This window comes from Amborella trichopoda, chromosome 4 (genome assembly GCF_054954075.1).
Source record: "Amborella trichopoda isolate Santa Cruz 75 chromosome 4, AtrichopodaSantaCruz75HAP2 v2.0, whole genome shotgun sequence".
Classification (NCBI taxonomy): domain Eukaryota; kingdom Viridiplantae; phylum Streptophyta; class Magnoliopsida; order Amborellales; family Amborellaceae; genus Amborella; species Amborella trichopoda.
In genome coordinates, this window is record NC_142339.1 from 31,581,058 (window position 1) to 31,653,146 (window position 72,089).

At 36.4% G+C, this 72,089-nt stretch overlaps 1 protein-coding gene across 5 annotated transcripts; it reads right to left on the reverse strand.

The window, feature by feature from the left end:
- Positions 1–19,623: 19,623 nt before the first annotated feature.
- On the reverse strand, positions 19,624–59,329 carry LOC18421333 (putative leucine-rich repeat receptor-like serine/threonine-protein kinase At2g19230). Of its 5 annotated transcripts, none has more exons than XR_002279261.2 (14): positions 59,172–59,329; positions 49,669–49,767; positions 46,871–47,405; positions 39,536–40,011; positions 38,618–38,753; positions 38,456–38,527; positions 30,620–30,691; positions 30,447–30,527; positions 30,190–30,353; positions 23,093–23,319; positions 22,879–22,976; positions 21,459–21,527; positions 21,191–21,380; positions 19,624–20,241 (listed from the first exon to the last, which is right to left on the reverse strand). XR_002279261.2 is itself a non-coding variant. In XM_020676618.2 (14 exons), exons 2-14 carry the CDS (start codon positions 49,745–49,747, stop codon positions 20,190–20,192), a joined length of 2,280 nt encoding a protein of 759 aa, XP_020532277.1. In that variant the 5' UTR covers positions 49,748–49,767; positions 59,172–59,329; the 3' UTR covers positions 19,624–20,189. The 5 variants fall into 5 exon arrangements, 2 of the variants coding, with proteins under 2 accessions (XP_020532277.1, XP_088720094.1); XM_020676618.2 differs by having other exon boundaries at positions 22,879–23,005; XM_088863968.1 differs by lacking the exon at positions 30,620–30,691 and having other exon boundaries at positions 22,879–23,005.
- Positions 59,330–72,089: the final 12,760 nt, after the last annotated feature.

Consider the following 72,089-nt stretch of genomic DNA (forward strand, 5'->3'; position numbering starts at 1 on the left):
GCAGTTTAAAGTCATGCGCAGGGACCATTGTGTGGGTCGCTATGTTGGTGGAGCTCCATGGGGAATGAAGCATGAATGACAATCTGACTCCTTGGGGATAAAATGGTTAGCAGGGGGCTTAGATTGAGATGGTAAACAGAAGCAGACTTCATTTGGGGTTAGGGGGTGAAAAATGAGGATCTATGGAGAATAATTTCTTCGAAAGGTAACCCGACTCCTTAAGGATAAGATAATGGTTTGGTGTGAAACAGACCCACTAGGGATTGAAGAGGTAAGAACGACCCTAACTCCATTGGGGATAGTGAGCTGCAGTATGGGTGCAACTCCTACTGGGAAAGAGGGGCAGTGGCCTGCTCCTGACTCCATTAGGGATCATAGGTCATGGCCTGGGTGCAACTCCACTGGGGATAATAGGTCATGGCCTAAGTGCAGACACATACGACGGTAACCATGTATTGGCACACGCGCAGTGTTAGCATGGGAAGCATAACACACTCGGCAGTGGTCATGGGTGGAAGTAGCATCAACACGTGTAGCACCAGCACTGACAGAGGTAACACACGTGGCACTAACATGCGTAATGGTAACACACGCGGTGGTAAACTTGAGGACACAGCCAACATTGGGCATAATCGACGCTTTCTTTTGAACACACAGCCAACATTAGGTCTTTGAGAGCACAGCCAGCATTGAGCAAAGATTACACAGATGGTGGTGGTCACAAGTACACAGACGACACTAATGTCAAGTTACACAGCCGGCGGTGACCTGTGTTCGGGCCCTGAGTCAGAGCCCAACCTGGTCCAACCCATTGCCGTTTGATCTTTCGGAACCCTACTAACATTGCTGATTTGTGCGGGGCACTTTAGGGAAGCTTCTCCTATATAAGGGGATAAACCCCATTTTTACCGTTTTACCCGAACTTCAATAGTGAGAGAGAGAAAAAAGAGACTGCGGTGTGGGAATTCAAGCGAGCACGTAGGGTACTCAGACAAAAGCTGCAAGAAGTACAGCAGGCAACGAGGAACACCGGCAGAGAAGCATAAGGGCCTTCAGGAGGGTCGCTATTGCCAGAGTTGACGGAAACAGGGAGTTCATCGGGACCTGAAGCGAGGAACTCTGGTAATAGTTTTCAAGAGTTTTTCGAGATTCCAACAGTGATTTTGAGAGCAAAGGGGCAGAAGTTGCAGCAAGGGGCTGTTGAGTGAACTTCCACTGGTTTCTGAGGATTTTTCGGTGGCGTTTTGATGTTGTGGAAAGAGAGGAGAAGGTGTAACAATTGGTTTTCGACCAAAGAGGGGAGTTTCTCGGCAAGAAATCGAGAGGTCGCGGGGAGGCAAACATCCACTTTGAAGGTGAACAGTCACAATGAGATAAAGGATCGCTAGGAATTCGATCCGTAGCAGAAAGATGAGGGGTCTCGAGAAGGTGCACAGTCACCGGGGAGATGAAGAGTCTTAGGCAGCTAAAGGGTCACAGGAGCCGAAGAGGGGAGGGGAGACGAAGGGTTTTAACGAAGATGGAGAGTCATCATCACAAGCGAACATTCACGGTGATAGTGAGCACAACCAATGTTAGCCTTAGCCAGTTGTTTGAACATGTTTTTCAGCACCTTGGTCCCCAATAGGAAGTAGGTCCATAAAGCCTACAAAACAGTGAAAACTCCACAGTCTCAAAATGACCCCAAAATTGGTCAAGATTGTCATCAACACTTCAAAAGACCACCTGCCAAGTTTCATTGCGATCACACATGTCTAAGGCAGTGAAACAGCAAAACAATTTCAACAAAATCGGTCTCTAGCACCCTTAAATGGACCCTGTGACTAGAGCTATACTTTTGGTGCATCAAACAGCTGTGAGACCATCGTCATTTGATCCAGCATGGTCGAAAACCCCTAGGGTCAATTTTTGGCTTAATCGGGCACTCCAGGATAAAGTTATGAGTAAACGACTAAAAAGGGGTAGGCCGCACGCTATTCCCGTGTTGCCACCCTGCACTAAAACACCATTAAAGGTGGTTGTTTTCACATCTACGAGCAGCCAATTTCAAGACCCATATCTTACTCGATCCGAGTCGGAACACTCTCAAATTTTGTGAGAATGTTCATCTCGTGGAGGCGAGCATTTTGATATGTGGTACACCTTGTGACAATGTCCGAGCAAGGAGAAACCTAGAGAGACATTTTCGATCCATGAAGGAGTTACATAAAATTCAGCAGCGACATGCTTCGCTTGATGGACCAAATCACGAAGCTCGGGCAACAGATCAACGTGAAACCAATTCCATTGTGTGCGTAAGGTTCAGGGCTATCATTGGTCCAAACCCTATACATGATGGATGGTTAGATTTCACGTACGAAGTCGACAAAGTGACTGAAATTTTGGTCCCAGGATTCCAGATTCTGACTAAAACTCAAAAGTTACGAAATCTTCATTCGAGCTCCAATTAACCATCCGTTTGTTGCCACGCGATCGTGAATGCATGGCGAGTGCATTACGATAAAAAAATCATAGAAAAACATCAAGGAATGAGCGTACAATCAATCCAAAGTTTCCAAGATTCAAACAAATTCCAAGTCTCGTGATCGTGCCTTAAAAACACGATCCATAGCTCGAAATTAGTGTCAAATCGATCGTCAAGTTGAGCCCTGCAAGAAAACAATAATCTTTCGATCAAACAGGCATCAGAACGGCCTGGGATCAGTCATATAAGATCACGAAAGTTCTATGGCAACAGCAAGGACTGTTCTGAAATTCCACACATTGTTAAGCAGGGGCAAAATAATCATTTTACACCCACTTTTAAAATTTCTTTAAATTCAATTAAATTGTAATTATCACAAATTTAGTTAGTTTTTTGGTGTACACTTATGTTTTAGACCAACTCTATATAAACATGCAAAGCTAAATTGTAAGGGGCTTTGGTTCATTATAAAAGGGGCTTAGATTGATTGTAAAAGGGGCTTCGGTTCATTGTAAAAGGGCCTTCGATTCATTCTCTGAAGCTTCAATAAAATTTTGATTCCTTGCTTGAGCTTGTGAGTACGTCTTGGAGAGAGAGGAGAGAGAAGAAAAGGGTCGGTACCCTTCATATATGTAATTTTCTCTCTCCTCCCATCATTCTCTCTCCTCCCATCTTTCTCTTTCCTCCTATTTTTCTCTCTCCTCTCTTCTCATCTTTATCTCCCACTCTCTCATTTTCTCCTCTCATCTCTCTATCTTTTCTTTTCTCTCTCCTCTCTTCTCTTCTTTATGTCTTTCTCTCTTCTTTTATCTCTTCTTATCTCTCTTTCCCTCTCTCTTCTTTTCTCTCTCCTCTTTTTTAATCTTTATCTCTCTCTTCATCTCTATCTCTCTCATCCTCTCTTATTGTCTTTATGTCTTTCTCTCTCTTATTTTCTCTTTTCTTATTTCTCTTTCCCTCTCTCTTCTTTTCTCTCTCTTCTTTTCTCATCTCTATCTCTTTCTCTCTTATCTCAATCTCTCTCACCCTCTCTTCTCATCTTTATCTATTTTTTCTCTCTTCTCATATTTATCTCTTTCTCTCTCATCTTTATCTCTCTATTTCTCTCTCTTCTTCTTATCTATATCTCCATTTATCCCCTTCTAATGTAACTGGCGAGTTCTAGCGTCGGCTGGTTTTCCCTTCTCTTTTATCAATCGGTGAGACTCAGCGTCAACTGGATTTTCTCTTTCCTCTTTTGTCAATCGATGAGACTCAGCACCCATTGAATTTTCTCTCTCCTCTTTTGTCAATCGATGAGACTCAGCATCGACTAGATTCTCCCTCATCTTCTATCAATCGACGAGACTCAATGCTAACTGGATTCTCTCTCTCCTCTTTTGTTAATCCACGAGACTCAACATCGACTAGATTATCTCTCCTCTTTTGTCAGTCAGCGAGACTAATGCCGAGTGGATTCTCTCTCTTCTTTTGTCAATCGACGAGACTCAGCATCGACTAAATTTATCTCTGTTCTTTTGTCAATCGACAAGACTTAGTACTGAGTGAATTTCTCTCTCTTCCCTTGTCTGTCGGTAAGACTCAGCGCCGACTAGTTTCATTTCTCCTCCGCATAACACAGTCGGTGAAACCTAGTGCCGACTGCGTTTTCTCTCCTTTCTTTTCAACACAGTCATCAATGCTTAGCCCCGACTGTGCCTTCCGTCACTCTCTCTCCTTTTCCTCTCGTCATTCATACTCTTCTCTTCCCTTCTGCTTCCTCCTTCTTTCTCTCCCTTCTTCTCTTCATATTCTTTTTCTCATAACCTTATCTTTGCCTCTCTCTCGTTCGACTAAGAGGGAATGAAGTTAGCCTCTCACGATAGTTCTATCGTCTAACCGTAGTGTTGTTGTGCCAAGAGTGCTTGGTCTGCTTTACTGCCACGATAGACTGACCATCGTGCTTAGGTAGTTAATATTGATAATGACGTCATGTAGTGATCCCGTGAACCAGTCTTAGTTGTCGAGCTCGTTTTGCTATCATGTTAGACCAATTATCCACCAGCCTAGCCACTGCTCTGATCCTCTCGCTTGGTTGAATTCTTTTCTCCCCCTGTCTTTCTTTCTTATTTTTGAATGTGCATGCTTGTGTACGTTCATCAGAGAGGAAAAGGGTGAGGTTTGACCTATCTATCTCATAACCTTTGTGATATATGTGTGATTACAAAAAAGAAGAAAATAAGAAGAATATGAGCCAAGGGAGGTGATTCTGAACCAGTTTTATTACTGGGGGGCTTTCTTTGTGATCTAAGAGGGCACCCACATGAGTCAGCCCAAGTAAGTCTCGAACCCACCTTTAAATTTGTCTCCCACCGATTGGTAACACCTGCTCCCATTTTTCGAACGAGGTTCTCGAGAGAGCAATCTTAGAAACGTCTCGGGTCTCCCCCGAAACCTGAGACATGTGCCGCTCGATCCCCAAAGGATCCGACCGGTGAGATCGAGGCACCTAACCACCGGCATTAGACTAACAAAACTGGTGCTACCCCTCAAAGTAACGGCCTACGTTAGTCCATCGTTGGTCCTCAAGAAACACAGCCGGTGCTGGGCCTTAGAAACATAGTCGACGTTAGTCTTTGGAAGCCACAGCCGACGTTAGCCTTAGAAATATAGTCGACTTTAATCTTCGAAAGACACAGACGACGCTAGACTCACGTAGCATTTATCAGTGACTCAGTCGCGAGAAAGCCGTCTGTTGTCATGCTTGGCGACGAGTTGTGCGGGGAGATTGTTTTCGAACGGTATTGAGTCATGGGAGGAGATGTTCACGCACGGTGTTGACTTGGGTATGCAAAGGCTGGTGACCAATGGTAAGGTTAGGCTTATGAAGCCTATTAGAAGCCAAGTCCTCCAGCACAATAGTGCATTCCATGTTGTTCTGTGGAAGGGTGCTCACTGTAAAGGGGGCGAGCTCTCCATCATAGGCCAATTTCTTGCCAGAAGAGTCTATTTTGTATTTCTGATATACTCGATCTAAAACCCTTCTACCTTCCCTCGGCACAAGAGCATCTTTTTGGCCTATAACCGTCCCCTTTTCCTTAGATGCAAGAGGAACGATGTGGGTCAACTGATCTCCTTTCCTCAAATGCAAGAGCAACTCCTTGGCCAGCCGTTCTCTTTTCCTTAGATGCAAGAGATTTATAACCTCCCTAATAATGGGTTCTGATCATAACTTGTAACTTCTTCTAATGCAATAAAAAGAGTTAAACTTTGTTTGGACTGTCTTTCTTCTTCTTCTTTCCCTTTCTTTTGTTCTTAACTATTTTCGATTGCACATTGAATCTTGTAAGAGTGTATTAGGGATAATAGTTCTTCAGGTATCGCCATTGATAGGGGCATCGCCTCCTCTCCGTCACGATGTGCCAGTATATAAGCCCCATTTGGAGAGACTTTCTTTACTATAAAGGGCCCTTCACAGAATGAGCGAACCTTGACTGACTTGTCAAAGGCTGTCTTCATTCTTCCCTAGTTGAGTTCAAGATTTTGCTAAGCTTCGAGCCTTTTGTCAAGTGCATCTAATTCGTGATATCAAAGCTTAACTCTCTCATCTTCAATTAGTCCTTGATGCATGACAACCCGTAACAAGGGCAATTGAATCTCGAGGGGTTAGACTGCTTCACCCCTATAAACCAAGGAATAAGGAGTGGAATCAGTGGCATTTCATGTGGTGGTGCGATAAGCCCACAGTGCTTCAGGTAGCTTCTCATGCCAGTTCTTCTGTCTTTGATATTGCCTTTCTTAAAACACTGCATAGAGTCTTACTGAAAGCCTCAACTAAGCCATTCACCTGAGGGTGGTACATAGTTGAGTACTTCCACTCGAAACAGAACTGGTTAACCAAGCAATCAATATGATGACTTTTGAATAGAGGACCATTGTCTGATATAATCGGGCCAGGCACCCCAAACTGGTATATGATGTGATGCCCCACAAAATTGGCCACCATAGCTCTAGGAACTTGCTTGAGTGGGACCGCTTCAACCCATTTTGAGAAACAATTTTTTGCTGCCAGAATGAAGACATGACCCATTGCAGAATGTGGGTCGATAGGCCCTACAATGTCCATACCCCATTGTGGAAAGGGCCATGATGCCACTTTAGGTTGTAAGGGCTCTGGAGGTTTATGAATAAGGCTCGAGTGCATTTGGCACACACTTGGAATAGTTTAAGAAGTCGGCAGTCATCGAAGGCCAATAGTACCCCAGTCTACGTAACTGTTCGTAGAGCTTAGGGTCGGACTGATGCAGTCCATAGATGCCTGAGTGTACTTCTTCCATCACCTAATTTGCCTCTTGTGCATCTACACATCTGAGAAGAATTTCATCTAAAGATCGACGAAAGAGAGTATCCCCTTCGAGGAGGGTGTACTTAGTAGACATTTGACTCACAATATTGAGCTCAACACGATCTTTAGGTAGTCTATCATACTTTATGAAATTGATGATTGACTCTCTCCAATCTTCCGCCTGCTCAACTTCTGCACACATTGGATCGAATAACTCCCGTTGCTGTTTTTGAATATCCGCTCCTTGACTTTGTGTCATTTCCTGTTCATCTTAAATAACCTCTTTGGCTGATAGGAGTGCCTCGAATGGGTAAGGCGGGCACTCAAGAAAGAGGATTCTTTCATCATCTACATCTACCTCGATTCTCAAGTCAATGTGTCTCCACTCGGCCACCTAGACAGTTGTAAGCCCTAGGGAGGACAATTGAATTGTAGCTCCGAGCTTCGTGACTTCATCAGCCTACGAGTTTACTCTTCTGGGGATGTAAGTCAAGGATACATCATCGAACTGAGCCATATGTGATTTTGCAGTATCATGATAAAGATTAAGAGTGTCCTTTCTCATGTCATAGATCCCCTTGAGCTGTCGAATGACCAACTCAAAGTCGCCATAGATTTTGAGTTGCTCCAAGTCTAGATCGAAGGCAATCTCCAACCCAATTATAAGGGTCTGATATTCCACCTCTTTATGGGAACCAACTTCGGTGAGAGAGAAGGATAGAGGAAGTATCCCTCCTTTTGGAGTCATGGACACCACTCCAGTACCTCCTCGATCAGATTAGAATGCACCATCGAAGTACATCCCACACATGAGCAAGTTTTGTACAGAATAACTCTTCATCAGAGAAGTCACTTGATAAAAGAGATTTTGTCAGTACAAGATGTGCTGCGAGAAAATCAGCGACGGCTTGACCCTTGCGGCCTTTTGTGGTACATATGTGATGTTGAATTCCATCAGCAATAATGCCCACTTAGCCAGCTTCCTGGCAAGCATGGGCATGTCATGAGAAACTTTACAGGGTCAACTTTACAGGGCCAAGCACATCTTCTCAATAGGGAATAATTCTTTTCAGCCGCTTACATCCTACGACTAAGATAATATAGTGTGGTTTCTTTCCCCTCGTCATTGTTTTGTGTCAATAGTGCCCCAAGTGATTCATTGAGAGCAGTCGCTTATAGGATGAGAGGTCCTTGTTTGAACATATTTTTCAGCACCGTAGTCCCTGGTATGAAGCAGGTCAATAAAGCTTACAAAACAGTGGAAATTCCCAACAGTCTCAGAATGACCCCATAATTGATCAAGATCATCATCAGCACTTCAAAAGATCAGCTGTCAAGTTTTGTCACGATCACACATGTCTAAGGCAGTGAACACAAACAAACAATTTCAGTAAAATCGGTCTCTAACACCTTGAAATGGACCCCATAACCAGAGTCATACTTTTGGTGCGTCAAACAGTTGTGGGACCACCACCATTAAATCTGGCATGGTCGAAAACCCATGTGTGTCAACTTTCAACTTGATCGGGCACTCCAAGATAAAGTTATGGTTAAAAGACTAAAAAGGGGTAGGTCGCACGCTATTCCCATGTGGCCACCTTGCACTAAAACATCATTAAAGATGGTTGTTTTCACAATCACAGGCAGTCACTTTTGGGGTTCACATCTCACTCGTGTCGAGTTGAATCGCTCTCAAGCTTTGTGAGCATGTTCGTCTGGTCGAGACGAGCGTTTCAATATGTGGTACGCCCCGTGTCGATGTCCGAGTAGGGAGAAAAACTAGAGAGAAATTGTCGATCAGTGAAAAAGTAGCAGAAAATTCAGCAGCAACACACCTCGCTCGATGGACCAAATCATGATGCTCGCACAACGGATCGATGCGAAACCAATTCCATTCTGTGCGTAAGGTTCAGGTCTATCATTAGATCGAACCTCATATACGATGGACAATCAGATTTAATGAACGAAGCCGACAAAGTAACTGAAATTTCGGACGCCGAATTTCAGATTCCAGTCAAAACTCAAAAGTTGTGAAATCTTCATTCGTGCTCCAAATCACGTTCCGTCTGTTGCCACGTGACCGTGACGGCATGCTTAGTGCATTACAATGTAGAAATCATTGATAAACATCAAGGAATGAGCGTACTATCGATCTGAAGTTTTCAATAGTCAAACAAATTTCAAGTCTCTTGATCGTGGCTTAAAAACACGATCCATGGCTCTAAGTTGGTATCAAAAGGATCACCATGCCAAACCCCACAAGAAAACAATAATCTTTCGATCAAATGGGCATTAAAGAAACCCCAGATCAGTCATGGAAGATCACACAAATGCTAGGGCAACAGTAAGGACTGTTTTGGATTTTCACACATTGTTAGGTAAGGGCAAAACGATCATTTTGCATCCATTTTTAGAATTTCTTTAAATTCAATGAAATTGTAATTATCATCAATTTAATTAGTTTTTGGGCGTACACAAATGTTTTAGCCCAACTTTATATAAACATGCAAAGCAAATTGTAAAACGACTTCGGTTCATTCTTCATTGATTCAATAAAATTTTCATTCTTGCTTGAGTTCTTGGGTACGTCTTAGAGAAAGAGAGAGGAGAGAGAAGAAAAAGGTCGGTACCCTTGAGTAAGGTAATTTTCTCTCTCCTCCTCTTTTCTCTCTCCTCTCTCCTCTTTTTTCTCTTTTTTTCTCTTTTCTCTCTTTTCTTTCTTTCTCTTCTTTTCTCTCTCCTTTTCTCTCTCTTCTTTTCTTTCTCCTCTTTCTCTCTCATCTTTTCTTCTCTCCTTTTCTCTCTCTTCTTTCTCTCTCATCTTCTCATCTCTCTCTTCTCTCTCTTCTTTTCTCTCTCCTCTCTTAACCTCTTTATCTCTTTCTCTCTCTTCTTTTCTCTTTCACTTCTCATCTTTATCTCTTTCTCTCTCATCTTCTCTTCCCATCTTTATCTCTTTCTCCCTCATCTTCTCTTAACATCTTTATCTCTCTCTCTTTTTGTCTACTTCTTATCTTTATCTTCATTTGCCCCCTCCTAATACAACTGACGAGTCCTAACATCGATTGGTTTTCTCTCTCCTCTTATATCAATCGATGAGACTCAACGTCGACTGATTTTCTCTCTCCTCTTCTATCACTCTACAAGACTCAATGCCAACTGGTTTTCTCTCTCCCCTTCTATTAGTCGACGAGACTCAACACCGACTGGTTTTCTCTCTCGCTTTCTATTAATCAACGAGACTCAGCACCGACTGGTTTTCTGTTTCTCCTCTTCTATCAGTTGGTGAGACTCAACGTTGACTGGATTCTCTCTCTCTTCTTTTATCAGTCGGTGAGACTCAACACTGATTGGATTTCTCTCTCTTCCTCTATCAGTTGATGAACCCTAGCACCGGTTAAATTTCTCTCTCTGATCTGTTACAATTAGCAAAGCCTAACACCGGCTTGATCTCTCTCTCCCTTGCTTCTCTCTCATCGGTTGCAGTTAGCAAAGCCTAACACCGGCTCGATCTCTCTCCCTTGCTTCTCTCTCATCACAACAGGTGCAAGCCTAGCACCAATTGGTTCTCTTCTTTCTCTCTCTTTTTTTGTTAGTCGGTGAGACTTAGCATCGACTGCTTTTTTTCTCTCTTCTCCTAACACAGCCGGTAATGCCTAGCGCCGTCAAAGAGAGAAAGGGTGAGGTCTGACCCACCTGTCTTATAACCTTTGCAATCTATGTGTGTGATTGCAGAAAAGCAGAAAATAAGAAGAATACAAGCCAAGGGAGGTGATTTCGAATCAATTTTATTACTGGGGGGCTTTCTTCATGATCTACGAGGGCCCCCATGCGAGCCCATCCGAGTAAGTGCCAAACCCACCTTTAAATTCCTCTCTCACCGGTTGGTAACACCTGCCCCCATTTTCGAACGATTTTTCTAAGAGAGTAATCTCATAAACGTCCGGGTCTCCCCCGAAACTCGAGATGCATGCTACCCGATCATCTAGATCTGGAGGGCGAGGTCGAGGCACCTAACTAGCTTGGCAACTCAACTGGGGACTTTCTACGCCTTAGTCGGATCATTCTTGTTTGGCTAGTTTATTCTTTTATTATCTGCTTTCATTCTCTTTTCACATTTCACTTATGGCTTGCGGGTTTTGTAACCCATTTATCAGGGATCGAGGATTCTCTTATCCCTGTATTCGAGAGTGTCCCAAGGGAATAAGTTTCTTCAACTTCGTTCCCAACCATCCTCTTGAGCAAAGATTCCTTGTCTAGCTCCCAAGTCTTGACTTGGATTGGTGTGAGGTGGGACCTAAAAATCCCTCACTCCCCATCTCCTCGCTCTAGTGGAAACTCCATCAAGGCACCCTGCATCGACAGCACTTCTGTTGCCACACACAGCATGCACCCAACCACCAACAAGTTACTTGTCGGTCGTGTTTCTGAGGTATGCCAAAAGGCTTCCCAATCCCTTTTTGTAAAAAGGCAAACAAGCTGTCGTTGCTTCTGTGGGTTGCCATAGGGCTACCCCCCACACTTCTGCACCATTGGTCTCTATCCCTGGAGGATCAACACTTCAAGGCAGAAACTCGGTCTCCACCCCTCACACACACCACAAGGCTCGTGGGTTGCCAACTTGAGACCTTGGGGCAATCCTTTCGTCACCTCAAGACCGTGTCCAAGATTGAACCTTTCAAGGCTAAATCTTGCACACGCTGCTCATATGCATTCCACTGCTCAGGGCAACAGCATTGCTACACTAACCCGAGTGCACAACAGATGACCATCTCTTCCTCCTACTCTACACATACAAGCGCACCCTATAAGGGGCAAGCCTATACCTGTTCTCTTCCAGATACCTCTTCTAGATCACTTACATGAGCTAGGGTAGACCTTTAGGTCTCTCGTAATCGTTGTTCAAGGGGCGCACATGCGGCGCCATCTCAGACGTCCCCTCGTCCTTGACTCAGGCCTCCTCATGAGTCAACCCTGCTTCTGCCTGCCCCTTCTTCATTGAGCAAGCACCTTCGGCCTAGGTACTCGAAGGTTTTCCCCAAGAGTACCATCCTAGACCAGCCCCATCACTTTGGTTGTGTCTCTGGAGCTCATAAGAGAGCATGGGGCATGGACTTGATGGAAGACCGAGTCCTTCATCCTCCCCTGCCCAAGATGACTCCAGTTCCTGACCCTCATTCATTGCTGCATCTGATGAAGATAGCTCTCTCCTGTGCAAGAAGAGCTGATCAGCCCCTACCTAGTTCGCAGTTTTTGCACGAGGTCCATCAAAACCTCAAGGCTAAACGCGATAGAGACCTGCACATTTTGAATTAGGGAGGTGACCAAGGCAGTTAGAACAACCAATTCTGACAACCCTCTTCACCTGAATCCCTTCTACCTCCTTCAGATGATGAAGCCTAAAGAAGAGCTCCGTGAGCCCTATGTTGTGGTTACTGTTCCAGAAGAAGACCCTGTCGCACGGTCCCAAGACCGTTGAGAACCGATCCAAATGCGATTTGCATACAAGAGTCGAGTTCGGTCAGAGCATGTTGGCCCCCTATTGATTGACCTACCATGTACGACCCGTCAAGCTCGTAAGCCCTCGGTTACCACTAACGTTGACCTCCCTAGTGAAATGGTCAGTGTAATGGTCGTAAGCAAGCCAACCAATGCACAGGAAGAGCACATGAACAGGTTTGAGGATATGGTGCGCCCGATGATGGAAAAGATCGATCGTATCGACGTCGCACACCAGTTAGCCAATCATGAGGTCAATTCCCATCACTCTGATGGTGCACCTCTATGGCAGCCCCCTCCCTCTACCTCACAGGACAATTTTGTCCCTCATCCAGTCTCGCAGTCAGATATTGATGCTATTGTCACCCATAGCCTGAAGAATAGACAAATCCCAGGGATACAGGGTGCAACACCTTATCAAAGGCCCTACCCCTCGTCTATTGACCAGGTCCCGTTCCCCTCAGACTATAAAAAAGGGAAGTTTCCTCGATTCAGCGAAACCACCTCCCCAAACCAACATATTTCCCAATTCCAGGCAGCATGCTGGGAAACAGCAGCTGACGGAAGACTTCTTCTCTGACAGTTTGTTGAGACCCTCGATGGCCCAGAGTTTCAATGGTATGCTTGACTTCCTCCAAACTCAGTCTATACGTGGGAGGAGATGGAGAAGCTATTCTATCAGTGCTTCTATGAGGTCGAGAGAGAGGTCTAAACCATCGAACTTCTAACCCTGGCTCAAGACCCTGATGAGCTCGTGGATGAGTTCATATCAAGATGGAGAAACTTAGCTTCCCGCCATCCTAATCCTATGTCTGAGAAGGAAGCAGTCCAAACATGCGTGCGGAACATGCGACCCGAGATCGCTCTACATGTTGAGACCTCGAATCCCACCTCCATGTCAGAGTTAATCTCTAAATCAGTCCGCATAGAAAGTTTATCACTCCTCCATGGTGCGACAAGACAACCATCTACAAGTTTATCAAACAACCGGGGCAGCAGCAGCTCTCAAAATAACAAACGAGGCAGCCAACAGAAAGGGGTAATCAGTGCAGGTGTCATGGTCACTGATTCGAAGAAGGCTCTGTCCCAAACTTTAGACCTCTCTAAAGGGGTAAGCACAGCAAAGGTAGTACCCCCACCGACCAACTTTGATTGGGGTGATTATTTCACCAGGCATAAGAATAAGGTCTACCCCTTCAAGAAGGAATGGGTCTCGGCGTTGTTTCGGTTATTATTGGAACATAATATGATCCGGCTTCCAGAAACCAAGTTCCCTAAGCAACATGGCATTGACACTCTGGTGATTTATTATGCCTACCATCGAAGGGTCAATCATCCCACAGATGAGTTCTACACATTGAAAGATATTATCGGGGCCTTGATTCTGAAGGGTCAGATAAAGCTTGAAGATCTAAAGAAGGCCTTCGGGGCAGTCGAGGCCTTCCATGCCATAACCATTCAAGAGGAAAACGACATGCCTGGTATTCTTTACGCCTTCTTCATTATAATGCTTCAGGAAGGCATAATCACACTGAAGCAAGCAAGGCAACCTTGTTGCCTTGCTAAGGGGACCGAAGATCGTTGGTGTCCATACCATCAGATAAGAGGCCATTACTTGTCAGAATGCTCAGGTTTCCTTGATATATTCACAAAGAAAATGCTGGAGTGTCAGGAGTTTTACAGTCTCCCTGTAAGTAACCCCTAAGACACTTCTCCGTTGGGGTAAGGAGGTCTCCCAATGCAGGGCCTTCTTATCAATGATTTAGACTATGCGGAAGCCTTGATTCCCCAGCCATGGATAATCTACCATGGCCGAAGCAGACTCATGTCTTTGAGGTGAGAAGCAGTTAGCCAAGCTAAGGCTCTGTTCGCCAGCCTTGCGAGACGAATCACACATTACCTTCGAAAACCATAAAAAGATGGGCACCAAGGGCTACTCGCCGAAGAAACAAGACCGCTCAACCCACTGTCGAGCAGGAATTTCTCAAGCCCTTTCCTCCGCTACCAACTTTACTAGACTTCATCCCTAGCACGATCCTTCTTCCTTCTTCATCCTGTCAAGAAGACATCCCTGTGCCATCTTCCACTTAGCATACATCCAATGAGGGTGAAGATCTTAAAAGCACTCCCCAACGGTCTAATCTAGAAAAAGACCTAAAAGACCCCCTGCACCCGTCCAATCCTGGTGACGACATAAAAAGCTACCCAGATCGGTCTGAAAAGGGGAAAGACCTTAAAATTCCCCCAGTTTCTAACCCTTATCATTCTTCTTCTACTTCTACTTCTAATCCTTCCTCTTCTATTGCAGGTACAACCTTGTTATGTTCAGATTTCGAGGCTCTCAATCGAGAACTTAGTGGATCCAATATAAGCAGGACGCAGCAGAAATGATTGAGAAAGAATCTCGCAGAGGCAGCATGATTCCTAACAGTTGCTGATGCCCTGGCTGCTAAAGCCAAGGCAGAGCCTCCTTCTTCAAGGAAGCATAAAAATTCGAAGCTAAAGAAATCCTAGTGGCCCTCTGAGCTTGACTTGGACCAGAGACAAAGAGAGTCGAATGGGCAAGACTCCTATTCTCAGGGAGCTTGCCATATGGTGCAAATTTAAGGAGCAATACCCACCTCAGGGCAGATAAATCTCAGATCATGGAAGATGTTGCAGCCTCCACTGTAGAAGCAAGAACTTTGAAGTTCCCCAGTCCGCCACTGCCCCTTAATCCAAAGTCTAGTCTGCCTATCCTACAATTCCCTGGGCTCCTTCCTAATCTCACTACCTTAAACAATCCTCCTATTCTCCAATTTCCTGAGAGCCCTTTTATCCCATGCACCCAGTCTCTTCCAAAACATTCATCACTCAACCCATGGCCGTTGTACAATCAAGTCAGCCAGCTGGCCAAAATAAACCTCTTCTACCCAAACTTGCTCCTCAACCCAACATGCCACCCAAACCAGTGGCAGGATCAGGGGCACAAGGCCATGATCAAGACAAGATGAAATATGATGTGACAGGGAATCTATGGAAGCTTTCGACTCTTCTCAGTGGCTATGATGCCCTCATGCTCTCGAAGGATTACCGGATGGCTCTGGTTCAAGCTTTATCTTACCCAGAAGTGTACGAAACCGAAGTTGAACCTATTGCGGTGCTATTTTATAAGGATGTATGCCAATCACCTTTTCAGAAGACGATATGCAGTTAAGGGAAAAGATTCATAATCGCCCTCTCTTTGTTACTAGCGAATTACATGCATGCCCCATCAACCGAATTATGTTAGATGGAGAGTCGGAAGTCAACCTTATTCCAAGGAGGACCCTTACTCGATTAGGGTTGGGGTCTGAAGATCTTACCTCGACCCACATCACAGTTCAAGGGTTCAACCAATTAGGAGAGAAGCCAGCTGGCAGAATATGCCTTCGTTTTAAGATCGGTGAGCTGAACGATTACGCCCAATTTCATGTAATCGACACTGACACTTCTTACAATATCCTCCTCGGTCGGCCCAGGGGGTGGTTCCATCAACATTGCATGGATGCTTCAAATATAGCCGAGACGAGAAATAGCATACGGTCTATGCTAACAAAAGATCGTTCCCTATGGCCGAAATTCACTATGCGGATGCTAAATATTACTTCATAGATCTCGTAGCACCTCAAAAGTCGAATGATGAAGGTAACGAGTCTACAAGCAAGACTGTGTCCTTGTCTCTTGAAGATGTTGATGATGTTGAGAGGACGTTAGTGAACCTGTTCAAGGAGGAAGAAAGGTTCCAAGGATCACCTATACGCCGGACCATCAGAAAGTCCTGCATATCCTCATTGCGCTCTTAAAAGCCGAAGCGGCGCGACAACTGCCGCGAAACGTTTTTCAATATCTGGTTGCTATAAGTATAGAGGATGTTCCTTTCTCAAACCATTGTCCCTTCAAAGTAAACACGCCACTAATGGAGGCCGAGGCCCTTCCTGATTGGACTGCCTATAGTGACCAGGCTCACCAAATCATGAGGAAAATGAACTTTGAGCCCTTGGCCAATCAGACATTAAGAGGAGAAAAATCAACGACTCCCCATTTCGAAGCTATTCAAGTTGCAGCAGCCCACCATGGGGCTAGTCAAGGCCTAGGGTATTAGCCTCTTGGAAACAATAAAAGTGTTGAGAGGCGTTCAGAAGAGAGATCACATGAGGTGCAGTGAAAGTAAGAAGAGAATGAAATCATGTGGCAAAGTCAAAAGAAAGAAGCGCTTCATTCATCAGTTAAAAACTTTTGCAAGTACTAGTAAAAGAAAATGACATGTTCAGAAACGATCACTCATTTTATTGATCTCTGCGTTGTACACTGCAGGAGAAGTCTCGGTGCCCTGGATATGCTCCTTTATCTCTGCAACTGCTTGAGTCTCCTCTGACATCACTCTAGTCTCCGACTCAATTGTGCCATTGAGTTCGGACAAATCTTTGGCCAAAGAGGCCTCCATTGCCTTCCTCTGAACCATCTCCATCTCGAGGCCTGTGAATTCTTGTTTCAGTATTCATCTGCAATGGCATTTACATGTGAAGTAATCCGAATGACAACCTGCTCTCTTCTTGTTACGTTAATTTGAAGATTTTTCTATTTCGCTCCTCCCAGTATTTAAATAACATTTAATGTATAATATTTTAATAATATTTAAATAACATGACTATATTTTTTTAGTTATAATATTTTAATAATGCTCATATATATTTAACATATTTATAAAATATATTTAAATACCAAAAAAATTGCCAAACATATGAAATTCATTGCACAATGGTTTTTAAAATTGTTAACAAACATCGAGAAAAGAAAGTTTGCATAAACTTTTCTTGCAAAGTGTTTACATATGTAAATAGTTTTTACGGGAAAGTATTTATGCACCAACCAAACGTGCCCTTAAGCATTTTGTTGTTTTCTTTACGCATAGAGAAGTTTCATTAATTTCATATTTTATTTTTTATTTTTTATTTTTTATTTTTTATTTTTTATTTTTTATTTTTTATTTTTTATTTTTTATTTTTTATTTTTTATTTTTTATTTTTTATTTTTTATTTTTTATTTTTTATTTTTTATTTTTTATTTTTTATTTTTTATTTTTTATTTTTTATTTCATTGACGTATATAATATAACATTTTGGATGGACCACTATTTTACATATTTAAGTCTTTGTGTTTTGTATTAATTAATTGCATTTAGGTAAAGAGCCCTGACTTAATTAGTTAGCGCTTGATGATTTGCAATGCTACGTCCTAGGCTCAATTCCTACCAAGGGTAGGGGCCCTCTCCCCACTTAATCACTCAAAAAAAAAAAAAAAAAAAAATACATTTATATATTGGGGTTGTTTTTTTTTTTTTTTTCTTTGTACACCTATACCTTGGTTTACAGTTCTTGTTATTTACTAATGTATTTCTTGTGATTGCTATTATTGTTTTTTGTGACAACAAAATATGCATTGTTGTTGTATTTATTAAAAGATTAAAGCAATGAATTGTCAAGCATTTCTCTAATGATACTAGGTCAGATCATAAAATTATTGTTGAATGGCTTCAATGTATCTATACAATAACTGCAAATCATAATCCTATATTATGTCATCTTTACATACCTGATTTTTTTACTCCATTTTTTTAAGGCAACTCCAGAATATTCACGATTCTATAACTTACCTTATTTTTTACCCGATTTTTACCTCCAAATTTTTGAAATAAAACCGATTTATCCCCAACTTGCTAATTATGGTTCCAAGCAGTGCATTTGAGGATCTTTGGATGTGCATTAAGCCCGAACTAGCATCCATGATGGACCTGGTGCTATTGTGTGGCACCATAGACCACCATATTTTCTTTTTCTTCTTTTACTACATGTTCTGACGCATATGCCCTATTATAGGGTTGTACGTTAGTTGTTCTTCTTTTTACATCTTTTAATGAAAAATCGGGTAGGGGGCTTTCTCCCCCACTGACTTACCCCAAAAAAAAGCATCCATGATGGACTAGTGTTTCGAGACTCGGCTTGGCCAAGGTGAGTCCAAGTAACTCGCTTGAGTCCAACTCGGTCTTTTTTTTAAAAAAAAAAAAAGAAAAAAGAAAAAAAGAAGAAGAAGAAGACAAAATTACATATACGCCATCTCTAAAATCATTATCCCAAAAAACCTCTTGGTCCTATAAAAATCCCATAGCAACCCCCAAGTTAAAAAAAAAAAACGGATGTTTAACCTCCTCCTTACATTTTCCATTATCTAAATTATAGCATTTATCTTTTTTTTTTAATCACCCCAATATCTAAATCCTGGAAAAGCTCTCTTTCTCTTTCTTCCTCACTCATGAATCTCCTCCCCCCTCTTTTTAGCAACCTTTCTAAAATACTTCTCTCACTTTTCCTTCATTTAATTTCCTTGTTCTCAACACATTATTTAGCAATTTAGTCGGTCAATCAATACCAATCTCTCCCAAGCACTTCTAAACCTCTATCGGGATAAGTTGTCAGTTATCATATCTGGGTGTCTAGTATAGGAGACCAAAAAGCCAATACTTCTTAGACATGTCTATACTAGTGAGCAAGATAAATAAATAATTTCCTATTCTTTATACATGCATTAAGTGGCGGAGTGGTGGAAGGTAGTGGTAGGCATCACAAGAGCCAAGACATCATGATTTAAACCCACATGTAAGATTTTCTTGATGTTTTGCTTTGAAGAAGATAATGATATATATATTATATGAGTAATGATATTACGAGACCCTCTTACACCAATGTGAGTAGGATCCCAAAGGATCAACATTAAATTTTGACACAGATATCTAGAAAGGTTATCAATAAACCCATTCATCCAATTCCTACACCCATTTACGCAAGTCTCACATGGTGTCGGAGGGTCTCATAGTCTCATAAATATATAATATAATATCTCATCATATTCAAATAAAGCTAAATGGTGGAGTGTAGTGGTAGCGACCTGTATTCAAATAATCCAGGGTTTAGTAACCAGCCAAGGATAAGTTGTTTTTAATATATTTAAGGGAAATTTATCCAAATAGCCATGAGAGATCAACTACTTAGCATTCTCTACCCATGTCTTTGAATTTATTTTCAAAATACGCATTAAAAGACACATGATCATGGGTTGGAATAATTGGAAATGTAAATATTTCATCTCTTATGGGAATTTTTTTTATGAAACTCCCTACATTCAAACTTCTTGCATAACGCCCATATGGCTAAAAAATTTAAAATTTAAAAAATTGGGCCAAAAAAGAATGCAAGTAGAAGGATTCAAGTTGTAGACAAAAGTATAAAATCTGTTCTACCACATGAACTTTAAATTTGTATGATAAATATAAGGCACTTTTGTAAGAAATGCTGACTGAAAGACAATGATGAATAAATGTCAAATAAAAGTATATAAGTGTGGACATGTGTTTAAGTATCAACATTAAAGAATATATAAGTAGCTGCCTGACATACTTCCCATACTTCCGTGTCCCATAAAGAGTTCAATGGTCTGATGCCTAAAATCGCAATGCTGACTACCTTGCCGAAGGGTCAAACATGGTTTCCGATTCCAGGATGTTTGATGGAAGCGTAGTACTTGCTGTGAAGGATTCCGTTCTTAAGTTTCTCCTCTTGAGATGGGAGTGCGCTAGCTTTAGGCATCCCCTTAGTTCACTCACAACATCACTCATGGTGGGCCTCTTTATGGCAGCCTGTGGCGTACATGCCAGTGCAATCTCTGCAGCTTTCCAGGCAGAATTAATGTCATACTTGCCATGCAACCTTGGATAGATCACATTCTCAATTTTCCCTCTTACAAACCTAGGAGTTACCCACTGTACTATATGAATTGTTTCTTCCTCTTTAATTATTGCTGGTTGACCTGAGATAATTTCTAGAAGAACTATGCCAAAGCTATAGACATCACTCTTCTCGTTGAGCTTGTGGGTTGATACCTGCAATTAATGGAGTCAGTTTAGCTTGCATTTCACATATTGAGCAATAAAAACCTACCGTTTAAGTTCATGTAATATCAAAAGAGTCTAGATATCCAGAAAAACTATTGGCCTTGTAGACATCTTTTTTCATTGTTGGCTACTATTTGTTGGTCTTTTGCTTGTATGACATAAATGAATGGGACAGAAAAAATAGCCCAAACCGTCACCCAAACAAGCAACTGGAAACTGTATATTGCTCGTATCTGATAGCAAAATTTGTCATCTTTGTTCAGGGTGGTATTGAAGAAAAGCTCTTCATGGTTTCAGAATATTAGGGGAAAGTTCTTCAGGTCTTCTGAAAACATAGATAAAAATATAATCTAAGAAGTTAGCAAATATGGTTTCTATATGTCCATAGTTCCTGTCCCAGTTCCCTTGTTCATACACATAAACAAGGTTACTTGAATTATAGGAGAGCATTAGGCCCTTGTAGCTTCTAGATGGAATGGATGGGATAAAAGGAATTGTAGCATACTTTCCAACACGGTTTTGTTTTGCTAGAGAGGCTCAAAAAATACACCAAAAGTTTTAGGTTCCTTCTTTCTACCATATTAGGTCAAAGCAATTTCTTTTGTTCACAGATAAAAAAGTAAGGATGGCTAGAGTATGGAAGGGCTTACATAGAGAAGCCTGGTCATATCTTTCCTAGGATACATGACGAAGTTGATGAGAAAAAAAATAAGTAAAGTGTCTTCTTTATTGTTGGTTACGATAAATAGGGTGAGGCCAAAACTTGTATATTTGACAGGAAAATTAAAGCACATGCAATTCCTCTTCTTAGGTTGCAGGATCGAAGCAGGGGAATGGATAAAAACAGAGAATAAAGAATAAATCAATAGAGTCAAGAATAGTAAACATGGTGAGGCTGTTGTATTATTTGGAGTTCCTCCATTTGTATACAACATACTCAGGATCCACATATCCCTGGGTGCCTGCAACTGTAGTTGTTATGTGAGAATCTCCATCAGTCAGCCCAAATCTGGCCGACCCGAAATCTGCTACTTTGGCTTCTAGTTTCTCATTTAAAAGGATATTGGAAGTCTTGACATCTCTGTGAACAATTGGCGGTTTGCATCCATAATGAAGATACTCCAATCCTACAAACCAAAGTACTTGGTAAGTAATTGAAATCGGACTAGAACAACGAAACAACTAAAAGTCATTTTAATGGCTACCTTGTGTAGCACTCAAAGCTATTTGAATTCGTTGTTCCCAGTTTAATACTTCTGAGTTGCTACTATTGTCTGCATCAAGTAGCACAAAATTCAAAGTCTTTTTCATCATCGTATTCTATGAACTTTTTAACAACTAAAATTTATGCTTCAACCTGAAATGCAGATCTTTCATTTCTCCGCATGGTTTTGATAGTGGGAAATATGAGTAGTGTAGTAGAACTGCTGAAAATTACACTAAGAAATGTTTTTCTTTTTTCAGATACATAACTGACTTATCATTGGGAGTCTAAAGAGAATTATGTGACTCCAAAACTAAGTCATTTTGCATGAGGTATGCACCCCAATTGCTGTATGGAAGAGCGTGTGGAACCCTAGATGATGGTGCAAGAGCTATGAAACATAGGCACTTCCAATATTGATTCTGAATATATACCAGAGGTAATTTTAGGCACGAATGTATACAATTAGGCATACGTATGTACATTTATGTTTGTATGTGTATATGTGTGTATTTATGCATGTATAAATGTATATACATAAGTACATATGCGCATATTTATGTTTATTCGTAGTCATATTTATCTATGAGAAAATTTTATATAAGGTTGACATCTTAAAATGTAGAATTAAGGTGCACCTCTAAAATCTTTCGAAAAAGATTGTTTTGATGTTGGAGAAGCATCTAATTGATCATCTTGACAGCGAGATGCATAAATATGGAGCAAAAATATATATTTTAGTCCTAAGAATAGTACATCTTGCAGCACATCATCTGGATCGTCCATTTTCAAGATTTTCATATATTTATAGATCTACTTGTTTTGTACCAGTCATGAAGTTTAAAATTTTTTATGTTCTGCAAAAACTTCAAAATGGTTGCATAAATTACTCACATCCAACATTGATACTAAGCCTTTACAAAAAAGCTAACTTGTCTTCGTTTAAGTGCACATCAACTATTGCTTATGAGCTACCTATATTCGTCTGTGATGATAGATGGGCCTTGTATATATCTTCAGATCCAAAGTTACAAGAGAACATGGATCAATTGGGAGATGATTTCACGAGAGAACTATCTGTAACACGCCTTTGAAATCAAGCAGGAGTATGTATCGACCAGTGAATATTGGCCAATGAACTCACAGGAGAACATCCATTGAGAGATGTACTGATCTCAAAACCAAGTCTGGTATTATCTCCTAACAATAGACTTGTCCTGGGGATTGGGGATATTATAGAGGTAACGTCTGGATCATTGCTCATCATGCTACAAAAGTAAAACAACAAACTTGTCCTGGGGATTGGGGGAGTTATAAAAGGAAACATATGTCTCACTGCTAGTCATGCTACAAAAGTAAAAGACAGATAAGAGAGAACTTACAATGAGATAAAATGAAACAAGGCAATTTGATAGTCATACCTGACAGGATCTCATTCAGATTTCCTTTAGACATATATTCAAAGACAAGAATCTTATCTTTTCCTTCCTCAGAGAATCCTATCAAGGAGGCCAAATACCTGTGATGAACTCTCATCAACAATTTAACCTGCTTTTCCAAAGGTCAATTATTTATCCTCATTACAAGTAAGAATAAATGCATTTCAAAATAGAGTAGTTTCTTTTTCATACAAACCTCTGCAGAGAATTCTTTGATTCCTTGTTGTGATTCTTTGGACAATATCTTGACAGCAACTTCACGGCCATTTTCTAGGACTCCAAAGAAAACAATTCCATATCCACCCTTACCAATCACCTTTTCATAGTTGTTGGTTATTTTAACAATCTCTGAGTGTGTAAGTGCTTGAGGTCCATCTGATTTGGACGAACCTTTTCTTTTTCTCATGCTTAAGATCTTTGTTCCTGATGCAATTAGTGGAGAGTAAGACAATCTATGCCACAACATCGATATAGATAGGCAATTCCATTTGAGTGTGTGTATGTGCGTGTGCACGTGCATATATAATCCATTATTCTAGAAATTCTGTATGAGATATTTAGTCATATTCTTCTTCATGGTCTACTTAGTTATGCAATCCTAGTCAGTTTCCCCAGCAGTTTAAAATTTTCACTGATTTTAGAAATGATTATATTACTGGTTTTTGAGATAACAAACTACTGTTCATCTTAAGAAAGAATATAAAAGTTAATATCTCTAAATGCTAATGGTACCTTTTATTTATCTTGGAAGTCAAGTTTGTGCGAGGACATGGGTGCAACACTAAAAGAGGTTCAAAACCTGAAGCCTTAACTTTGGCTCATCTAGATCAAAGGTCTGAGAAGTTAGTGCAGTTAAATTGGATTTTGAAAAAATGGTTCCCTGTACTGATTGATTTGTTCTATGTTTTAAAAGATAATCTCTAATAAATGTCACTAATTTGACTTCATAAGCAGCTATGGTGAGTTTTCTGTCCCATAAATGGGGATTGTTTCTTTGAAATTTTAAGCCTGATTTTGGTCATGTCATACTGTTTAAGTGCTTATTATTGGAGAAAGACCCAACTGACCTTTCTGGTTTCTTGTTCTTTATGAGAAATGGTGAAGTCAGTTTCTAGGAAATTTCTAAAACTGGAAACAAAACCTTATTCTGAAAGGTTACTAGAGTCTTTTGGAGAAGACAACCAGGTACAGACTTCTAGAGACATAAGCATTTTGAATCAGTTCTTGTTTACTTCATCAGAGTTACATTCTCATTGAATCCCAACCGTACATAATCTTTGAGGATGAGGTGCCCTACTTTCAATGTACTCTATGTAAAGATGAGTATAACCTTTGTATATGCATTATTCATCCAACAGAAGGAAATTTGCAGTTCTGAATGCAAATATGAATGTTACTCATCAAAAGAGAAAGAGGAAGTAATTGGCACTTAAGCAGTCATTGTTGTAGGGAATTTTTGACAAGCTTGTATCCCCGATGCGAATAATGGAGAAGCCAGTGGTAACCTAGACCCACAGGTACTAAAAACACCTGTAGACTACGGAAACCTTGAAGAAATAAGCCTTATTCTTGAAAGCCATGATATATACATCATTTCACTCCCAAATTGATCATATGGGTCCCCTATGATGATCTAATGATCCCCTCCAAGATTCAGTCAATTCGGATCTAAATGGAGGAAACATGTACAAAATCCGTTTTTAGGCTAAGCTCCTATCATGCTACAGTGCACCATAGCTAGAACTCTACTCTAAAAACCTCCAATGACTATGGGACCACCACCAATAGATTCAGAAGCTCGAGAATAATCACCGTGCCAAGTTTTAGCCCAATCTGACATTACTAAGTCATACTTGCTAAAAAAGGTAAATTTCTAGCATGATACAGTACACCATAGCTGGAACTCTACTCTAGATATCGCCAATGACTATGGGACTATTGGGATTTGGGAGGCCGAGAACAGCTTTTACGCCAAATTTTAGCTCATTCCGATAGGTCATACTTTCCTAAAATAGTAAATGTTTTACTATTCACTTCATCTATTTGAACCAGTTACTATTTATAGTAACTACGTTTTTCTAAAAACGAGAAACTTTGAAGGCTCGGATTCCCTTGTCTTGAAACAAATAAATCCCAAATTTGAATATGTTGCTCCCCTCACAGAACCCTACGATTTGGTGGGTGGCACGCGCCGTGGGACATCACTGCTAGGGAGATATCCTAGAGAGAAGGTCCCCAAAAACCATGAAAATGCAGAAATTTACAGCCGCATATCTCCTCGCTCCAAGGCTTATATCTTGAGATTCCAGAATCCTACGGCCTCAAGGCCAGGTCGGTTGCGACCGTAGTTCAGAGGACTTCTATTTGAGTACTCATTTGCTCAAAATAGAAGTCAGGAAGGTGTTCTATTAAGGCTTACAAAAGGAGGCATTTTCCAGTGGCCAAAATCCCATTTTCTAGCCATCTCCCTAATTTAGAAAGTGATCATTCGACATCCAAACGAAGAGATTTTTATTGCAAAATGATTGCAACAAACTCCCCTTCGATTTATAATGAAGAAAATAGCCCAAAACGATGAAAAACGAGCAAGATCGCAAGTTTATGGATTTGGCCGGATTTTGAGAACACTCTCAAAACTCCAACTCAACCTTAACAATGCATACTAAAACGATCCCCTCGGCATGAAGATCATTTTTCTTATGGTTGATCGCCTGAAATCTCATCAGATGGCGCCCAAAAGATCCCCGAATAACCAAGCAAATCATGAGGCCCTTTTTTGGGGACCATTTAGGCATTTCGATGAAAGTTGTGAGGAGCAAATAGGTCATTTTTGCCCAAAAACGAATTTCACTTTTTATTACAAAAATATTTATTTTCTAGCAATTTTATTTAGTTTTCTTCATCCATCCATGTTTTGGGCAATTACTATATAACCTGCTTAAACCAAACTAACCATACACCGTAGCCCATCAAGCCCAATTTAGCCTAACCGTACACTTAGCCTAGGTCCCAACCCAACCTTAAACCTAGCCTTCTTCCAAGGGTCCAAGTCCTTCTCTCAGGCACCTTCATCTTCAAGGGACCTCGGGAAGCACATTCAACCGGTGGGCTTGAGCCTTATCTCGCCCATTTAGGATCCCAAGGGTCCAACTCTTTCTCTCTCTTCTTTTCTCCTTCTTTCTTTTTCTTCTTTTTCTTCTTCTTCTTTCTTCTTCTCTATTCTTTCTTCTTTCTTTTTCTTCCTTCTTTTTCTTCTTCTTCTTCTTCTTCCCTCTTTCACGTCTCTTCCTCTCAAGTCGGGACAGCAGGCTAGCCACTGCCCCACTCTCCACTCTCTCCCCTTCTCCCCCATACTTTCATCTCTCTCTCTCTCTCTCTCAAGTCAGGACAGCGGCTTAGCTGCTGCCCCATAGTCTCTCTCTCTTCTCTCTCACCCCCTCACTCTCTCATCTCTCTCTCACCCCCTCACTCTCTCATCTCTCTCTCACACAAAAAGGCAGCGGGTTAGCCACTGCCCCCGCTCTCTTTCTCCTCTTTTTTCTCTCTTCTTTCCCCTTCCGCACTCTCTCATCTCACACTCCCTCAAAGGGAAGCGGGCTAGCCGCTGCTCCACTCCCTTTCTCCCTCTCTTTCTCTCCTTCCTTACCCCCTCTCATTCTCTCATCTCTCTATCTCAAAGGGGAGCGGGCTAGCCGCTGCCTTGCTTTCTTTCTCTCCCTCTCTTCCATCTCACCTCCCTCTCATCTCACTCCCTCTCTCTCCCTTAAGCCCACAGGCTAGCCGTAGGCTCACATCCCTCTCTCTCTCTTCTTTTACCCTCATCTTCCGCTCTCTCTCTCACTCACATTTAACTCTCACTCACACCTCACTTCCATCACACACTCACTCATACCTCACTCTCAGCACACACTCACTCACACCACGGTCTCATCACACACTCTCTCCTCCTCTCTCTTGCCCTCATCTTTTCTTCTTCCCTTCTTCTCTCTCTCATACTCTTACTCCTTTTCTTTCATTACTTTTCTTCTTCGTCCTTTCTCTTCTACTGCTCTACACCCTCTCCTTCATCTCATTCTCTCTCTCTCTCCTAAAATCCTTACAAGCCATAAGTCATCAATCCAGGGGCATCCGAATCAAGGCCAGTTCAAGGTATTAAAGAGAGTCGATTCTCCTTCTTTATCCCATACCCTCACCTCTATTTCTCTCTCCTTCATCTCCCCTCTCAAAGCCTCAAAACGGGTACAAGCCATAAGTCCTTAATCCAGGGGCGTGAGACATACGGTTAGTCGGAGGTATGAGAGGCTTCTTCTCTCTTCTTCTTCTTCTTTCTTCTTCTCCTTTTCTTCTCTTCTTCTTACGTCCCCCTCTTCTTCTTTTCTCTTCTCTTCCTCTCCTATCTCTCGTTCTATCGATCTCTAGGGGGCTCTTTCAAGATTCATCTTGGTAAGACTTATCGGGCCTGTATAGTCTCTTGTGAATCCTCTAGGGTATGCCCTGAGCCCGATACTTTCTTTGTCTTTCGGTAAATACCTCCTTGGGGAGGTGACGTTGGAAGACTGCCCAATTCTTGGGTGATTCCCTCTCTCCTATCTCTGTACTCTACCCTTCTCTATTCTATTTTATCCCTCTATTCTATTTCTTTCCTCTCCTATTCTTATCTCTTAAAAGTCCCGCAAAAATCCCTCTAAAACCACACTAGAAAGGGTGAGCGAAAGGAACGGTATTCTAAGCCATTTTATCAAGTGGGTACCTACACTGTGCAAAGTTCCCAAGTGAACCGAAGCCAGACCGAGCCTACATGGCCAAGGGGCTTTCTCACGGATCTAAGAGGGCTTCGAGCCCGGTGTGTCCTGATCCCTACTAGGCATCTAAGCCTTATGTCGCACTCATTCTTTCGTTGGTTCAAACCGCACGCACCGCACCGTCCAACCCTTATCCTAGCGGGTATAGGAGTTATCCACACGTGCACACGCATGTGAGCTTGAAAGAGGGGCGCAGACCACACACGCGATCCCTCTTCTCTTCCTCTCTCTAGAAACGAGAGGGAGGGCTCGAAAGCGGTTTTAAGAAAAGGGTCTTTCTTCCCTCTCGTGCGAGACCTGCATGGGGGACAAGGAAAAATCCAAGGCCGACCAGTCATATCAACTACTGGAACTCCTCAGTTGACATAAGATATTATATGGAAGCAAGAAGCTTTGATATACAAGTCTTACATGAGAGCAAGTTCGAAATTTTGCACTAATGATTTGGAGGCTGTAGGAAGGAATCAGGTTTAGGTCAACATAAACTGAATCAAACACTTAGTAGCAGCTGGCTAGTGGTAAACTATTTATAAGGGCCATCAGCAATGAACTAAACAAATATAGATTGTCCAAAATATTTACCAAAACATTTCAACTTTGTTTTATGGTTTCCAAGAATTTTGAAACTTGATCATACGGTCATCCAATACCAAGTCAGTAACTTGATCATATGGTCGTCCAATACCTAGTTTGGATTGATAGCAGAAGTTGGGAGAACCTGGAATTGTTATGACAAATAACTTGTTGTATTGCTCTATGGATATCTCCTAGAGAACCAGTCATTTTGAAATGGATTTTAGTTGTTAGGAACAAATATGGTGGTAGTATAACGCAACCAATGAGCCTATTTTACTAATTATAACTACCGATGTGTTTGGTATTCTACATTTTCAGGATCTTTAGTCCTTAACACTCCCCCCTCAGTCTTGTTATTATTCTCGTATCCCTTGCTTCTTCATCTATCTTTTCTCTCTATCTCTCTTGTGGCTGATTTCTCATTTGGTATATACTGTCGATTACAACATCGTGTACTTTTTTCCACTAATGTTATGTTAATTATCACAAAAAAGAAAAACATCCATGGTTGGTTCATGGAATAAGAATTAACCAGTTGCATATGCCTATCAAGTGACAAGGAATTCTGGTTTTGCATGGTTCATTTCCAAGACTCTGGTAGAACCATGGTTTGTTTTCAGGATGTAAGGATACAATCAATTCTTGATTTACCTGAACTACTATGCTGGTTTCACTCATGGTTCAGTTACCTTGTTGCACAAATAAGCATTGCCTTGGGGACTTTAGTGTTGTTCTAAATATAAAAAGGTATCCCACCGCTTATTCTTCTTCCTAGGTGGCTCTCAAGTGGATTGTTCAATCAAAAGCAGCAACTGTACTCCCAACATCAAAATAATAACCATTCCTTCTCTATCACAACCCTTCACAAGTATGGAATGACAATCGCAGCAGTAGCATGCGTGCTATAAAATCCAATGGGAATGATGGATACTATACCATTTCAACCACATATGAAGAGAATATATGAGATCCTATGATTTTAATGTTGACTCGACTGCTCTGACATCAATAGATTTTGCTTATTGCTGCACTAATTGAATTTACATGAATGCTTTACTTCACAAGATGATGAAATTGACTGTCACTCCCTTTGGGAGTTCAATGATATAAACTTCAATTTCTACTTCCTAATAGACTAACAGACTAAACTTGCTCACATGGACCACAAATTCAAAGTGGTAAACGTTGCTAATGAACATGCTCTTGCTCATGGACCTACATGTTTACTTTTGGGAGTATACTAATATGAGTGCTGTATTACTATTTTCCATTATCTATGACACTGATTCATTTTGGCTTTATATTTCTGCTAAAACTAGTCCCATGCAAATGGAGGTGTCTTTGCTTGTTACCATAGGTATATATAAGGGTAGTGCCTCAAATTAATAAAAATGATTCTCACTGTATGCCTATGTCAATAGTATTTCTAATATGACCGTCTCGAGCCCTAGAACCTCCACAGGTGTGCATTTTTCAAAATTGTTTGCAAACACAATGCTTCTTCCTCAACATGGATTGCTCATAAACTTAAAATGGTATAATAATTTTAGCATAAGCATGAAAGTAATATGCAACAAAAGAAATATTTTTCAAAGGAAAACTCACTCATTTCTCGTATTTTAAAGGAAGTCGTAAAAAGCATAAAAAATGAAAAAGGTTAATATTAAATGCATCTTGAGGACTGATGCTTGTTCTTTAAAATATTTGGGTGTCTTGATAAGTTTAAAGCATGATTTGAGGAAATAAGTGCTGAATTTTTGCATAGAAGTGCTCTTAGGAGGTTGATTGCATGGATGTTGGTCTTCTTTGGTTTTTGGAGAAAATTGCGACAAGGAGTGGCATATGTGAAAGAATATATTGTAGATTCGTTGATATATAAGATGAACTAGATTTTGTTGAGTAAACTGAAGCTCACTAATTATTTTCTTTCTCTTCATTATCAGACCAAAAGCAAAAGCAAAGAGCAAGATCGTTGTTGCACTCAAAGATATCGCCATAATAACCACAGCCTTCTCGGTCTTCTTTTTTTGAGTCGGTTCGGAGGGGTTGGGGGTTAAAAGGTTGGGATTCTGAAAAATGCTGCACACATCAAGTTCCAAAACCAACATGGAATCAGTTGAAGCGATTTTCCTAGGGAGGAAGATAAAAATATACTTATAACATCAAACTAACCTTAATAGAAGTGCTCCACTGTTTCTTTTCTCTATTAATGCGATTGGAACCAACCCAGTTAAATTGTTTCTTGACAAATCCCTGTAGATAGAACCATATTCATGTCCATGAAAATCAGATTGGTGTTTCCTTTCCCTTTTTCCAGACTTTTGCAAGATTAGATGCATACTTACAATGACTTTAGTTTTGTCAGATCAGCTAAACTTTGTGGTATGGGACCTGTCAGCTGATTGTTTGATAGGTTCCTGAATCGATAATAGTCAAATGTTTTGAGAGAATACGTGGTTTCTTCTTTGGAAGTGAGAAACCATATTTCCAAAGCTCATAAATACAACCATAATATTAGTAAAAGTTAGCAAAAATAAGCTTCTTTTTGAGGAATGCCCATAACACTTTCAATTCACAAGAACTTCAAAAGGTTCCCTTATGTTTGCTACTATAACAAAATATATGCTACCCTTCAAAAAAATGAATGAATCACATGCTTTTGGAGTTGTTGAAGAGCCGGATAGACATATATTCAGAGTTTTTAACGGAGTTATTCAAAATAGGAACTTAATGCTGAAGTTATTTTCATGGTTTTAGTTGAGTATTGTCGGAATTAGACATGATTTTAGAATGGGTGTGGTTTCTACAAGGTTGCAACCTTAAACAATCCAATTAAGGTGCACCTCCAAATTTTATTATAACATGGAATTTTGGTGTAAAAAATTATTAGGATTATCTGAAAATCTATTTTCATATCTAGTTATAAAATTTTAAAATCCAAAAATGGTTAAAATCAAGTACATCTATAAACAAATGAAAATCTTGAAAATGGATGGTGTAGATAATGTGTTGCAAGATGCACTATTTTTAGGACTAAGAACAGTTTTTTTTTTTTATATATTCATACATCTCGATGTCGAGATAATCAATTAGAGGGTTTTCAACATCGAAACAACATTCTCCGATGGATTTTTTGAGGTGCATCTGTACTTCTACATTTTAAGGTTACAATCTTATATAAACTTTTTCCTTTTAGAATTTGTATATACATTTAGCTAGTTTCGTCATTTGGTCATGTTCAATGCTGATTTGAATTAGTTCTTATATGATAGAAAATTCAAGTAAAACTTTTACAAAGTTTCTATTGGAAGCATCACATCCAGGTCATGTGGATAGAGATATTTGTGCTCAATAAGATTACCTTCCTATAGTCCAATTTTTTGGCAAGGTAAAATACTCTTTCTAGGTAAAAATGTTTTTTTATTGATGGAGAACGGCAAAAAAGCATATCACATGGGGAAACTAAAAGTGTTGACTTTATGCTTCTAGTTTAACTAAGTACTGTTATAAATAAACATGTATAAATTAATGTTGAAGGAATTGATGCATAAATTACTTTGTACGATTGTAAACTCCAGCGAACAATTGTGGGAGCACAAGAACAAATTCTGGGCCAGCTCTAGCACTGAGATTTATGCCTCCAATGGTCATGTAACTGCTTTAGAATTGCAGGCGGCCATGCCTTGAGTTTTGCTCTCCTCTTGTCTACTAGCAATTCTACACCCAACAACTCCTTGATTTCAGGCACTCTTATGGTCCTAGACTTGGCTATTGTGTTATTTTGCTCTCCCTAAGGGTGGTTCAAATTTCTTTATCATAGACAAAATGATGTTTGAATTTGACCTCCAGTACAACTGGTTTATCTTCTATTTGGATTTCATTGCTTTATTCGGAAGGGGGAAGCTACACATAATGGTCCTTGATACAAACATGCTTTGATATGAACTGTTTTGATAAGTTTTATTGCCAACAAGTGTTTCAAAATTCGCCAATCCAGATCAAGAGTCGGTAAGGACCGACTTGATTCCAAGTAAAAAAAGGGAATCAATCTGAATTTGATAGACTCACCTGGTCTTGTTAGAGAACCAGGTGAGTTTTTCAAGGAACTGGATGATTCGAATCGACAAGCTCCCACCCATTTCTTCTTTACAATTTTTTTTTCATTATTTTATTTTTCAAATTTAAACTTATTATTCAAATTTTTTTGCCCCTAGTTTTCACAATAGAGAAACGGTCCGATCTAGCCTGATCAGCAATCTAGATCTATCCAGTAGGTGTACGATCCAACCTTCAAATTTGGAATTTGAAGCACTAGTGTAACGTGTATTTCTTGCTGATGTCATTCATGTTTCAATTGAATCCTTAAAGGTTTCTTCCCTATTAAGCTGTAATTTCTTACTATCTTCATTTTGATACAATTTTTCTTGTGGAAAAGAAAAGAACAAGAAAAAAAAAAAAACCTTTTGTTTAAGAAAAGTGTGAGGAGGATCATCCAACATTAGGCTTTATGATAAGCACAGAGATGAGCCCCAATTTCACTATAGCTTTCCTTCGAGATGGGTACATCTAGTGAAGGGGGTCATTTGGAGAAAAATCACATCGATTAGAGGATGAATAGATGTTTAGCACCCCATGACCTCGGGTGGAAGGAGTAGAGACTTGACCCATTAACTTGGTTGGTAGTGTTTAAAAGCTCTCTGTGAATATTATTGTAATGAAGTGTAAAGGAAGTTCTAGGATTCTTATGTTCCCTCATATAAGTGTTTAAAAGTGAAAGGTAGATGGATGCTGGTGGATGCTCCAAAAAATACAATATTTTTTAAATGACTTAAAATGCTTAAATAAACATTAGACTCCAAGCAATTAACTAGAGAACATCACATTCGGGGCCAAATTCACCCGTGATATCATACACTGGGAACAAAACAATTCTAGAGGTTTAATCTTTTGTTACAATTTACATCAGCCAAAGAAAAGGAAAATAGGTGGAATACCCTTGATTCAGGTCTTGAAACCTAGACATAGGTCTTGAAACCTAGACATTCGCTTTTTAAGGGAGAAAATATACTGACGCATAAAAAATAATTGTCAAGAGAGCATATAAACTCGTATTCAAGAGAGCATATAAACTCGTATACCTGAGTTGAAACGCAAGGATATTAATCCTCAATTCTGATCCTCCTACAAGAACGGGCTCCAAATGGATCATGGAAAATAAAATGAACTTCTCTCTATAGATATCAGTCATGCTCAGAGTACAGTCATGTATGGAAATTGTCTCTTTCCTGCTCTGTGTATTAGTCACAGTCGGGGAACAATCATGTATGGGAACTGTCTCTTTCATGTCTTGTGGATTTCACTCACCCTCTAACTCTCATAGGAGTAAACTCAAGATAAGTGAACCTCTCTAAAGTCAACTTAACAAAAGCGAACTTCCAAAATATGCAAACCCCTCTCTAATCGAGAGATGGGTTTATATGTTTAATTGATATTCACGAACTCATGATCTTTTAATCTGCATCCTTCATCTTTATTTGATACTTATCTTTTATCTTCATATGTTGAATCGTAATATTGATAACTAAGCACTAAATCTCAGGCGGATGACCATGCTGCTCATCTTGATAATTTCATTGATTTAAAATGCAATGATAATCATGTGTTTCAGTTAATAATCGTCCTTAAAACAATCGAATTTGAATTTTCAGATTCGAGATCCAATGAGATCATCATGTGACAAAAATCAGGATTTTGTTGCTTCTCATCGCCCTACATTTAAGCTTCTGCAACTACAGTCTGACACATCTTCATATTTCCTTAGTCGCTTCTCAATAAAAATCTTTTGAACATGAAATTTGGCGATATGAAAGAGGACTCAAAGACAAACACAATGGTTCAAGTATCGCTTAAAATGGATAAAAAAAGAGAGAGATCTCATCCATTCAAGTCACAGCGTTTTTGTTGAAAATTGTATCAACAAGACTAGTATATTGCAGATGCAAACGCTTTCAATTCATATATTAGATAATGTCACACCTTTTAAATGTGATAAGGATTGAGTCAAGAATCCAATGGTCTTGGTCTCATAAGGAAATTCCTCTTATTAAAAGAGAAATCCCAATTTTGATGACCGGGTGTCATCCTGGATGTAACGGAGTATAAAGAATTTAAGGCTCTAACTGTCGGGGGATACAGATGATGAGTGAATTCACATCCAGGTGATAATAAACATCGGGGTGAAGGCTATGATGCCTCGAACACAAGCCCCGGAGAGTCTCAGCTCAGTCTCAAAACATCAAGTTTTAGAATATCGGTTAAGGCATATCTTAACTGACGGTGGATATGGTTAAGCCAAGTCCATATATTACCCAATTTGTATCATTCTTAGACTTAGAGGCATATAAGACCTCAAGGACAAACCTCATTATATCATCATAAGACGAAGTTTTCCTTATACCACGTCTGTTAAGCCCTATATGCTTAACTGACAGGTTAAAAGAGTCATCACATCTCACCCAAAACTCCTTCAATATCCAATGGAGAGGCATCTATGAACCATGGGAGTATATGTATCAAACTGCATTAGGTTCCTCCACATATCACATATATAGGCATATCGGGGCCTTAGGAGGATATGTATCCTAGAACTTGTCTCACAATGAGATGGCTTTCATATCTTCTATCATCAACTGTAAGTTAAACTTGAACATGCTTAATTGACAATCTGTTGGCATCATATCTTTTATCGATCGTAAGTCAGGACATATAAGGGCTGACTGACGAGTCAAGGCTCCGAAGGCATAATGAATCTTGGGCACATCATATGCTTCATATCTTCATATCATGGGGTATATCTGAGCAGATGTTATCAAGAACCATGCTCATTTCTTATCAATCGTCTGTTAAGATAGTTATCCAGCGTGCATTACATATTTCAATATATATTTGACATCTTTAGTCTATCAAGCGGTCATTAGAACACACTTAATCTTAAATAGTGACTAAGAACATGTTCACCATCCAATATATATCTTCAAATGCTAAGCTTGTCGAACTTATGTCTTTTATCTAGTGTCCGTTAAGACATCTTATCGAGCATTTGTTATAAAACTCACACTTTTGTTAATACCTTTATCAAGCGTTAATTAGAATACACTTAGCCTCATATGATGACTAGAAGCATAATTAACCCAATGCATATCTTCAAGGTTTTAATATTATCAAGCTCATCCATTATTAAGGCATTTATCTAATGTGCATTAGTACCCTTGTGTTATGATCATCTCAATCCCTATCCAACGTTGGTTAGAATGTATCTAGTCTTGTGTGTGACTAAAAGTACACCCAACAACTGGAATGCTGAGGATGGTTTGTGAAGTTAAAACATGGTTAAGTCCTATGACCACTAAGACTATTGGATATTTGAGTCTTTGATCACCTCCTATGAAATTTGGGACTTGTGGAGGAGACGTATGATAGGGTTAGCATCCATGACAACTGTTCTTGTAAGGACTATGGATCCTTAGGGGGACTTCTTTGGTGTTTTAATGGACTTCAAGCAAGGAGACCCACTTTTTCCCTTCTTGTTTATCCTCATCTCAAAGACATTCATCTGTCTTATTGTCAATGTAGTTGACAATAGATTGCATTACAGGCTCTCAACTCCATTTGGCAGATAAGATATCGATATTCTGTGACACTCATCAATAGGTTGAGAAAGGTCTTCAAGTACTGTAAGTAAGTAATTGGTTGCCCTTGATTTCGCAATCTTGAAAACTGAGATAAAACCAGCAGCATGTACTCGAACCAGCACATGGTTAATGAAATCTCCCTACGTAGGAGGGCATCCCCTTCTAGAATTTCAGTCTAGTGCCCCAAGAAAGAGATCTTCAAGAGATCTTAATTTTTAAATTTCGGGATCTCGATCCCCACTATTAGGTATCTCAATCCCCACCTTAAAGATTAAGATAACAACCAAATTGATTTTTTTCATTATTTATAACCAACTAGAAATGCAATTATACAATTAATATAGTTTCACTCCTTACTTGCTGTACATAAAGAGATCCCCAATCTAAAGAGTATATATAGTCCTCGTATTATATAATTTTTGAAGTTGGGAGCAAGATCCTAAAAAAATTGAGATCTTGCTCCCTAACATATATGCTGTATGGACAACACTCCCAACTGTATGGATCTTCTAGCCTTTCATAATCAACTGCTCTAGATCCCAACAATAATGGCCTAACATTAGACTAAAAGATTTAACAATCAATGTAAATAAGAAAGGAGATCCTCATCTATTTCCTCTAGATGCATTAGAGAAACATGTAGTTCGAACATTAATGGTTACTGAAAAATGTGCAGTAGAGAAGCATCCCATGATCCTAAGTCACCATCTTGCATTGAGTTCCATCTTGAGATAATTCCAAAAGGAAATTCCCAATCACCAAATCATAGGCTTTTCGAGATGAAGCTTACATATAAAATGAGGCGTATTTACTAAGTTTATGGAATGAATACAATCCTACGCAATCAATAATTGTCTGCTTTTTGTCTACCTTTAAATGAAAGCCGAATGTGGTCTTGAAACCACTAAGGAGTGCACCTCTTTTAGTCTCATGCCAAATTTTTTGTCATTGTCTTGGATCGACTTATGAATAAGCTAATTTGGTCTAATACCATGTAGTGTTTCAACAACAATTTCCTTTAAGACCAAAGCTATGAATCTGGTATTTCATGTTGCAAAACTCTTGTCTATCTCCTCCCAAAAATGGCAAAACAAAGCCATGGGAAAGACTATTTAACCATATGCTGAACCAAAAATTGGTTTTATTCGTTTCTTCCTTTTTGAAGTGTTGCTTAAGCCAAAAGTCCTTGAAGAAATTCTATTAGTGCTTTGTCTAGCTCTTGGATTGTATTGATACCATTTCTTGAATTTTAATTCCTTCAATACTTTGGTCCTCCTCCTCGCATTGCCTATCGAGCGAAAAAAATCTTATATTTAGGTCCCCCTATTTTAATCATTTAATTCTTGATCTTTAGCTCCAATATATTTCTCCAACCTCATTCAATCATGCATTTTTGCCCTAACCTATACCCTTTCTTGGCTTCATTCCTTTCAAACCATTTTGATTTTGTCCTATCTTGTCTAATTTCTAATATCTCCATTTGTGTCTCTCCTCCATTGCATCATTCTCTGTTTGAGCACCGATTAACTTATCTGATAACTAATACCCATACCAGCTCAATGCCTTCATCAAGGGCCATCCAAAAATTGTTCCCTCTGATTCTAGCAAAATTGGAGTACTGTTTGAAGATAATTTTGGCATATGTATTGAGATTATTTCAAGAAGTATTGACTTCACAGAAGGTAAAATTAAAAGTCCATCCAGCTTTCATTGTCTTAAAAGTAGGGGAACCATTGTGGGACCATGTGAAGTGAATTCTCGGGGATGTCAATCAATTCATGGTACCAGTAAAATTGCAAACCTTCTCATACATGGGATCAACAGAGATTGATCTCTCACCCATTACAAATTAGACCCTCTCACCATAGTAGGATCCTACACTAACCATAGACCGCCAGACGGACCTTGTGCTGGCCTTCCAAAATACCATATAGGTTTGAAATTTGAATCGCATTCCATTATTTTTTTAATTTACTTTTAATTGTGGTATGAGCACTTTCCTTGCAATGTTGGTCTCCCCCATTGTGCCCCTTCCAGCCATACATCTGATGTGTCACATTTCTGAATGGCATGAGTTTCGTTCTTCGGTAGTTCTTTGGGGATGAAACTTGTGGTTGTAAATGGGATAGTGATAATCCATATCTATGAGGATGATCTCATATTGTTTATGTATATTAGATTACATTTTAAAGCTTGGTTTTTTCTTGTTTCTGAGTATTATTTCAAATTTCAATTCTTTTATTTTTTTTTCTTTTGTCATAGAACATAAGGATGTTTTACTGATTTATCAAGGTTTTTCATGACTTTTGGAAGCTTTTTTTCTCCCCCAGGACTGCTGCACCAGAATTGATCCATGTTCTCTCATAGTTTGGAACTAAATTCCTCAGAAACAAAAATTCTTTTTGCTATGTGCATGTATGTGCTTTTGCGTGAGTATAGGTTCTTATTCTTCAACTACATAATTGAGTATCCATGTGAACGGTTACTTACAATGACTCGTGTGCATTGAGGCTGGCAATGGAAGCCGGAATTTCTCCTTGGAGTCCACTTGCCGAGAGGTCCCTACAGATAAAGTGAATTAATTGCCTCTGTTTTTATTTTTTTCAAATATGTTAATGAAGAAAACATGAAGCAATAAACGGGTTTGCATACAAAGATATAATTCGGGGGTTTAGTGCCTCATTGCAGGTCAAGGCCTCCCATGGGTAACCTTGAGGAAGACATGGATCCCCAACCCAACTCTTATTCTTCAATGCTAGTTTATCTTTCATATCTAACAACACAGCAACTGAAAAATGCCACAGTTAAAATCAGTTCAATAAAGAATCAATTTCTTTTGTGTGTGCGTGTATGTGCTCGAGTGGAGGGGCGTAGCCTAGTTGGAAGGCGCTTTTTGTTCTAACTTCCACTGCCTGGGTAAAGAATCAAGGGAACTACTAAAGTATTAATTAATGGGTCAAATCACTTTAAAATTGTGAAGGTTGCCAAATCATCTAATTTGATGTATTGCGTTTTGAATTTCATTTCATTCAAGTATCTCCATTAAAAACATGGTTAAAATGACTCAATTGCCCTACCGGGAACATTGAGCTAATGGGGTGGTTTTAGTAATTTACCTCACTTAGTCTTTCAACTAAAATGACAAAATATTCATGGACAATTGACAAATATACCTGTAGCTTTTCAAGGTTAGAAATATGAAACTCATCTTTCTAATTTTATGCCCTTGCCCCATTTTGCTGATCTTGAACAATCAGGGGCATTTTGATAATTTTGTTACCCTGAACAATCAGGGGCATTTTGATAATTTTGTTTCAAAACATCATGTGAAGTTAAATTACTGAAATGTTTCAACTTTTAGGAGGTTCTAAATTTTAAATAAGAGCAATTTGATCACTTTTTACCTTTTTTTCTAAGGAGGGAGGTATCTAAATGAAATAAAATATGCAAAGCAAACAGCAAGAAGAAGAAAAAAAAGAAAAAAAAAGAAAAGAAAAGAAAAAGATTCATCCACGAATCTCCTCCATGATTCACATTTGCATTATATGCTAGTGGGCTGCAGCTACGCACCATCTCGAGCGTCCGTTGCATGGTGAGAGGCCACATTGGCCACATAAAGCTCGAGTGCGTTTAGAATGGGAGGGAGGTCTGATGTCTCAGTTGCCCTGATATCAATCTGATAATCTTGGGACCGCCTCTCCGGAAGAATGGTGCCCACCCATCTCACAAAGCGAGATGCTCTGATTATCTTGCTCCATAGATCTCCATTTATATATATGTTTACCTCCCGGGACAAATTGCGCCTGTTCCGCATTTCGGCGAAGAAGAAGTAGAAGTAAAAGGGAGACTCGGGATCCCATGAGGGGGGCCGGCAACCGAGCAGTATGCTGCCATTCGGGTTCGAGGGTATTGCTGCTGTTTGCATGACCTCAACAGGCGGCTGGAATTCGTCATCGGAGTTCACGATGGATGCTTTAGTATTGAGGTTGGTCCAGTCTTTGACGGTGAATGGCACCCATATTCGATCGCAAGGGTCTGCTTTGTATCTGAGGAAAGTGGTTGTTGAAAATGGACATTAGTCGTTAGAACTCTCTCTCTCTCAAATGGACATAAGCTCTATTTCTCAATATTGAAGTTCATGTTAAATGGATCACTAAACATGTCTAATTCTATGAACACCTATACTATGCTCCCTCCATAGCATATTTTACTTCTACTCCCGACCTGCTTAAGAGGATTTTTTCAATATAAAATTTTGATTACCACCTTGGAATCATCACTACATGATTATTCTCAAAAAAATAAAAAAAATTGAAAATTGAGTTTTCTAATAGGGGGGATCTCACCCTCTAAATAAATGATGGTTTCTATTCAATCTTGAGACATTACTTTTTTCAAGTGCATAGAAGTTGTAATTAGGAAAAAAAATTCACTGAAATTAAACTGTTAGAAAGATCTCGGGATCTGGTTTAAGTTGGGATATGATTTGGGCAGTTTTAGGTCAATTATATTGGATCCAAGTTGCCTATGGTCTACTAGGTTTTTGTAGTCATTTGACTTAAAATCAAGGTTTTTTGGAGTTCCCTTAGCCATAATTTCGAGCAAGGTGTCTATAGTAAATGTTATAGATAAAATAGTAACCCAAAGATGGTATACTCTTGTTACTATTGTGGTAAACAAAGAATTTAGTTTCCAAACAATGACCCTTATTGACTCAGGAGCTGATTTAAATTGTATCAAAGAGGGTTTAGTCCCAACAAAATATTTTAGCAAGATAACTCAGGTTCTAAATACAGTTGATGGTAATAAAATTGTTAAAAATTATAAGTTATCAAATGCAGCTGCGTGTAATAATGGTGCTTGTTTTATTGTACCATTCATAATATTAAAAATCTTAGTGAAACTGTTATATTAGGAACCCCTTTTCGTAATATGCTTTATCATATAACAAAATTGGATGAAACAAACATCCAATAAAAAATTGAAGGCCACATAGTCAAGTTTGACTTCATAGAAAAACACCCAAATTCAAGAAATAAATCATGTTAAAAACAAGATTCAAACCAAAGAAAGATTCATTTTCTTTTTGAAGAAAGACATGCGTTATAAAATTATAGAAGAGAAAATAGAGACTCCCAAAATAAGAAGAAAGATACAAGCCTTTCAAAGTCTTTTGGAAAAAGAGATTTGTGCTGAAATTCCTAATGCATTATGGGGAAGGAAAAAACATATGGTAGAATTACCATACGAACCTGGGTTTAATGAAAACCAAATCCCAACAAAAGCTCGACCTATTCAAATGAAAAATTACTATTAGAGATTTGCAAATCAAGAGCTATTGGATAAAGGACTTATTAGAAAAAGTCATTCCCTTTGGAGTTTCCCAGCCTTTTATCTAGAAACAACATATGAATTAGAAAGAAGAGTTCCATGATTAGCAATTAATTATAAACCTATGAGTAAAGCCTTAAGATGGATTAGGTACCCGATTCCTAATAAAAATGACTTACTAAACCGACTATACAGGGTTATAATATTATTAAAATTTGATATGAAATCAAGCTACTAACAAATCCGCATTAGTAAACAGGATAGGTATAAAACAACTTTCACAGTTCTATTTGGACATTATGAATAGAATATTTTACTATTTGGGCATAAAAACGCCCCTTGAGAATTCCAAAATATAATGAATGAAATATTTAATCCTTATACATGGTTTACTATTGTCTATATAGATGATGTCCTAGTATTTTCTGAATCCATAGAGCAACATTGGAAACACCTAAACCTCTTCTTGAAAATAGTAAAAGATGGGGGCTTGGTAGTATCTGTCAAAAAAATAAAATTGTTTCAAATAAAAGTAAGATTCCTTGGCCATAATATCTACCGAGGGGCTATAATCCCAATTGAAAGATCGATTCAATTTGTAGATAAATTCCCAGATGAGATTAAAGATAAGAAACAACTACAGAGGTTTTTGCGAAGCCTAAATTATCGAGGAGAATTTTATAAAGACTTAGCAGCAGATTGTAGATTGATATCTCATATATTAAAGAAGAATCCCCCAAATTGGACCATCGAGCATACTAGAGCAGTCCAGAAAATTAAGCTAAAAGCTCAAGAATTGTCATGCTTAGCCATAGCCAATCCAAAAGCATATAAAATAGTTGAAACAGACACTTCGGAAAATAGGTTATGGAGGGATTTTAAAACAAAAAATTCAAGATAAAGAACAACTGATAAGATACACTTCTAGTGTTTGGAAACTAGCACAACAAAAGTACTCAACAGTGAAGAACGAAATTTTAGCCTTGTTACATTGTATCACCAAATTTGAGAGTGATTTAATCAATCAACAATTTGTTATAAGAACATAATGTAAAGACACAAAAGATATTTTGGAAAAAGATGTTAACAATTTGGTTTTTAAACAATCTTTGCTAGATGGCAAACTGTTATTTCATCATTTGATTTTAAGATTGAACACATTAATGGTGATCAAAATTCCTGGCCTGACTTTTGACTCAAGAATTTCTACAGGGACAAAAGGAATCAGAAGGCTTTGGGGCTAATTCTGAGTCTAAATAAGATCCTAACAAAGGCATCACCATCCTCATTCTTAATAAGGACACTGCAAAATCATATTGAAATATCACCTCAACCGATCAGGACTCAAACTCCATACTCTCAAACTCAACAAAGGACACCATTTCTCAAAACATCCATTATCTCTATGATAATAATAGATGATAATCATGTGGCTAAAAAGCCAGTAAAAATAACGACAATTTATCTAAAAGATCATATGCACCTTAATATGGGAGATAAATGCAGAAATTATTTTGAGGCAATATTGACCGAACCTAAGTCAGACTGAATAACCCATAATTATAGGAATAATAGCAATATTCTGGCATTTTTAAAAATCTAAATACTGAATATAATCTCTTATAGAGAGTAGGGATTTGACCCCTTAAAACCAAAATATCTTAAAGATAAGAGCCTTAAGATAAAATCTTATCATTATTATGATTATATCAAAGCATAGGCTATGATATTTTCATATCAAAATCCAATGGAAGGTCATAGTTGGTTTATATAATTTAGGCTGAAAGCCTTAAAGGATTTTGCTAACTGGTTCAAAATCTGGTTTCTAATATGGAGATCTAATTCAGACATCCTTCCGACTGAATAACAAGATTTCTAAAAAAGATTCTATGATTACAAGAAATGCCCTTAAAAGGGACTTGCATATTCATTTTATTTCATTATATGAAATTCCATGGATAATGAGCTGGACTTATATAGTTCGTGAAGATATAGAAAGGTGGGATTATATCCCTGAATTACAAAGACAAATCTATATCAAATAGAGGGATAAATATGATACAACCCCACTCATTTCCAGAAACTTTGGTGCTTAAATGTATCAAAAAATGAGCCTGCTCTTAAAATGGAATCTCCTTATGTTAAAACACTACAAAAGAAAAATCGTAAATTATCCAAGGCAGAGATTAAGAAACATCTCCTCAGTGCATTAGAAGAAGAAGAAACGTATTAACACGTCTTCCACTTCAGTAAAAGAAGAAGAAGAAGATATGGCCGATTTGAATGGTGATGATTGCTATGGGATTCTTCCATCTGTATCCAGCTAGAAGTTGCTAAAAAGAATCTAGGAAACATCTCAGGAATCTTTACTTTTCACGTGATACAACTGTACGGAGTCCACTAACAACTATGCGAACTTAAATCATTTTGAAGTCCACCGACACAAGTGCGGACTTAAGAGGTCTTGAAGTCCGGATACAAAAGTCTATATAAAGAAGCCTTTGGTAGACGGCTTGGCATCAATTGTTTGGAGTGGTCCTAGAATCTAAGAGTCAGTATTGAGTGTTCTGTAAGGTTTTGTGAGTATTCCTCTGAGTTTTCTGTAAAGCTTAAATTATTCTGAAGGTCTAGTAGTGTGTAAAGCTTCTATTCATGTATGTCTTTGTTTGTTATTCATACTGTTATAACGTTAATTTTGCGTGTGCTATTCTAGGTATTTATTTTATCTTCGATTAGAAAATATGGATATATATATATATATATATATATATATATATATATATATATATATATATATATATATATATAGGAAGATACTACAAAATTCCTATAGGTTAAACTGAACAGTGATGAGAGTAGGTGAAATCACTATTCATTTTTGCCTATAGGCGTTGGGAAGACTTTTCTATATATATATATATATATATATATATATATATATATATATATATATATATATATATATATATATATATCCTTTTGTTTTTTTGGGATTAATTGTTAGGATGAAAGGAGTGCGTCACACAAATGCCTCAAACATGATTTTTGGAAGTGGGGTTTCATTAAACTTGGTTGAGCCCTAGTTGGAGCAAGGTTACTCGGGATAGTACAAGTGGACTCGCCCCAAGTAGTATAAAAGGCCAAAAGACCCGAGTTTTTTTTTTAAAAAAAATAAGACTTCATTAAAAATAAAATAAAAACAGTAAAACTCAAAAAAAATAAAAGGCAATATTGTAGGAACCCGAATTTGAAATAGGCTATTTTTCACTATTTTCTTAAAACTAGAAAATCTAAAAATCCATTAGAAAATCCTAGAAAATCCTAAAATCCTGTAAAATCTCAATAAATTATCTAAAATCCCTTTAGGCTAGTGACAACTCCAGAAACCCAAATCTAAACCCCTAGATCTAGGAAACCCTAACCCAAGGTGTGGGACCCTGCCCAACTCTCTACTCATTCAAAGCCTTAATTTTTTTTATTGATAAAACTAAAGTCCTGGGATGAACATGCCTTACGGTAATTCGTCAAGAAAAAACAAAGGAAAATTGTATAAACAGCCTGCGGTTTGATACAACACCAACTTTGGGTCTTTGGGTGTACTAGGCCAACTAACTCGACTAGGTAAGTTTCCTTTCTTTTTTTCATTTCAGTTTAATTGATCTAATTTCAATTTCTTAGGATTGGTCTTGAGCCTGATCAGCCGATGGTTCCTAAAGAATCTGCTCTCTCTAGATTGAGAGTTTCTTTGAACCATGATAAACCCCACTAATCTTTATTGATTTTAATTTTAACATTTTTAAAGCATAAATTTGGAGATATTTCATCTAAGATCTCATGGGGTTTGCACCGTAGGAAAATATAAAAGATCTATATAAGCTGAAAAAATATGTAAAACTTGGATTTAGAAAAAAATTAATTTACAGGTGAAGACATCTAAGAAAAATCCAAAAAAATGGGGGAACTATAAAAAAGTCATATGATAAGAATAATTCACAAATCATTCTAAAAAATGTCCAAATTACATATATAATATTTATACGTTGATTCACCATTTCGAGAGAAATAAGGTGTAGCTTCAATAGACGATACGACGAGGGAATGTAGAGTTTGATGGGCAGGCCATTTGCATCATAGGTATAATACAACACCAGTTAAGAGGTGCAATTTGGTTCAAGTGACAAACTTTAAAATGATGATGATGATGATGATAAACTCTAAAAAGATAAGGAGCAGGCCCAAAAAGACATAGATGGAACTAATGAGAAAAGATATGGTAGCTTATAGTCTTATTGAGGTTGGCATAAAAGAATTCATGTGACCCTATATATATATATATATATATATATATATATATATATATATATATATATATAGGATAAAGCTTTAATGATGACAATCATAATGATGATATTTTCCATTTTTAATTAACCAAAGGATTACCCGTTTACTCGACAAGGCAAATGGACAAAGTCTGAGCAACTAGGCCAAATCCAAATGGACTTTGAAAAGTTTACAAATACTAGGCTAGAACAAGTGGTAGGTCCAGTCCAACCTGGGCCAGCCCTAACCAATCCCAACCTAATCATCCGTTGCGTTTGTGTATCACCAAATGGAGAGGGGCTAGGGTTGTATTAGTTGTTTCCCTTATGAGCGTCAACTTTAAACCATGGTGAATAGATTCTTATGTAATTAACTAATAGGAAATTTATCAAAGTAAGCATAAGAGATGAACTATTTAACATTGTAGTCATATTTTTTAGTTTAATTTCAAAATACCATAAAAAACACATGATCATGAGTTGGAATAGCTTCAAATGGCTAAATTTTAAATAGCTAATCCCCTATGAACATTTTGATAAAATTTCATTTCATTTATTTTTGATGGTTTCTCTACAACTAAGGGATCTACCTTAATAATAGCACATTTGCAATGTCAAGTATTTATTTTTTAAAAAAGAAAAGAAGATAGCAAATTTGGGTTTCAAGGTGAGATGTATGAATGGGGTGCATGAAAAGAGAGGTAGTTATAGAGAATTGCAACATCTCTTTGTGAAGGGAAAATATATCATGATATATGTAGCTTACCATTTGTATTTTTTTTTTCTATTTTATGCTTATCAAGCTTACCATTCCCTTTTTTAAAAGCATGTCGCGGTTTAGGCAATATGAATGGAATTGTCTACAAAGCGATCTTCTATTTTTTGTACATGGAGGTCACAAACATTCCTAATCAATAGATGTCAAATTGGATGGCTTGGAGAGTCACAAAGTCCGAGAATTTTTTCTTGTAACTTTATGTCTATTCAATGACACTCTTACAACTACCCATTTTGAAATTTAAGAGATAAGAATGATTGTGACCGCCATATACAAAAGATAAATGGTCTTTTTGTAGACAATCCCATATGAAATTCAGCTTCATCAAGAGTTCTTTTATTTAGATGACAAATATAATAACTAGGATCTTGGCTCCTACTTTTAATGAAAGTAATAGTTAACATTCCAAAAACAAAAATAGAATAACTAGATGATAGAATAACCAAATGAGAATAAAAGGTTCAAGTCATCACTAACCTTAGATTCGTATGCAAAAGGCTCCCTATGTCAAGACGCAGGTAAGTCTTCAAAGACCACGAACCATTGACGACAGTATACATGCTGTTGGGCAACAGTCGAAGCTCTAAGGTAGATATGAAAGGTGTCCCAAGGCCTGTGTTCACTAGACATATAGCCACAGACTTCACCTTATTTAAACTGATAATCTCAGCCCATACAAGATCATTAAAACTGTTAAAGCTCACAGTGTACCAGAAGTCGACCCCCAAGTACAACTCGAACTTTGGCAACCTGAAGCTGGAATCATAGTTTGCATGCAAGAACGAAGCCCTGATCAGGTATCTCCAGTTATTGATTAAGCCTGTCACATTGTAACAATTCCTCTTTCCATGTGTAAACCTTCGGAGGAATCGGTATTGCATCGGTTGGGAATTGTCATTTATAGACAGAGCTTCTCCATTCTCTATGTAGTTCGCATCAGATGTGTAAGTGATGGTGGTGTCTGGATCCTGGTAGTCCTTTCCACGATATCCACAATCTATGCTTATGAACCCTGAACCAAGTGAAACCCATGATTCTAATGTGCTGTATGCCTTATAAAAGTGCTCAATGCTTTGGCCAAGTTTTTTGTATTTCTTTCAAGTTTGGGAAGGGGGGCTTTCTATTTTTATCTCTACACGCATACGCACACGCACACGCACATATGAATGCGGCCAAGAGCAGAAACACACATTACTCACCTTCTTCCTAGTAAATTTTGAGTCTGATAATGTCCCTGGTTATTGAATGGCATAGTACACAAGACCAAGTACTAAACTTATGTAGTACTTCGTACGCGTGTATCTGAGGGAACATAGAGCGTATTTGTAGGTGCATAAGTGCACAACGGTCATCAGAAAGATACGCATATAATGTATCATACAAGAAAATCTCATCATATCACAACTAGTGTAGACTTGACCGAGTAACTAGGCCTCGCCCTATTGGTGAGGCAAGTTGGGGCCAGTTGGGTATCCACAACCACCAAAAATTTATTAAAAAATAAAAAAATAAAACAAGAAAAAAATAGAAAATACCAAGATATCAAGATGATATTGATAGTTTTTAAGATGATTTGCGAACTTTCATATATTTTTCCCTTTTTCCAATTTTTTGAAATATTCATTGTATAAATCAAAATTTTTAATAATCCATCTTTTATAAATTTTTCCCATCTTCTTCAGTCATGATATCTATTACCTCTTTTAATTTTTTTCTGATTTTTAACTTCTTTCTCAAACTTTTAACCTTTTTTTTCACTTTTTATATTTCTTTTGAGTTGTAAATAACTCGGCCGAGTCCTTTCGCACTGGACGAGTTATGGCCTAGGGGATCTTTAAAACTTTTAACGCAACTTGTATCAAACATGTTAACCTAGGATCTCCATTGTCTACATCAAATGTAATTCCATTTTCAATGTGCTCATGGATCCCCACGATCTTGCTTTCTAACCATGTGATGCGTTGCCATGTGGAATGAACAAGTGAAAAATGTGCCAAATATATATTAACTACATGTTACCATGAATCATGGTCTACAATATATTTTCTAAATTTCTCCTATTAAATAAAATTACATTCAATAGAAATGGATCAATTGCACTTATGCCTATGCCATACGGTTGTTGAAAAGATTAACCTTCATTTCTATATGGCTACAAAAAAATTTTATCAGGAATGGTAGGCTAGGGTACAACATATGATGGATGAGTAGTATTGTTCCAACCAGTATAACCAAAATTGCCTTTTGGTCCCAATGACAAAAGGAATTTTCTACGTAGTTTTACGCTGATGTCTCTCTAAATATATGTAATTGTAAAATTTAAATTTTTGTATATTATACTAAGATCTTTTTTCTTTGCTTCTTTTTTTATTTTTTATTTTTATTTTTATTTCTTTATTTATTTTTATAACATTCCCCCCAATGGGCCAACTTCAAACCTTCGTAGGGTCAGTTTTTTATTTAGGACCTTGATATAAAACAATAATATTGTACTTGTTTCAACCATCTTTGTTTCAATCATTAGTTACTCTCACTCAGTAGTGCACTTCAGAACTTGAAGGTCTTTCATTTTTAGTTTTTTTTTATACAAATAGTATGAATATAAAATTTGATACGTGTCATCTTCTCATTGGGACGCACCAATAAAAAAATATTTAAACTAATTTTTTGATAAAATATAATGGCCAAAATACCCTTTGAAATTTTTCAGGGGTATTTTGGTCATTTTATTTTATTGAAAATATTTTTTTTTATATTTTTTGCTAGTGCAAGTTTAATAGAGGATTGGACATCCAAAATTTGGTAACAAAATAGTTTATAAAAAAATTTAAAAATATAATAGTGTAAAGATACATAGTGATTGGGACAATCTTAACCATCCATTCAAAATGGAGGGTTGGATAAGAGGAAGTATATAAGTTTTATGCTGTAGAGGAAGCATAAAAAGCTTATCCAAATAATAATTAAGAGTCTTGTAATAACTGATATTTAGAGAGAGATGAGGGCAAATATCTCTTTGAAGCAATGACCCCTGGATATCATCATGCAGTAATACTATGATGATTCACCCTAACCAGTGAGCCAAAAGGCATTCTAAATTGTCCCCCCATAAATGAGGAACCTATTATCTTTTGAGTACAAAACATTTGAATATGCGATATATATCATCAAAATTTCAATAAAATTTGGTATATGAACAATCCCAAAGGGAGAGAAACTCAACTAAAAATAGGTTTTTCTTTTGGCAAATCACAATAAGTTGCTTGTATGCATACCTTGTTGCCCCTCAACCATGATTGTGAAACACAAGTTGCTCAAGAGTTGCAAAGACAAAATAAGTCTCGACCATCCCATTTCTTCTCTCTAGCTGGAGCCTGTATAGTTTTTTACGTATCATCAGGCAAGTGGGAGAAAATAAAGAGATGAAATTTGAGTAATGATCAGGTACAATAGGTAGACTCTGTTTTAAGGGAGAGGCCAACCGTTCTAATTTGAAGGGCTGTAAATTTCAAATTATCCCATCTATATATATATATATATATATATATATATATATATATATATATACTATGCAACATCTATAGGCGAAAATGAACAGTGATTTCGCCTATGCTCATCACCGTCTAAAGTTTTTCACACGGTCATAGTTGTCTGGTAGTGTTTCAATTTTTATTTTTATTTTCTACAAATCGGAATGATCTGAAATTTGAAGTGTGGGCTCATAAAAAATAAGAAAATCTAATAAAAATATGAAAAAAATATTTCACAAAATATAAATTGACCAAAATACGCCTTAAACGTTTCGGGATTATTTTGATCAATTTATATTTTGTGATATTTTTTTCATATTTTTATTAGGTGTACCTTACTAATATGTACACACATTTCAAATTTCTGATCATTTCGATTTATAAAATAAATAAAAAATTAGACACTACCGGATAATCGTGACCATGTGATGAACTTTGGATGGTGATGAGCATAGGCGAAATCACTGTTCATTTTTTCCTATAAGTGTTCAAAAGACTTTTCCTAGATATATATATATATATATATATATATATATATATATAACAATGTTCTAATGCAACAGTTGTATCACAGTATAATGCAATGGCACTTCTAGAAAACCATGTTTGTGGTATTTGTATAGCGTCAAATTTTGCACACACACTCTTTTCAACTCAACAATCAATCCCAAAAAAAAAGTTCAATTTGAACTTGTAGATATGATCAAAATGAATCCCTTCCAAAAATGAATCTAGACCATTCATTTTGTGAATTTCAAGATCTTAGCCTTTATAAACTCAAAATCTTTTTTTTTTTCTTTTTTAATATTGTTCATCTAATGATAATAAATCCATCCAAAAAATTTGGAAATGAAAAAATCCTTTTAAGGCCTAGGTCTAAACATCTCACCAAATTGAACGGCCTATGTTAATTGGGCTAAACAATTACTTTCTATGTTGTGTTTTCAAATTTTCCTTTTTTGAGATTGTTCATTAAAATAAAAAGAGTGCATATTTCAAATTTTGGATCAAACAAATGGCCATAAGATGGTTTTTTAAGATTGTTGCATCAGATTACTATACAACGGTTGCATGAAATCATTGACCATATATATATATATATATATATATATATATATATATATATATCATTGACCATGTATACATATATATGTATACATATATATATATGTATACATATATATCTATATATATATATATATATATATATATATATATATATATATATATATATATAGAAAGCTTTCTATACTTACCCTACAACATAAAATTTATAAACTTCCCCTTATCCAATTATCCATTATGAATGGAGGGCTAAGATTGCCCCAATCACAATGTCATGTCTCTAAACTATTTTATTTTTAATTATTCTTCTATAAACTATTTTAAAACCAAATTTTGGATGTCTAGTCCTCTATTAAACTCGCACTAGTAAAAATTTTAAAAAAAATATTTTCAATAAAATAAAATGACCAAAATACCCCTGAAAGATTCAAGGAGTATTTTGGTCAGTATATTTTATTGAAAAATTATTTTTAATATTGTTTATAGGTATGCCCCAATGAGAATATGACACGTACCAAATTTCATATTCATGCAATTTGTATAGAAAAAACTTCTAAGATCAACTGGTGAGTGGCTCTCTTGATCAAAATTGGACGACTGGATGGTATGAGAAGCATAGTTCTTCTTCTATACTGTAAGGGAAGTATAGAAACATTTCTCATATATAGATAGGGTTTGTCTAGAGTTAACAACCCCTTAAATTACGAAGGATCAAGTTAGATGGGGCTGTGATGGGTTTATTTATCAAAACAATCCTTTTTATTAAAAATTTATTTAAATAGATAACTTTACCATCTTGCAAGGGAAAAATTGAAATTTTCACAAACGTATAATGAAATTTTGGAAATTAGTGTCCTGGAACTTTATTTGTAGAGTGCCATTATCTTTTAGTTAAATTTTCAACTTTACCCCTTATGGAGATAACAAAAATAATTTTTGTCTTGTAGTAATATTTACAAAATTGCCCCCACAAAAGTAACTTTTTTTAAAAAAATAGATTACAAAATTAATAAATCTACATTTCACAACTCTCTCTATCTTGAACCTTTGTAATTTGAAGGGTTGAGAAGTTTAGATTATCTCACATATATATATATCATTGTAATATAATGAAACCACACTTTTAGAAAACTATATTTAATACATTTGTATGACCACAAATTTTGTACACACTCCCTTCGTCCCAATAATCAAATACCAAAAAAATAAATATTCAATTTATGTCCTTGATAAGGTTAAAGTCAGTGCGTTCTAACCATGAATCGCGACTATTCATTTGGTGAATTTCAAGATCTAGACCTTTATAAATTTAAAAATCATTTTTTTTCTTTTTTAGCATAGTTAATCAAATGATATTAAAGCTATTTAAAATTTTTAAAAAGGAAAAATTCTTCTGAGCATAGATATAAGCATCTCATTAAAATGGATGACCTATATTAGTTGGGCTCAAAAAGAATCTTTTGAGGTGTGTTTTCAAATTTTGTGTTTTTGTGATTATTCATTAGATTGAAAAGAGTGTGCATTTAAAAATGGGAAAAGTTTATATAAGGTTGCAACCTTAAAATGTAGAATCACAAATGCAGCTCAAAAATCTATCAGAAATGTTGTTTTAATATTGAAAAAACACTCTAATCGATAATCTCGACATCAAGATGTATGAATATGAAAAAAAAAAATTTTGACTTCTGGAAATAGTGTATCGTGCAACACATTATCTAGACCATCCATTTTCAAGATTTTCATATATTTATAGATCTACTTAATTTTAACTATTTTTGGAATTTAAAATTTTCTAATTAGGTATGAAAATAGATTTTAAGAAAATACTAAGAATTTTTTACAACAAAATTACATGTTATAATAAAATTTTAAGGTGCGCCTTGATTGGATTGTTTAAAGTTGCAGCCTTATAGAAACCACACCCTTTAAAAATTGGGTTTTAAACAAATGGGTCTAATATGGCTTTTGAAGTTTGTTTCATTATATAACCATATTATATATATATATATATATATATATATATATATATATATAGCAATGATATCATGTAACTGTTGTATAGTAATATGATGCAATAACGTTAAAAAACCATCTTATGACCATTTGTTTGTTTCAAATTTTGAAAGATACACTATTTTCATTCTAATGAACAATCACAAAAGAGGACAAAATTGAAAGCACAACCTAAAAAGTATTTTTTTAGCCCAATTAACATAGGCCGTTCATTTTGGTGAGATGCTTAGATCTAGGCCTTAGAGGGAATTTTTTTGGATGGCTTTATTATCATTAGATGAACAATTTTGTTTTTTAAAAAAAAAGATTTTGGGCTTATAAAGGCTAAGATCTTGAAATTTACAAAATGAATGGTCTAGATTCGTTTCTGAAGATGATTCATTTTGACCATATCTAGGGTTCAAATTGAACTTTTTTTTGGGGGGGATTGATTATTGAGATAAAGAGAATGTGTGTGCAAAATTTGAGGTCATACAAATACCACAAACATGGTTTTCTAAAAGTGTTGTTGCATTATATTATGATACAACCGTTGCATTGGATATATATATATATATATATATATATATATATATATATATATATATATATATATAAGTGTAGTTGGCATACAGATGCATCTGTAGCTATAGAGGTAAGGTGCACCTTCAAATTTTATCATGGTATATAATTTTGATGTAAAATGTTATTAGGATTATCTCAAAATCTATTTTTATATCTAATTATAAAATTTAAATTTCAAAAATGGCTAAAGTCTATCAACATATGAAAATCTTGAAAATGGACGGTGTAGATAATATGTTGTAAAATGCACTATTTTTGAGACTTAAAATCTGTTTATTTTTCATGGTCATACATCTCGATGTCGAGATGATCAATCAAATGATTTTTCAACATTAAAACTACCTTTTTCTAATAGAATTTTTAGGTGCATCTGTAGTTCTACATTTTAAGGTTCCATCCTTATATAAATTTTTTCCTATATATATATCTATATATATATATATATATATATATATATATATATATATATATATATATATATATATATATATATATATATATATATATATATATATATATATATATGTTATGTTATGTTAAGGTACTCACACTATAGAGTAATTTATCATTGTACTCAACAAATTGGATACTTCTATACCCTTGTTTTGTACATTAAACATTTTTTTATAAGGGTATTTTTAATCATTAGGAGGGGTGTGATGTCATCTTCATAATGTATGATATCACTTCAAAGTTTCATATGCAAAACAGGAGTTTGTAAGTGTCCAAATTTTGTTGAGTACAATGTTAAGTTTCCGCTGTATTACATCATATACTTACTCCCTTGGGTAAAAGAGCTAAGTGGGAAGATTTTTTTAACGTATAATTTTTTGGAATGTGCTCAATAATCAATAGACAAATATGTTCCCAAAAGAAACATAAAAACAAAAAAACAAAAAAAAAGATTTAGCTTTCTTCAACTATTAGTTCTTACCTTCCAAAAATGGATCGTCTTTTTCACATTGTAATGTCATTTCTTTCAAAGACTTACGAAATGCAATTCAATTTTTTGTTTTCTGAGCTCCGAAATTTAACTTAGTATCTTAAAAATACTCTTAAATTAGTTTTACCGGAGGGAGTAAGTACACAATATGCTCCTGCAAAAGCATAAAATCTTTTGATCTTTTACAATGGTACGTCTGTCCCTCTCTCGCATGTTGGAATAAAAGCAGGGAATCTCTGTCTCTTGTTGTGTATGATAGGAGAAAAAAGTAGAGACAACACTGTCCAGGGCCTGGTCCTGGTCCTGGTCCAAGCAAGCCTTGGCCGAGCTCTGCCTAGCTTTGACCAGGCCGAAGGGACCCTTGCAATCCGGGCTTAAGTGGTACTAATAGACTCAAAGGAAAAAAAAAAACACAAATATAATAAGAAAAAATGAGCGCGCCCGGTCAAGCTAGCCTTAACGTAGCATTGGCTTAAGCTTGTACCTCGGGCCATGACGTCTAGCTTTGGCCCATCCCTTAGTCCCAGTGTTTTAAAAATAGCCGAGTCGGTCGGTCGATTCGAATCGGGAATCGGTCATCCCGTATCGATTCTTTTGTAAAACCGAGAATCGCCTGGTTTTAGATAGGAACCGACGATTCGTCCGGTTCTTCGAGTCAGCACCCGTGCCCGGTTCGCATAATAATTGCCCCGGTTCTTCGATTCATGACGTCAGGACCCGCAGTCAAGGGTATTTTCGTAAAATTCAAAGAATTTCGAGGCAAAAGGACCCCCCACACGCTTCACGCGGCCCTAAGTTCTTCACACACATGTGCTCACAATCCACACGCTTCGTATAATTTCAGTGCTTCACACGTGCTACGAAAAATGAGTACAAAGAACTACATATAAATTTGCTTCTCTCTCTTCGATGTGGGACTATGTGAATAGGTAATACCTTAAGATGGTCATACATTATATATTTTGTTAACTGTTTTATAAACACTAAGTTGCAAATGTCCTATTAGTTGTTGTGTGTCCTCAATGTGATCGATGTGGGTTCGATTCTTGAACCAGTTTTTTTTTTTTTTTCTTTTTTGGTCAAATTATTTTCTTATCCAAAAAATAAAAGGTTTTTATCAATTTCGCTTTTCGTCAAATTTTTTTCTTATCAATAAAATAAAAAATTTCGTATAAACAAAATGAAATTTTTTGTCAAATTTTTTTCTTATAAAAAAAATTAAAGGCTTTTTCTAAAATATAAAAATAAAAGGTTTTTATCAATTCTGCTTTTTGTCAAAATTTTTTTCTTATCTACAAAATAAAATGTTTCGTATAAAAAAAGATGAAAGGTATCAAGTCTTTTTCTTATAAAAAAAACTAAAAGATTTTTTTCAAAAAATAAAAAATAAAAAGTTATTGTCAAAAAAATAAAAAGTTCTTATAAACAAAAATACAACAAGTATTTTTGTCAAAAAAACTCATTTCTTATTTTTGTTAAAATAAGTTCATATTTTTGTCAAAAAAAATTCATTCCTTATTTTTTAAAAAAATACAACAAGTATTTTTGTTAAAATAAGTTCATACATATAAAAAAAACTAAATATTCACATATTGATGGAAAAAATGAAAATTAATAATGTAGTATCCTGATTTCTTATTGGATTCTTAAAAAACAACATTTATAATGAACTTTAATAATTTTTTTAAAACTTAATCCGATCGATTCGACCGATTTCTGATCCGGATCATCGATTCACCAATTCAGATGGGTTTTTGGGATGTCCGATCCAAGTCATCGATCTGTTTTTTAAACCACTGCTTAGTCCATTTATTTGTAACTTAGACCCTAGTTTTTAGGGCAGAGCAAGATTTCGAGCCCATTGAGAACCCTTGGCAGGGGAGGGCAAAGGAGGCAAAGAGGAAGGATGGGGGCGGGGGCTCAAATGTGTCATGGGCTAATCTAATACCAATCAGGGAGGCACATCTTATCATTCTGTTTCAAGATTCCTCGCTGGTATTTCTTCTTCCCACCCTCATTTTATATTTCATTTTGGGCTCAGATTAGGTGGTAAGGTCAGCTACCTAAAACACATGGTCATAGCCCATCAAAACCTAAATATTCTTATATTATCTGAAAATGATCAAATCGTCATTAATCACCTTAATATCAATGGTGGGCTGGACCATATAATAATTTTGCTTTTATCTTCGAGAAGTGATTAGGTCCACTCCGAATAAATTTTCAAGAGAGAAAGGTGGTACCTATTATCATCTAAAAAGTTACGTAACTATTAAAATAGAGTAATAATCCTATGAGACCCTCCCACATCTATACATGTAGGACCTCAAAAGATCACCATTAAATTTGATACAGATCACTAGAAAAATCAAGTCCCACACCCATGTGATAACTTTTCTATAGATCTATGCCAAATTAATGGTGATCCTTTGGGGTCCTAGACACATGGGTGTGGAACGGTCTCCTAAGATCGTTACTCATTAAAATATGTTTTCTCCTCATTTTTTTTCCGGCTTATAGTGGAAAAACATTAGTTGGTCTTTAAATTGTTTATTTGGTCGGGCTTGTTAAACATTTAGGGGGATTGGACAGACCTCAAAACACCTCGTGTTCAAACACTAAGACCTATGTTTCTTTAAAAAGTATGATTTAGAGCCCAAAACTCGAAGCGTGCTCTAAATCAAAATCTGGATCATGACCAGCCATTTTGATGGACTTGAGGCGTTCGTTATCACTCTATTATTTTTATGTTTTGAAATTGAACACAGGATTCACCCAAAATGTTCTATAAAGTTTCAGACATGCAAGTCCCTCCAATAAGGTGTTTTCACCTCAAGTCCAAATGTACAATTTGGTCCACAAGAGATTGTACACGCCCACTAGTTATCTTAAATATTTGTAGTACTTCCATGCGACACGTGAAATCAGTTCCGAAACCGATAGGAAAGCTCCAATTTGCAACAAATGAATGTTACTTTTGTTTTACAAGGACGTCAGAGCTTCCACAAGCTGTCAAATAGGATGGCTTGAGATTTTTTTTTATATGTTTGAGTCGTCGCACTCTTACAACCAACCAAAAAGGTGTTTTGTATAGGATTGAGGTTCTAAACAATCAAAGTAAAGCCCATCTTCAAATAGTGTTGAGAAACGTGGTTTTAATACTGAAAATTTTTGTAATAGTCTTAAAATATATTTTTATCTCTAATTATAAAATTTAAAGCTTAAAAAATAGTGTAGATCGATTAGATCTATAAAAACTATAAAATCTTGAAAATTGACAGTCCAAAAATGTATTACAATATGCACTATTTCCAAAACTTAATATCCATTTTTTTTCTCATATTCATGCATCTTGAGGTCAATATAATCAATTTAAAGATATTTGGACATCAAAACAACCTTTTCTAGTAAAACTTTTGAGACGCGCCTTAATTTGATTATTTAAAGCCTCACAATTATATAAACTTTCTTCCTAAAATAAATGACCTCTTTGTATACTTTTCCAAAAGATAATGCTCTCTTTGTATAACTTTTTCATTTTTATTTGTTTAGGAAGTTATTTTTTTATTATCAATTAAACAAAGATAATCATGCAAAGCTTCTCTGATGCAGTATGGTTTCCTGGATATCCCGAATGAAATAGATTTCTCACGTTTCATAGAAATGAGATGTGGTTTGCAAAGATGATTAAGGTGGTTTTTGTTGACTAGCGCCTAAAACAATAATTGAGAAGGAGAAAAAGTCTTTGTTTTTAATTTTTTTTTGGTAGCTTAGTGAGGAAGAAACCCTTACTTAAGGTAGCCTAAGAATAAAAACTTCAGATTGTGGCGGCCATCCACCTTGACTACCTCCTGGCTTTGAGCTCTTTCCTTATAGAAAGCATTTCACCTTCTTGGTCGAGGTTGAGATCCATGTCTAGTGCTGACAATAGACAAAGCAGCCCAATCTTTGCCCGGTCAGCCCTGGCCTTGAAAGACTAGGGTCTGGGACACTCGAGATCAAGTTCATCACAACATGGAGGCTAGGTCGGGTTGGCCTGGAAAGTGTTATTTCTTAGTTCTTTTACTGTTTATTATTATTATTATCAATTCTTTTCTTTTTTTTTTTAAAGAACCCATTAGACCCGCCAAGACCCCTTCAGTCTAGGCCGAGATGGGTCGAGGTTGACCCAGTAGGGAGCTAGGTTGGCCCTCCCCAGGCGGTTGTTACCAGCTCTATCCGCAACAGTTTAAGTTCAACTGCTTGCTGTTTTACCCAATAAGAAGGAAATGGTTTCAAGGTCACCACTCAGTTTTGCATTTTGAGCTAAAGCACCATATAGCAGCACAAAAGAGATGGTTCCTCACACAACTAGCCAAGTTCTCCAACAATATAACAAATTCCAATTAAAAATAAAACTAGAAGCTAAAAGAATTATAATTATTGGTAACACAAAAGGGATTCATTATCATCACAGAAATAAATAAAATAATTCCTTGATTCTGATTTCTAGAAGACCAAAAGAAACTTTTTTGACAAACACATCCATCCCTATATGAGACTAGAAATAAAAGGGAGTCATGCCCTTCCTATTTCTTCAAAATTAAGAAATAACAAAATCTTCCTAATTAGAGAAAACAGAATAATCACAAAACAAGAAAAATGAAAACCAATGTTTACTTACCAAAGAGAGGGATATAATCTTTCCTTCTTGAACTACGAAATTGCATAATGATTAGTTGCTTTGTAGAAGGCAGAAGCCCAGCAGTGGCGAACTTAGGCTGACACCTGGTCTACATGAGCTGTATGGGGTACTAACTCATGTACTTCCCCTTAAATATAAAATTTTATTGTCAAAATTTCTTGTAATCTTATACCAGGGTGCCACTTGCCCTAGAAGGCATATAGAAATCTCTTTGGTTAATTTACTCTCTTTCAAACCATAAAATGATCGGTCTCTTTCTCTCTCTCTCATATGCCAAAATCACCTTCCTCCTTAGAGGAAAATAGGTGATGCCCTTTCATTTTCCTGTTGTAATTGTCTTGTCGAAATGACCAATTCCTGAGGTTGGGGAGCAAGTCATTGATTTGAATATTTATGTTGTACACATAAAAAAAATTATATTGGGCATGACTAATGAGTTCCATGATAATTCATTTAAAAGCTTCTTTCAGTGAAAATGTTGTGACATCTAAATCTATTGGCATTGATAAAGTCATTGGAGAGAACTTCTTTATTCAAATTTTTTAAAATCATGTGCAAACATAAATAAATAAATAAATAAAATGTGTTCTCTTCAAAGGTAATATTATAACTATATGCATAAAGAACCCAACCTTAACGAAATGACCCCTCACCCGTAATCATATTTATATATGGACGCGGTTTCTATGAGTCCACGTAAAAATTAGTCCCCTCTTAGAAATCTAATCTCTAACATGGAGATCATGAAAATGAAAAAATAAATAATTTTTTTTAAAAAATAAATCTTAATAAACTTTTGCAGTCCTTTAAACGTGACTACCAAAAGCCACAAAAAGTATTTCATCACATTTATTGATGACCATTTGCATTATAGCCACATATACTTGATGCCCAAAATCCAAAGCTTTAGAACAATTCAAAAAATAAAAGCCGAGGTAGAGAACCAAACAAACATGAAAATCAAAATCCCAAGGATTGATAGGGACGGCAAGTACTTCTCCAAACTCTTTAGGGACCTGTGTATACACATGACATTATCCATCAATACATCATGCCGACACACAGGAGTAAAATTGTTGGTATGTATAGGTGGCCATGGGCCCTCATATATGCTATTTTTTTCTCTCTTTAATCTTTATCATAAATATTATGTTTATAACTAAATAAGGGCATTTTTTAGAGAGAGAATAGTCATTATCTAATGGGTAGATGATAGCTACCCAACTCCCAAGATTATGAGTCACGTTTCTCATAGTTTTCAGTAGAAATCGAACGATGGAGAACGGCCTCCTCCATCCCTCCATAATTAGGCATTTCATGGCCATGGAGACGCATACGCAGAGAAACTTTGAGTTCTCATTGTTCAGGAAAATCCTCCACTCTGCGATCCGCAGTCTCACGATACCGTCAACAAATCCTAGAGTTTGGGGGTCCATCTCTTCCCTAAAAATCCAACATTGGTATCAGAGCAAGAGATTCCTATGAGTATGCTGCTGTAATTTTTCGATTCTCACTTTGATGCTTTACAATGGCCTGGTTTTTTAGTCTCGCCTAAATTAGTTGTTGCCTTACTTTATTAATTTTTTGTTGCATCACAGCAGTGCGAACATAAACTGTTTGAGAAAATTTTTCTTTGAGGTTACAACTCACTGAGAGTCGGCAAACCTATTGATTTAACTAGCAGACAATCCTTTCTTAATCAAAATTAAATTTTTTGAACTTTTGGGTATTATCTAAAAATTTAAAATGACATCTAGGCTAGTCATGTCACCACTATCTAAATTTGAAAACTCAATAGGACCGATTTTTCTATGTGGAAAAAAAAAATTGGACATATTATTTTCCAAGATAGGGTAGATCATGTCCTAGATACTGAACCGCCAGTTTTAGCACCTAATGCCAATGGTCAAGCTAGAAGACGACTTGACAAATGGTTAAAAGATAACAAAGTAGCTCGAACTACTATGTTGAGCTTTATGGAAGATAACAAAGTAGCTAGAACTACTATGTTGATTAGTGTCTTTGAGGATCACACCACAGCTCAAAATATGATGGGTGCCCTATCTAAAAAGTATGGAACCACTTCTGAGACCCATGTACAATTGTTGTTAGAAAAATACAATTCTTACAGAATGAAAGAATCAAACTCAGTGACCAAGCATGTTAATAAAATGACAGTACTCGCAAAGGACCTTGCTGCAGCCAGGAATCCAATCCCCCACCGCATACAAGTGTCCATTGTCCTTAACAGTTTCCCTCCTTCTTAGGAGTCTGTTGTAATTGCAATGAATCGTTCTACACAAGGGATAACCATGTTAAATCTTACCATGCATCTCAATATTAAAGCTGAGATAAGAACGAGGAAGAAGTCAAATGAGCTCCACTTTGGCAAAGTTCATCTTCTCAGATCCCCAAGAAACTTTTCAATAATCAGAAAAATAATAAGTATAAGGGAAGGGGAGAAATTTTAAAAATCAAAAGAATAAGGTTGAGAAGACCTGCTTTTATTGTAAAGAAATTTGGCACATCAAGTTTAATTGTTCTAAGCTGAAAAATAAAAATAGGAACCAGGATAACAACCATATTCGAAATAATCAAAATAAAAGAAAAGACTTGATCTGCATAGTCCTAGAATCAATAGTTGCCGACCATGACCTGAGACATCGGTGGGTCGACTCAGCCTCCACTCGACATGTCTCGATGATCAAGGATGGATTCACAGAATTGAAGGAGATTGCAGCCGGTAACCAGCGGATTTACATGGGAAATAATACCTACTGCAATGTAATAGGTGTTGGTATTTTCAAGCTGTGTTTACCAAGAAGAACAAATCTCTTATTGACTGATACATTGTATGCGCCTAATATGAGGCGCAATTTGATTTTTGTCCCTAGGCTAGACGACGAGGGTTATGAAATAAGGTTCAGGTCTGGTTGGGTCACCATTGGGAAGCATTAATGTATGGTACTAAAGTTGATAATTTGTACCGACTGAATATTAATGAAAGTTCATCGTTTTCTGGTTATTCTGATGCCTCTTTTGATGTTTTTGCTTGTATAGATGATTCATATTTATGACACTTAAGATTAAGACATATCAATAAATATAAAATGAATCAAATGGTTAAAAAAACTTATTCCCCAATTTAGGAAAAATTGTGTTCAAAACTTGCGAGCCATGTATTTCTAGAAAATTAACTAAGAAACCTTTTTCTAAAGGGAAAAGGTCTAGCAAACTACTTCGTATTGTTCACTTTGATATATGTGACCTATTAAATATAAAATACATAGAGGTATGGAATATTTCATAACATTTATAGATGATTATTCACGTTATGGATATGTATACCTAATTAGTAAAAAATCAAATGCTTTAGAAACATTTAAAAGATATAATGTTGAGATTAAAAATCATTTAGGAAGACATATTAAAAATTCTTTGAACGGATAGAGGAGATGAATATTGCTCCACCTTATTTACCGAATTTTGTAAGGAGCATGGTATAATTCATCAAATAACTATGCTATATACACCACAACAAAATGATGTAGCTAAAAGAAGAAATAGAACTCTAATGAACGTGGTTAGGTCTATGTTGAGCCATTCAAATTTATCACCTCATTTTTTGGAAGAGGTTCTCAACATTGTAATGTATATTATTAATCGTGTTTTAATAAAATCTATAGACTTGACCCCATATGAATTATGGACATGTAGGAAACCTGACCTTATTATCTTGAAAGTTTAGGGTTCTTAGGCACATGTACTTATAACACCATAAAATATAGATAAATTACAAAGTAAAACTATAAAATGCTCTTTTATAGGCTATTCAGAAAATACTAAGGGGTATAGATTCTATAACCTTGATACTAGATCATTAGTAGAGAGTCGTGATGCTCATTTCGTTGAAAATATAGATGATGAAAATATTTTAAATATGTCTGTTGACTTCATAAAATTGATAAAGATAAAAGTCTAGAAGACCTAGTTTCTCATACTCCTACATTTGGTAAGAATGATTCAATTGAATCAAGTAGAGCAGATACGCCTTAAAGAATTAGAGCCCCACCTACGACTTTGGAAGAATTTTATGTATTTATGAATGAAGATAATTATTCTTCAATGAGTGAGGATACAATAGATGAACCTTAAAGCTACAGTGAAACAATTAGCTCACATGACTCAGTTGAGTGGATTCAAGCCATGAATGATGAACTTGATTCAATTAAAAGAAATCAAGTTTGGGAGTTGGTTGACTTCCCTAAAGATAAAAAATCCATCGGTTACAAATGGGTCATAAAGAAAAAGCTTAATGCAAATGGATCCATTGATAAATATAAAACTAGGCTGGTAACTAAAAGATTTACCCAAATGGAGGGTATAAATTATATAGTGATTTATTCTCCTGTAGCAAAATTTTCATCTATTAGGATCATCCTAACATTAATTGCATATTATGATTTAGAATTATTTCAGATGGATGTCAAAACAGCTTTTTTAAATGGAGAATTAAAAAGAAGATATATATATATATATATAAAACAACCAGAAGGGTATGTACTTAAAGGCCAATAAGATAAAGTATACAAACTTAAGAAATCTTTATACGTCTAAAACAATCTTTTAGGCAATGGTACTTTATACTTTTCATAATGCAATCACTGAAATTGGTTATATAGCCAATATGCTAGACCATTGTGTATATGTCTGGAATAGTGGGAGCAATTTTGTTATATTGTCATTAATGTGGATGATATTTTGATAGTCAGTAATGACATTAGCATGATTAACCATACCAAATCATGGCTAAGTTCCCATTTTGAGATGAAAGATATGGGAGAAGCCTCATATGTATTGGGCATTAAGATAACAAGAGATAGAAGTTCAAGACTTCAATGTTTATCTCTAGAAAATTATTTAGAAAGTGTTTTAAAGAGATTTAAGATGAAAATTTGTAAGCCCATAAACACACCTGTTTGTAAAGGCTTAAAATTGTCAAAGAAAATATGTCTAGTAAATGATAGTGACAAAGCGGAAATGGAAAGAATTCCATATGCTCAAGTTGTAGGATGCATAAATTATGTCATGTTGTGTACAAGACTTGATTTGAGTCATGCATATGGTCTTGTAAATAGATTTCAGAATAACCCTAGGATGACTTATTGTCATGCGGTAAAAAAGATATTCAAATATATTCAGAAAACAAAAAATTATAAGTTGTGCTTCCAAGTTGATCACTTAAAGGTTGTTGAGTACTCTGATGCAGACTTTGCAGGAGACCCAGATGATAAAAAATCAACATCAAGATTTGTATTCCTTTTTTGAAGTGGTTGTGTTTCTTGGTCTAGCAAGAAACAAAGTTTTGTAGCTCGGTATACTATGGAAGCCTAGTATATTGTTTGTAGCATTGCTACAACTTGTGCCACTTAGATTAAACGCTTCATAAATGATTTAAAGTTGGATATAGCTGACAGACCTGTTAAAATTTTTTGTGATAATCTAGCTGCTTTCTCATCAATTTGAAATGAAGTATATATTTCCAAGGGTAAGCATATTGAAATTGATTATCATTATATTTATGATATTATTGGAAAGAATGAAATAACTGTAAATTATTTGTCATCTTCAAATATGATTGCAAATCCTTTAACAAAGGGATTGAATGCAGAAATATTATCAAAACATGTGGCTTTGATGAGACTTACAAATATTTAAGCCATGAACTCCAAAATAGGATATTTCTTTTAATGTATTGATCATGCGAACAAAAGCCGCCTTAGCGTGAAAAACCCCATGACATGACTTTGGATATTTTTTGTTATGAGATGTATAACCGCACTAGCGTAAAAAGCCTCATGACAAGGATATGATCATTAAGTAGTATTATATCAATATATTTGGCCCTCATGGCCAAGTGGGAGATGTTGGTACGTATGGGTAGCCATGAGGCCCTCATACATGCTATTTTTTTCTCTCTTTAATCTTTATCATAAATATTATGTTTATTACTAAATAAGGGCTTTTTCTAGAGAGAGAAGAGTCAACATCTAACGGGTAGATGATAACTACCCATCTCCCAGGATTATGGGTTACATTTCTTAGAGTTTTCAAGAGAAAGCCGAATGTTGGAAAACGACCTCCTCCATCCCTCTATCACTAGGCCTTTCATGGCCATGGACAGGCATACGAAGAGAAGCTTTGAGTTCTCATTATTCAAAAAAATTCTCCATTCTGCGATCCTCAGTCTCACGACATCGCCAACAAATCCTTGGAGTTTGGGGGTCTATCTCTTCCCTAAAAATCCAACAAAAATGGAGTTGTTGGGAGATAAAATAGGACATTGGCAGAAATGGTGAAAGTATGATGGGACACGCAAAGCTCTCCGTGGTGTTTTGGGTAGAAGCTGTATTGACGGTATGTTATATCTTGAGCTGGACTCCCACCAAGCTGTTTCTGTTACTCCTCACAAGATATTCATCGGTCGTACTTCGTTCTTCAATCACTTAATAGAGTGGGGTTGCTTTGCCCATGTCTTGATCCTATACCAAAATAGGATAAACCTAGAATAAACAAGTTTATATTCATCGACTATCTCGACCATGGTAAGGGGTATGACCTTGAAAATGAGGTGGTTATTGAGAGTCATGATGCTTAAAGTGAGTTCCTCGAAGCAAAAGTGAGTCACAAACAAACTGATCGTTTTGAGGAGGCTAGTGACTAGGTTGAGTATCGAGAACCCGAACCTAGACCAAGTTTGTAGACTACCTCAGTACCTTAAACATTTTACCTACCTGGGAGAGCATTATGAGATGGTTGGAGATGATCCAGATTATGAGCTAAAACTTACCAAGAAGCTATTACATGTTCTAAAAAATAACCATTGGGCAGAAACCATGAAGGATGACCACGTTTCCATAATAAAAAACCATGCTCGAAACTGTAAGGCAATAGGATGCAAGTGAATTTTCAAGAAAAAACTGAACTCAGAGGGGAAATTAGAAAAATACAAAGCTATGCAAGTAGCCAAGGGATTCACTAAAAAAGAAGGGGTAGACTATGATGAAACCTTCTCTTCACCTGCAAAGTTTCCATCTATTAGAATCCTGAGATCCACAACAGCTCACTTTGATTTTGAGGTCCATCAAATGGATATGCAGAGATGAATCATCTATTTGCATCCATCTTTAAGATGGATGTTTTTTACATGCAGGGATGCAAATTTAGAAATGCATCTCCTGACACATGGAACATATATATATATATATATATATATATATATATATATATATATATATATATATATATATATATATGATAATCTAAACTTCACAACCCTTCAAATTACAAAGGTTAAAGATAAAGAGAGGTGAAAGGGGGATTTACTAATTTTGTAGTCTATTTTTTTATATAGGATAATCTAAACTTCACAACCCTTCAAATTACAAAGGTTAAAGATAAAGAGAGGTGAAAGGGGGATTTACTAATTTTGTAGTCTATTTTTTTTTAGAGTTACTTTTTATGATATTTTCATCATTAAATAAGAGCAATTTTGTAAATATTATTATAAGACAAGGGGTACTTTTGTCATCTCCATAAAGGATAAAGTTGAAATTTTTACTAAGACAAGGGTATTCTACAAAGAAAATATCAAGGTACTAACTTCAAAAATGCCATTGTATTTTTGTAAAAATTTTAAATTTGCCATTTTTTAATGGTTAAGTTGTCTATTAAAATAATTTATTAAACAATAACTAATGATCTTTTTTATAAATACACATATCACAACCCTATCTAACTTTAACCGTTGTATTTTGAGGGGTTGTTAACTCTAGACAAAACCATATATATATATATATATATATATATATATATATATATATATATATATATATATATATATAAAGTTAACAATAGCTCGGCAGCTATAATAAATAGTAATATAAGTGGAATCCTAGCCGTCGGATCTTCATCAAGTGGTTCAAAATACATATTACTACTTTAATTTAAAATTTTTTTCTATAAATCTGATTAAAATGAAATTTTGGGTGTTTATACCTAACATTATTGTGGTTTAGGGTATTTAAGTCATTTTATATTTTGGGAAATATTTGTTATATACTTTTTAATTGTGCGCCTTATTTTTTAGTACACACGTCTAAAATTTCATTATGATCCGATTTCTAAAAAAATATTAAAATTCATATAGTGTTCTGAACTATATGATGAAGATTTGACGGCTTCCATTCCACCTAATTACTATTCATTATAGCTGCCCAGCTGTTGTAAAGTTTACTATATGTATATATAGAGGAGGTTACTTAATCAAAATATAATTATTTAATATTTGCTAAGAGTTTCTTCTCTTTCTTTCCTTCTTCCCTCTGAAAGAAGCACAAATAGTTTAAAACGACTGCACAAATAGTTTAAAACGACTTTGTAGTCTTCCTTTAAAACTTGTAATTTTCTTATGTTAGTCTGCAAGATATATTTTTCAAATTTTTTGAATTCAATTTTTTGTTCTAGAACAAAAAAAAACACGTTAGCGATTGTTTGACCCCAAACTCTCCCATGACTTTTGTTCATCTGATTTCTATGACTTTTGTTCATCTGATTTCTATGATCGATCTACAGAAAAATCGGATTGGAGCTCATAAAAGTGGTCAAATTAACTCATGCTCCAAGATTGATTATAAGGCGTCCAATTCACAGAGTTTAAGTGCTGTCAAGCAGGACCACGACATTAGCAATTTTAACATGATGCTAAGGCTTAGCATTAATCCCTCAGTTATTCTCACAAGAAATGGAAAACAATTTTACAAAACAATGGCTATTGCATAGAAATAACAGTTGTGATGCCAGTAAGGGCCCCAACCTTCTTCAATGGGGTGCTTAAAAATGGTCTATACAGGAAGAAATGCTATCATTTTGTGCAAAACAACCATTACAAGATGTCTCATGCGTGTGATATCATGTCTCACTTTTAAATCAATGAAGTATTATTTGAAGGAAAATGTTTATGCAAGGATGCAATCTTATAATGTAGAAATACGGAGGCACCTCAAAAATCCATCGAAAAAGGTAGTTTAATTGTTGAAAAACCCTTTGATTGATCATCTCGACATCAAGATGTATGACCATAAAAAATAAAAAGATTTTAAGTCTCAGAAATAGGTCATTTTACAACATATTATCTATACTGCCCATTTTCAAGATTTTCATATGTTTATAGATCTACTTGATTTTAACCATTTTTTAATTTTTAAATTTTATAATTAGATAAAAAAATAGATTTTGTGACAATCCTAAGAACATTTTATATCAAAATTATATACTATGATAAAATTTGAACGTGCACCTTACCTCTACAGCTATGGATGCATCTTTATGCCAACTGCACCCTTATTTGAAATATAGCAAGAATGACAACTGTTATTTATAAGAAAAAGTATACAAAGACAAAATTTATTTTTTATACAAAGTGGTTATAATCATTCTTATCCATCATATTTTAAATGGGGTAGTTGTAAGTGTGTCATTAACTAAACTCAAAGTTTAAAACAAAAAAATTTGAACTTTATAACACACCCCAATCCAGCTAGTTGACATCTAATGGCTTGGAGTGATTGTGACATCCTTGTGACAATAGTAAATAATCTCATAGTACACAATCCCTATTTCTAAACCATCAAAAAGAAAAGACAACTATGGTGTTTCTTTTTTTTTTTTTTTTTTTTTTAAGTGTCTATTTTAAAAGATAATAGTCTCATAGTACACAATCCGTATTTCTAAACCATCAAAAAGAAAAGACAACTATGTTTTTTTATTTTTTTTGAAGTGTCTATTTTGAATTTTTTTTAGGCATAAAATAATACTTAGAAAACCCAAAAGGATGGAGCAACACCATTATTTCAAAAATATTAATAATGACAATTGTTATTTTAAAAAAGCAGGGGTTGTTGTAGAGGGTTAAAATTGCCAACCCAACCTTGAGGTGCAAGGGGTTGTTGTGGTAGAGGTTGTTCCTCCTGCCCACCTTCACCTTGCATATGTTCACGATCTTCTTGCACTTCTCCCCTATCATTATCACTTTGCCTTGGAGGTAAATATGAGGTGGAGTGTATAAAAAATTCTATGGCTTCTCTGATAGCGAAAATTAATGGAACGCGAGACCAATCCGAGATCAAAGAAGAGATGTCGTGAGGGTGGTGATTGCAGAGCCTTGATTTTCATGCCCCTTTTTTAAAAAGAGTAGAGAAATTATTTTTGCTTACAGATGAAGGTCTGTATTTCTTTCTTCTCGCTACTTTCTTCCTCTCTGGTTACCCCATTTTATAGGGAGAAGAAGAGCTATCTGTTATATTTCTCAACTGTCTTTGAAAAAACAAGGGTTCCCTAATCTCAAGGATATACATCCAATGTTCATATGGACGTTGGTTCATGTAAACATTGGATGTGATAAACATTGGATTCCTCCCACAATTATGGGCTTCCAAGCCCACAATTGTAGGTAAAGTCATGCGAGGCCTTATGGTCATACCTGTTAACATCTCCCACTTGGCCATGACGGTCGAGCGTAATAATCAGTTACATGCATGCTCCCACTTTTGAGTATGACCTTTAACAAAATTTCTTGTCGTGAGGTTTTTTTTACGCTTTCGCGAATATACCTCTCATAACAAATGTACATCATAAATATTTTCACGCTAATGCGGATTTGTCACTCATGAAAAATGTCTGACTTAAAAAATTTTAAGTCTCATTAAGCTAGTGTGCTTAGACAGTAATTCAACACTTAGACCCTTTGTTAATGGATCAACGATCATATCTGATGAGGGCAAGTAACTAACGGTTACTTCAGTTTTCTTAACTACATCATGAATATAGTGATATTGAACATCTATATGTCTTCCTTTTGAGCTATTTGATCCACTTTGAATTACTTTAAATGTAGCTTGATTATCGCAAAATATTTGGATCAGACCATTGATTATTTGCAACTTCAAGTTATCTATGACACGTTTTATCCAGGCGGCAAAAGTACAAGCAATGCTATATGCAATGTATTATGCTTCTTATGTGTACATAGCTACATACTCTTGTTTCTTGCTAGACTAAGAAACAATATCCCTTCCAAAGAGGAAAATATATCCTGAGGTGGACTTACTATCGTCGTTATCCCTAGAAAAATCTGCATTGAAATATCTTATAACTTCAAGCTTATCTGCTTGAAAGCACAATTTTAGATACTTTGTTCCCTTAATGTATCTTAGAATTCTTTTTACTGCTTTTCAATGAGTTATGCCTGAATTACATTGATATCTACTGACAAGTTCTACAACAGAACTCAAATATGGTCTTGTACATCTTACTGCATATATCAACCTATCAATATCTTGTACATAGGGAATATTAGGTTTTTCTTGTCCTTCTATTGGACAATCCTTCCTAGACAACTTTACTCCCTTTTCAATAAGAGTAGACAATGGCTTACAATTTTCCATTTGAAATCTTTTAAGAAGAGAGTCAAGATATCTCTATTGGCTCAAGTACAATATTTTTTATTTTTTATCTCTAGTTATTTTATGCCTTGGACATAAGATGTTTCTCCCATATCTCTCATCTCAAACTGACAAGAAAGTCATGACTTAGTTTATCAATCATTTCTAAGTCATTTCCAACTATCAGGTATCATCTACATATAATGAGAGTATTGTGAATTTACTCCCACTCTTCAAGACATAAACAGAGTGGTCCAATCTATTTGCTTCATATCCCATCTGTAGGATAGCATCATGAAATGTTAAGTACCATTATCTTGAAGATTGTTTTAAACCATATAAAGATTTACTTAATTTGTATACTTTGTTTTCTTGATCTTTGATTATGAAACCCTCAAGTTGCTTCATGTAGATGGTTTCCTTTAGTTCACCATTCAAGAATGAAGTTTTTACATCTATTTGGTAAAGTTCTAGATCAAAGTATACAATAATTGCCAAAATTATTCTAATAAATATAAACGTTGCAACTGGTGAATAAGTGTCGACATAGTCGACTCCCTTTCTTTGGGTGAAGCCCTTTGCTACTAACCTAGTTTTAGATTTATCGATTGATCCATCAGATTTTAATTTCTTTTAAGTACCCATATAGAACCTATAGGTTTCGTATTTGATGACAAATCACATAGATCCAAAACACTTTTTTCTTTATAGAATCTAATTCTTCTCTTATGGCATTAAGTTATTCTTGAGATTCTTGTGATTTTATAACATCATTGAAGTCAAACGGGTCATGGATTTCATCTAGGTCAATAATGTTGTCTGTCTCATCACTCATATAGACATAGAAATCATTAAGGTACGATGGAGGAGCTCTAGGCCTCTTTTGACCACTTAACATTGGGTGTGTAGGTACTTCAACGCCATCATTTTGATCAGGGTTATCCATATTTACTGTAGGTAGTGGTTCTAAGTCATTAGGATATTAAGTGGATTATCATTATCCACTACATATATGTTTTCTTCAATAAAATCTTCTAAAAACTCAGCATCTCTACTTTCAATGAGCCCCTTATCTTTATGATAAAATCGATATCCTTTTAATCCTTCGGGGTAGCCTATAAAATTGCAAATTAGAGTTTTGTTTTCTAACTTATTTCTATGCTAATATGGAATTAGGACATGTGCAGTCAACCCCCACTTCTTTAAGTTGGATAGATCAGTTTTTCTACATGTCCACAGTTTATAAGGGGTGGAATCTATTACCTTTGTTGGAACCTTATTAAGAGTATATGTGAATATGCCTATTGCTTCTGCCCAAAAGGTCTTAGGTAGATTAGCATGAGTCATCACAGATCTAGTCATTTTTAAGAGGGTTCTATTACGCTTTTCAGCTATT

Excerpts from the sequence above, each read along its gene's own strand:
- LOC18421333 (XM_020676618.2), bottom strand. The coding sequence starts at position 49,747 with ATGGGATGGTCGAGACTTATTTTGTCTTTGCAACTCTTGAGCAACTTG. Across the intron at positions 40,012-46,870 it reads CTTTTGCATACGAATCTAAG|ATACAAAGCAGACCCTTGCG; the intron begins GTTAGTGATGAC and ends CACTTTCCTCAG. Across the intron at positions 21,528-22,878 it reads TCTGAATGAGATCCTGTCAG|ACAATAGTAGCAACTCAGAA; the intron begins GTATGACTATCA and ends TACTTGATGCAG.